Source organism: Chanodichthys erythropterus, chromosome 3 (genome assembly GCF_024489055.1).
Source record: "Chanodichthys erythropterus isolate Z2021 chromosome 3, ASM2448905v1, whole genome shotgun sequence".
Taxonomy (NCBI): Eukaryota; Metazoa; Chordata; class Actinopteri; order Cypriniformes; family Xenocyprididae; genus Chanodichthys; species Chanodichthys erythropterus.
The window spans coordinates 14,909,395-14,974,345 of record NC_090223.1 but is presented as its reverse complement, the minus strand read 5'-3'; the positions used below and the strand labels follow the sequence as shown (position 1 = coordinate 14,974,345).

Genomic DNA, 64,951 nt, shown 5'->3' with positions numbered 1-64,951 from the left:
GCTAGAAACATGGCCTTCAAATGAAAGATTGGTATCAAAGAGCACACCCAGGTTCCTAACTGACGACGAAGACTTAACAGAGCAGCCATCAAGTGTTAGACAGTATTCTAGGTTATTACGTGAAGAAGTTTTTGGTACAAAAATTAGAATATCTGTTTTTTCAGCTATACAATTGATTTTATCGATTAGTTGTTGCAGCACAAATTCTAAATGCTTACATTTGTAGTAAGAGAACATAAACTGAACACGTCAACATACTTCTACATAGTTTTCAGTCACATGACGTCGAGACCTGGAGGGCAAAACACCCACAGAACTGCAGCACAGGCCTGTTAGTCTGTTTCAAGCCATTAATATATCACCTCTCAAAAGAAGAAAAACAAAAATATCTGTTTTGCCCTCCAGATTGTGTGACTTCACAGTAAAATTATGAATACTTCTTTCTTTATTGCTTTCTATATATTTTCTTTCTTTAGTGCCAACAGGAAAGCTTGAGTACATTTTCAAAACCGGTTTCTGTCTGTCTTGTTTGACAACAGCAGGTAAAAAAAAAATTAAGATAGTTTCTGTTGCATAATGTGAATAAATGACAGAAAACAGCAGCTATCCATAAAAATATTTAACAACAAAAATAGATGGATTAAAATCATTCTTAACTAGTAATTACTTTCCATTCAACCTAAAAACAGCATGAAAAGTCCAATTAAGTATCATAAACACAAACCTTTATATTTTTTTGTGTAGGACAAATTTATCTAAAGCCCACATTAAATCTCCAATATCCTCTACATGTTTTAAATCCAAGTAAACAACGCTGTTGGTGTATGGTCATGAGTTTTGCTCACGTACATTAGCACTGCCACAGGTTTATGCTCGTGTCCGTTTGAGGTTGTAGGCCTTGTAGGCCTCCCTTAGACCATGTTAGCATTCATTGTACCCTGTAATTATGTGAGTTATGGTACATAACTGGTGCCTGTTGGAATGTGTAAACTTAGCTCAGGTTGTGTTAAGCTAGTTACCCACAACTGTTTGTTGGGTCTAGAGCTGGTCCCCTTTGAGCTTGGTTCTCTTTTAAGACCACTAGCTGGCGCTATGTGTTGCTAAAAGTAGTAGGCCCCACCAGGCCCCTTTTTCAGATTACATGTTGGCACAGATTGTGTTGGTCTTGTATGACTCATTACCGCCATCGGCCACGCCCACCTCTGTAAGAGTAGGCCCTAGGTCAGGCCTCTCGTAGAGTACTGTGGTGGAGTGTGTACTCCTCTTGTTTAAGAGTTAAGGTGGTTTTACTGAGTACCTGGCCGGCTGGCTGGTTCGGTCATGAAACTACCACTGGCTGATGCCATATGCTATTGGAGTTGAAGGCCCCACCAAGGCCTCCTTTCAGATTGCATGTTGGCACAGTTTTGTGTTGGTTTCTATGTGACTCATCACCATGGATGGGTCGTGATTGCCACTAGCTGATGCCACGTGTTTAGAAGTTGTAGGCCTTATAGGCCTCCTGTGTATCATGTAGGAGTTCGGTTGTGTACTCCTCTCACTTTTGAGAGTAAAAGGTGCTTTTACTGAGTATGTTTCTGTGTGGCTTGCCTCTCAGGGTGAGCTCTTGTGTTAAACTGCTCTGTTGTTCGGTTTTTCTGCATTTGCCTCCTTCAGCATGGTCTCTCCTTTAGCTCTAGTTGAGCTGAGTAGTTACCTCATTAGTAACCTGGTTCTATTTTTGCTCCTAGAACTTTAGTGGCCACTAGCTGGCGCCACTTGTAACAGGTAGGCCCTCCCGCCTGGAGCTTGAAAACACTGTCACGAGCTGATGCCACATGTCTGGCTGAGGATATAGGCCCTGTGGGGCCTTCCTCAGCGCGTGTTGGCATATGTTGTACTCCTCTTGCTTTAAAAAGTAAAAAGGTTATTTTACAGAGTACACTGCACATTGGATTGTGTTGGATGGACTGTTATGTGGGCACTCACAGTTACTAAAGTCATGTGGTTGTTCTTGCTCCCAGCAAGTTAGATTTCAGGTGTGCGGCCTTGTAGGCCGCCCTTGGAATACCACTATGTGATTAGTATTCTGGTGTGACATGTATTTCTTTATGCAGAACTTTAGTCATGTTGTAGGCCCCTTTCCGGCCTCCATGATTATGTGTCTACAGTATGGTCTATCTGTTAGGTGAGCTTCGTACTTCCCCCTTTGGGTTCTTTGTGTAATTGTGCTTAGCTCCCTAAGCTGGTCATTGGTTGAAGACTTCTGTGAAGCCTCCTGTTGAGATCAGCCCCTAGGCTGGTTTGTGCTCCCCTGTATCAGGGTCCCCCAGCACACAGCCTCCTCAGTGTGAATATCAGACACTGAGTAGATCCTAGGATTGAGCAGAGTATACTCCCCTCAATAAGAGGGTTCATAGCATTCAGCTGAGTCCTGCTCTTCAGGATGCCCGTCTCTACACGTGGGTTTCAGTTGTTTACTGCCATTTTTGCAGTCGCTCTTACCTGCTCTCTTCTATTAAGAATGCATTTGTGGAGATTCTGTTTACAAACAGGGTTGGCCAAGACTGAGTTTGTCCCGTGTGTGATTAGGTCAGCCTCCCTGGTGGCCTTTCTAGTGACTGGCTGGGGTTCCCTTCGGTTCCCTGGCCACATTCCCTTAAAGGGACCTCTTTCTTCGGAATGTTGGTCCCAGAAGCCTTGAGCAGCCTTGGTAGGCTTTCTGCAGAAAGCCTCTTTGAGGCTCAGCTTGGGCTGTTGGCCGTAGGGAATGCTGTCACTGACAGCCTTGTGTGACCCGAGGGTGAGTTGCTGGCGTTTCCTTCGAAACTGCTTGACATTTGTCTCAGCCATATTTTTGGCATGCACTCTCCTTAAGCATGGCGGTGTGGGTATATCGCAGTGGCGAGCGGTGACTTTTTTAACTGGGTATGCTGGGTGGTGCGTCATGTAAAAAAATGTAGCCAATGCAGTTATAACGCTATACGCTACGCTGAGTGGGTTTATAGTTTATAGCTAATAAACGTTCTCTCTAGACCAGGGTTGTCAAACATAGGGCCCGCAAAGCTGTCCAATCTGGGGTGATTTGAACTATAATTTAAAAAAAAAAAAAAAAAAAAAAAAGAGAGAGAGATAGAGAGAGAGATGCAGTAGTCCATTGGCCATAAATCCAAACGTTTTTAGATTTATTTTGGTCAATCTTTATTCCGGGCTTGCAAACAAACTGCTTTGTAGGAGAACACATGCGCCAGCAGAGAAAATACTGCACCATACACAAGTTCACTGTTCGCAAAATATAGAAAGAATAATATAAATATTGAATTAGAGATGATATGAAGGTATCTCTGAAGGGGACTGTCTTCAGAAAAGTTTTGATGGCATTTCCTCTTATCTCCATATAAAGTAGTAGCCAGGCAGCACTGCTTTGTGTATAGCAGTAACCAAGGAAACGCTATATCGCTGCTGTTCCAAAAGCGCCACCTACTGTCAGAGAGTGAATTTGCATTTTCATTCAGTCCGTCTGCTGATTGTGCAGATGTCTATGAAGCATAATTTCACAAAGCTAAAATCAGGCCATGCTGTTTTTGCTGTTAATCTTGAAATTATACAATAATTTAAATTAAAAACAACGGCTTATGTGCATAACATCTTTTTTGGGATTGTGATAAAAATGCAGAGTTTGCCTCTCATGTCAAAGGGCTACACATTTTTGTTTAAGGCCAGTTTGACCTGTGAAAACATTAACAACAAATACATTTGCTTAAAAAAAATCTGCAAACAGTACCAGAATCGGCCAATTTGCTTCAAAAATAAAATTAAAATTAAAAAAAATTAAAAATTGGTGCTAATAAAAAAAATTAAAAAAATAAAGCATTATTTAAATAAATCTAATGGTCTTTTAGCTATAAAAACAAAGGCAGTTTTAAAGAGCAGTGTACAAGTTCTCTCGCAAATTAATTTGTTGTTTATATGGTTAATATTTATATAATATTTATTTAATAATAACTATAAGCGCACTAAGGTTAAAAAGAAAAAAATGGTAAATCTGCCACACATTGTTAATTTTTAATCCGGCCATCAACCTAAGATGAGTTTAACACCCCTGCTCTAGACCATGTTAGTTTACTCAGTTGCTTATGACACATAGCAACACAGCGAAAAGTACTTCTAATATGTTTTATTGAGAGTGGCCTACATTTACCTGTGGAGACATGCCTTCACAAGCACCTGTAAGAGCTTTTGTGATGTTTGAGTCGACGGAGGCGCCACATGCGAAGGGTGCGTTTGCAAAATATTCTGTATTTTTGTAATCCGCTAGGTGCCGCTAGTGTCACACAAACAACCTACTTCGCCTTTAATCGTATCAGTTTAGGACACTAAATCAGACACGAAAAATAAAAAAACAATAAAATAAAAATTGATTAACATCCTCTGATAGTTACAGTAGGACTGTCTTAAACAACTTATTTTGTTTTCAGTTTCCATACAGAAATTAGGCTAATTTCCTTGTGGAGAAAATTAAATACTATGAAAATAGTGTAAGCTATGATTTTTCCCCATTTGGTTAAGTCTAGTTAGTTTTGTATCAAATACAATGTGATTTTCGGTGATCGAAATCTGGCAGCAGCTCATTTTTCCTCGTGGGCGAGCGGTCCGCTCATAGCTAATCCTGCCAATGTAAACTCGCATAGACCAGCAAACCAATGAGAACGCAGGACAATGATGACGCTTCATAACAAAAGCGCGAAGGCGCAAAAGCTGCTGTCGATCAGCTTACCCGGAAGTCTCTGTAACTGGCAAATTTAAAGAAAATTACCGTAGTTTGGCAAATAAATAAATTACGGACAGTTACATACGCATTACCAATCATGTAGGCTTTATGGTACACATCAAACAAGGGATTCAATAGTAACTTATAATGTTAATATTAATTGCTGAGTCCACGAATGGCTTGGGTATGCAGAGCATTCGCAGCTTATATGGACCACATGCCACTGGTATATCGTTCCCCAAAGTGTTAGCAAACACAGAGCGAGTTCCCTTTCAAAACACCGAAAGCGGTAAGCATTTTTTAAAAATCATTGCCGATGAAAGCAGAGTAGAGCTGGCCCTTTAACTCTCTGGAGTCAGGAAATGCACCAGCGCATTTTGCAGGATTTTTTTCACATTGCAGCAAAACAGACTTAAAATACTCTGTCATTTTTTGTCATAGAGACATAAGTAATATATCAATTGAAACTATAGAATATCTTCTTTTATTTGTGTACACTCTGAGTAAAAACACAATGTTGTGCTTTTTGCAAAATAAAGAAAACTAACATGATGCGTGATCTCTTGTCTCCCTCTGAACGAAGTCCAATCTGATAGTTCTCAGAAAATGAACTGTAACTTAGTGAATACTAGTCACAAAAAAATGACTTATGTCTAAAGAAACGTTGAAATGTCAGGTTTTAAATTGTGTAAGTCTGTGAAGATTCCATCTTACCCCTAATTACCCACATTTCTTGTGTGTATACCCTGTTTATTTTGGTTTATATTTGTTTGGTTTATTTGCATAAATGTTTGTTGTTTAAAAATTACTTTGGGTTATTTTTCCTAGTCTAAGGTGCACATTAGACGACAGAAAAAGGACACCAGGAGTTCTCTTTCTTTCTTTTTATTTATAGTTTACCAACTTCCATTTTCTTACCTTTTGTTTCTGGGATCATGGCTGCAGCATGGTTCCAGGGGTGGGGGTTTAAGAGGAAGTGCGGCCTTCCTGTTTCCTTTTTTATGCATCCCAGAGGAATTATGGGTAGTGTAGGCATAGTCTACTTAACAGTACCAGCAGGGGGGGTCATTGTTTCATTGTGTTTATTTGAATGTATATACAAATGTGGTGTTTTGTTTATTTTATTATTTATTTATTTATTTATTTATTTTTTGTATTTATTTGGGTATTATTGATTGTTAATTTATTTTGAATTTGATATTCAATTATTGAGTTTATTTATGTGTTTATGTATATGTATGATTTTTCTATTTTCCCTGTGATTATGATTTGATTTGACTCTTGAGTTTTAAATGGCTCACTGTGCTTGTTAGAGTCAGTTCTGGTTGGGGCCTCCGTGAGGAGGGTCAACATTAGTGTCCCGGGTTTAATGTGTTTTGTTATTGTTTTGTTTTGTTTTGTTTTTTTGTTTTGTGAAATGCAAGTTTTGAGTCAATAAACACATCATATTGACTTCAAGCAATGTCTCCCCGCCTTTACTCCGGCCATGTCCCTACAAAGTCAAATCGAAAACAAATATTCTCTGTTTATGTAATCTGAATGAAAAGAGACACATGTCAGAAGCCTGTGATTCAGCTCATTATTCAATTCAATTCAATTCACATTTATTTGTATAGCGCTTTTCACAATACATATCGTTTCAAAGCAGCTTTACAGAGAATGCATGTCAAAATTAAAATTTAAAGAAGAATGCAGTTAGCAAATAATGTAATAATTTAGGTAATTAATTTACAATCACTGTTAGCATTTTACTTGAAGGTAGAAGCAATGAGCTCCTGGAAAAATGAATTACATATTAACAATAATTAGGATATATAGAAATTTGGGAATGTGCATGTTGATCCAGATGTTGCATCTTCTGAAGTCCTCGCATGAGTTGACGGCGTCTCTTCACAGGTGTTGGTCATCTGAGGTCTTCTTAAGAGGCTGGATCTAAACTGTAGCTGATGTACTTTAGTCACCTCAGGACGGGCGTTGCTTTGAAACAGTCTGTACTGTATGAAGCGCTATAGAAATCAGCTTCAGTTTGGATCCAGCCTCTTAAGAAGACCTCAGATGCTTTTAAAACAGAAAAGCAAATGGATAATAATTAGCATAGCTGCTGTTAATGACATTAAGCAAATATAGTCATGTGCAATTGATCTGGTATGAGATGCATTATGTGAATGCTTGGCTAAAGAGATGCGTCTTTAATCTAGATTTAAACTGGGTGAGCGAGTCTTAGCCCCGAACATTATCAGGAAGGCTATTCCAGAGTTTCGGAGCCAAATGTGAAAACGTTCTCCCTCCTTTAGTGGACTTAGATATCCTAGGTACAACCAGAAGTCCAGAGTTTTGTGATTTTAAAGAGCGTGAAGGATTGTAGGGCAATAGAAGATCGGTTAAGTACACAGGAGTTAAACCATTTAGAGCCTTATAGGTCATTAGCAATACTTTATAATCGATACGGAACTTAATAGGTAACCAGTGTAGAGATGATAAAATTGGTGTTATATGATCATATTTTCTTGACCTGGTATGAACTCTAGCAGCTGCATTTTGTACTAATTGTAGCTTGTTTATTGAGGAAGCAGGACAAACAGCTACTAATGCATTACAGTAATCTAGTCGAGACGTCATGAATGCATGAACTAACTTTTCTGCATCAGAAATAGATAACATATTCCGTATCTTAGCAATGTTTCTGAGGTGGAAGAAGGCTGCTTTTGTAACATATGAAATATATTAGACAGCAACTTGTCCTTTGAAAATCATAACACCCAGGTCTTTAACTGTCGAGGATGGAGTAACAGTACATCCTTCTAAATGCAGATTGTAGTCTGAGAGATTCTGTGTACAGGTTTTTGGCCCAATAAGTAATACTTCAGTCTTATCTGAATTTAATAGAAGAAAATTACTAGTCATCCAATGTTTTACTTCTTTAACACACTCTGTCAGATTGGATAATTTAGAGATTTCATCTGTTTGTGTTGAAATATATAACTGAGTATCATTGGCATAGCAGTGGAAACTAATTCCATGTTTTCTTATAATATTGCAGAGTGGCAGCATGTATATTGAAAATAGCAGAGGGCCTAACACAGATCCTTGTGGCACTCCATAGTTTACTATCGTTATCTTAGATTTTTCCCTGTTTAAATAGACAAAATTGTGACCGTCTGATAGGTACGACCTAAACCACCGTAATGCCTGTCCCTGAATACGAGTGTAATTTTGTAGTCGATCTAGGAGTATTTTATGATCTATAGTGTCGAACGCAGCACTGAGATCAAGTAACACTAGTATTGAGATACAGCCTTGGTCAGAAGCTAGAAGTAAGTCATTTGTAATTTTAACGAGTGCAGTTTCTGTGCTATGATGAGATCTGAATCCTGACTGAAATTTTTCATAGATAGCGTTTTTTTGCAAGAAGGAGCACAATTGGGCCGACACCACTTTTTCTAGTATTTTAGACATATATGGAAGATTTGAAATGGGTCTGTAATTTGCCAATACATTTGGATCTAATTGTGGTTTCTTAATGAGAGGCTTAGAGATAAAGACGAGTTGATAATATTGAGAAGAGGCTCTTCTGCTACGGGTAACAATTCTTTCAGTAGTTTAGTGGGTATTGGATCTAATAAACATGTTGTTGATTTAGACGCAGTGATAAGTTTATTTAGCTCTTCCTGTCCTATAGTTGTAAAGCACTGCAACTGTTCTTGAGGGGCGATAATTGAGGCTGAATCATAAAACTCTGTTAAAGGTTGTACATTTACAATTGTATTTCTGATGCTTTCGATTTTCTCAGTAAAGAAATTCATAATGTAATGAAATGTTTTGCTCTGGTGATGTCTGTTCATTTGTTAATCTAGCCACTGTACTAAACAAGAACCGTGGATTGTTTTGGTTATTTTCTATGAGTTTGCGGAGATGCTCGGCCCTGGCTGCTTTTAGAGTATTTCTATAACGGGACGAGCTGTCTTTCCACTCGATTCTGAAGACCTCTAAACAAGTTTGTCTCCATTTGTGTTCCAGATTACGAGTTTCTCTTTTGATAGCGTGAGTAATACTGTTGTACCAAGGTACAGTATTTTTCTCTCTAACCTTTTTAAATCTCATCGGTGCAACAGTATCTAATGTACTAGTGAAAATGGTGCACATACTTCATTTTCTCAAGATCATTTGTGTGTTTAGGTATGATGAGCAGCTGAGACAGATCAGGCAGTGTTTTTTGTGAATTTATCTATAGTTGTCGGGAGAATTGTTCTACCTAGTCGATATCGCGGCGCAATTTGACAAATATCATCAGTATGCAGTACGCATGTTACTATATCGGTAGGACTGATTCCATGTGATATAATTAAATCTAGTGTATGATTAAGACAGTGAGTGGGTCCAGTGACGTTTTGTTTTACCCCAAAGGAGTTTAGTAAATATGTAAACGCAGCCCCTAACACATCATTTGTATTGTCAACATGAATGTTAAAATCTCCAACAATCAGCGCTTTATCAATGTTGACCAATAGGTCTGAGAGAAAATCTGCAAACTCTTTTAGGAAATCAACATAAGGCCCTGGAGGTCTATAAACAGTAGCCAAAGCAAGAGATAGTAGCGACTTTTTACTTATATCTGAAAGTGTAACATTTAGCATAAGAATTTCAAATGAATTAATCCTATAATTTGTTTTCTGAGCAACATTAAGAATATCTCTATAGATCTGGGGAATTTGGAGGCCAAGTCAACACCTCAAACTCGTTGTGCTCCTCAAAGCATTCCTGAACCATTTTTGCTTTGTGTCAGGAGCATTATCCTGCTGAAAGAGTCCACAGCCACCAGGGAATTCTGTTTCCATGAAAAGATGTACTGCAACAAAGGTCTGCAACAATGCTTAGGCAGGTGGTATGTGTCAAAGTAACATCCACATGGATGGCTCTGATTTTGGATAGACACACGGAGAGGCAACAGCAACACAGTTATTTGATTTGGGCTCATTTCATTCATAAAGTTCACACGCATTATTGCATATGCGTAGTGATTTTACAGGTTTATGTATCGCACTATGATCCCCTGGCTCACCAATTATCCATCAAACACAAGGAGTGACTGTTTTCAGTCTCAGACAAATATTATTCGGCAGAATTATTAGTTATCCGTAATTCGTTATCATTTTGAAGCCATTATCTGTGCCTTTCCGAATAAGGTATTCAGCTTCGTTATGCCTGATCGGTGTACAACAGGTTACTAAATATTCCTACATATATGATTGGTTACTGTAACACTGATCTGCTCAAACTGCTTTCAGAGCAAAACATTGTCAGAATAATGTTTAAACTCTACTTGGTTATATGGTTAACTGACTTGTTTTATAGACTAATCTTGTGTTATTTTCAAGTATATAAATACACAGACACTAATGATGAAACACAAAACAGCTGGGTGCAATGAAACAGGATAATGAGTCCGGGAAGTGTGTTATGGGAATTGTAGTTCAAAGGTGTGGTGAGAAGTAGTCCGTGTTGGAGTGCCCTCTGGTGGCTAACTAGGGCACTCCAACTGGTGATCATGACATTACCCCCTCCCTACGGAGCGGCTACCAGCCGCTCCACCAGACAAAAAAAAACAAAACAAAACAAAACTCTCAGGAGGGAGGTGGACTGGAGGAGGACCAGGGGGAGGGATGGTGGGCCAGGTCCAGAGCTTCCAACTGAAGGCCAGGGGGGAGCCGGGGGAACAGACCATGGAGGCTCTAGTGGGGTCGGAGTCCTAGCTGAGTGCCAGGGCGGTGCTGGAGGAACAGACCAAGCGGGTGCCAGCAGGTCTGGGGTCCTGGCTAACTGCCAGGGCGGCGCTGGAGGAACTGACCAGGCGGGTTCCAGCAGGTCTGGAGTCCTGGCTGATTGCCAGGGTGGCGCTGGAGGAACTGACTAGGCAGGCATCAGCGGGTCAGACGGCCTGGGCGGCGGCAGCAGCGGCAGGTCAGACGGCCTGGGCAGCGGTGGCGGCAGCGGCAGGGCAGACGCACTGGGCGGCGGCGCCGGCAGTGGCAGGGCAGATGGCCTGGGCGGCGGCGGCGGCGGCAGGGCAGACGGCCTGGGCGGCGCTGGCAGGGCAAGGCGCTTGGGCGGCACCGGCAGGGCAAGGCGCTTGGGCGGCACCGGCAGGGCAAGGCGCTAAGGTGGCCAACAAATGACCCCTGGGGTGGTCTCCGGGCCCACCACGGCCTCTGGGAAGGCCTCTGGACCTATAGCGGGCTCTGGGAAGGCCTCCGGGCCTTGAGGGACAGAAGCAGCCTTTCTCCTCTTCTTCCTCCTCTTACGAGGGTGGCTCTGTGCCTACCTCCTCTGTAGACGCCGGAGCGAACTCACAGGCTGGAGCGGGCTCACGGGCTTTCCTCTTTCTCCTTTCCCTGCGCCTTCCAGTGGGACTTAGGAGACCAGGGTCAGGAACCAGAGATGGAAAGTCCCTACGAAAAGGTACTGGTTGACCCGGTATTGCCCACTGAACCCGATGGTGGAGATACTTAGAAAAACCCCAAAAATCCAGAATCTGAAGACCCTCCATCTCCCATTGAGGCAAAGGGTCATCTAAGCATTCATTAAAAATTTCTTTCAGAGCCACGTCATTATAGTCCAGCCCAACCGCCATAGACCAAAACGCCTGGGCGAAGCCTCCTACCTCCATTCCCTCTTGGCGCAGAGCAGTCAGAGACCGAAGTCGAGCCATCCGCTCCCACATGGTGGCTGGCGGAAGAACCCTGAAGCTCATGCTGCTGGATCTAGTGGTGATGGTGTTTTCTGACATGGAATCACAGAGACAAACAGGTAAGATCCAAGTGCAGCATTTTAATGGGGCAATCCAAAGCGTAAATCCAGAAACAGGCAAGGGTCAAAATCCACAGAAACAGTCCGTACACAAAACAAGAAAAAACACAAAGAAAACCAAAACAGAGAAACCAGGAACATCCATGAAAACACCATAACAAAAGCAGAAACAAACCGGGTATAAATACACAGACACTAATGATGAAAAACAAAACAGCTGGGTGCAATGAAACAGGATAATGAGTCCAGGAAGTGTGTTATGGGAATTGTAGTTCAAAAGTGTGGTGAGAAGTAGTCCATGTTGGAGTGCCCTCTGGTGGCTAACTAGGGCACTCCAACTGGTGATCATGACACAGTGTTGTCATTCACACACCTGATACTATCCATACAGACACAGTCTCTCTGGTGTGTGAGGTCACCAGCCCTAAACTTGGCCATGTCTACATCATGTGGAAAGTGAAAAAAGAGCCTAGAAAGGGCTCAACCAGCGCTCCCATTCAACGAGATAACTTCATGTCTGTTCTCAGTATTCTGACAGTGTCGAAACAAGAGTATGAAGATCCCAGTAATACTATCATCTGTGTAGTCAAACATGCCAACATGTTCTGTACACAATGCTCATTACAAGTTCCAACATCTAAAAGTAAACAGCCACAGTCAGAATGTCCAGTGTGCATTAAAGATTATTATTAATGTACAGCAACTCTCTCAAGAGATCATGACGTGATCTGTTGTTCACTTGTACGTTCTCCAGTGCTTCTGTCCTGTTGCTCTCTTGCCAAATTATAAATCTTTGATGTTTTTATGCCTTTTTTTTTTTGTCTGTATCTGTATCAATGTTCTGTAAGGGTCAAACATCAATGCCAAATGACAGCCAATAATATATGTTTAATTTGTTATTGCATGCAAATAAATATGGGCACACAAAAGCATAGGCAATATAATATCATAGTGTGAAAAATCAATAGTTTAAGAGAGAAAAAAAAAAAGTATTGTGAAAGTGATACTGTTAGCCTGTTCATGCCCTCTAACATTTTCATATTCTGTTCTCTAGATCTTATAATTTTGAATCAAAATGAAGAATATGCATATTTTATCAAGTGTATGGTGTAATGCACTAAAAATGAGTAACGGATGGTTGAACATTATTCTCCGATCTGGAAGTTCACATCACCCTGGAAGTTTACTTACCCCCTTCCCTAACCAGCACTTTAAAAGTGGGGTTCGTAACACTGGTTCCTTCAACAAAAAGCCAGAGGATTTTTCTTTTAGCTTTTTGATGATTGAAGAAAATAAGCTCTTTGATCAACAAAAGTTTATCTTTCTTACATGTTTTGTTCTTCACAAATGAACAACTTTTTATGAACTTTAAAGTATAAATTTAATCGAAATTAAGTAATGTGAGTCATGTATTTGCAAAGCGAGTCATGTAAAGATTGCTTTCAGATTAGGATGTTAATTCTAACCTCAACCAGGAGAGGTCGCTGGTTCCTAATGATAACCATAGTAATTACAGTGTGAGCATACTAGTTTGCACGTTAACATGAATGTTTACCAAAATAAGCAACAAGAAAAATTTACTATGAAAATCATGCTTTCCAGTGGTGTGTCCGCCATTTTGCCACATGAGAAATGTATGAAAGATACACTGGTGATGCCAGAGTTGCGCTCATCTCCAAGGTAAAATACAAAATCTGCCTTTGTTGAGTCAATTGTGCACCAGCAGGAGAGTCCACAAGTTTCTTATTGAGACAAGTCGTTTTGATTGTAGGAATGTTGTCTGAACTGAATGGTAAATGTATATGTTTGTGGGCAGTGTTGGGTATAGTTACTTTGGAAAGTAGTTAGTTAGGTTACAACGTTACCATCAATTAAAAGTAATCAGTTATGATACAGCGTTACCTATTCATAAAAGTAACGCGTTAGAGTACTCATGCGTTACCAAAAATTAAAAGCCGTTTGCAGCGGCTCACACATGACAGACACAGCCCCCGGCCCCTTTAAATGCACCTAGAAGTCGTGACTCCCGACAATGAATAACGTCAGTCATCCGACTAAATTAACACTGCAGGATAACAATAACAGGAAAGACAGTCAGCAATAGGCTATTCCACATGGTGTTTTATTTATTTATTATCACAGAACATATTATTAATCAAAATTCGCACCTACCCAGCCCGGGTAGCCTAGGCTACTGTATATTATGAGCACCACAAGATAACTCCTGATTTTTTTCTTTAAATAATGCAGTTATCAAAGTACAAGTATGCTTACTTGTAAACACAACCTTAAACAGGCTTGCAGATTTAAATCCATTTAGAAATGATGAACAACCAGCCAGCCAACGATCTAACAGAAATTAACAGCTGCCTGTCAAACAAAAATGATAACAAACCGAATTAAATCCTTCACTGCCACACAGGCAAATGACAAATCGCTTAATAGCCGAACTAATTATTATTAAAGTGTCACTCACAGTCACAAGCCTAAATTCGGTTTGGATGTTTGGATGCGAGATGTTTTTTTAAATTTGAGGTAGAATTTTTTGGCGGTCGGCAGAAGCTTTTCACCAACGCAGAGTGTGCATTTTACCGTTATGTTCTTTTCTTTTTCGTTGACAAATTGAAAATAATGTGCGTACTTCCATAAACCAAACGCTGTCCTCTCTGCCATCTTGCCGGGAGTTCGAAAAAAAAAAAAACCACAAACACACCGGGTCAGGCGCAGGGCACAGACATATCACAGCCATTGACTTTACGATCACAGAGCTTCGGCTCCGCTGATACATCCGCAGGTGGCACAGTAGACCTAGGCCTACTGTCTGACAAAAAGCAGGCTGCAGTCGGGATTTTCCTTTCCTTAAAATAACGGATTACTTTTTTTTAAAAATAACGAAGTTACTGATTACTTACGCACGAAACTAACGCGTTAAGTTACACATTTCAGGAAAAAAGTAATTAGAGTACTCTAACGCGTTACTTTGTAACGCGTTACCCACAACACTGTTTGTGGGGTGCTCAAGTATGGAAATTTATGCACTGAATTGTTATATTCTTATATCCAGTTATTGTTAAAAATAATGTTACAGGATTACAGGAGGGTGAATTCTGTTACTCTACCTGACTGCTATCCATTTCCAAGAATCAAAGACTGTATAGATAATGTTGGTTCAGCAAAATATGTCACTAAACTGTACTTACTAAAGGGATGTTGATATTGACAGGTTCCTTTAACACCTACACCCTTTGATATCTCAGACTTTGTGACATCTGATTACTTTCTACAGAACACTGTAATGACGTTTGGGATGATAAATGCTCCTGCTATGTTCACGCAGCTAGTAAATGTGTGCCTAGCTGATGTGCTAAATTGTAGATGATTTGGTCATTTAATCTCCTGATTGGTTACATCACATTAATACACTTAGGGAGGTATTTACTTGTCTTGCAAGAGCTACTCTGACTCTAACTAATGGGGACGTAACAATATTCTGTGTAATTAATTATCACCTAAATACTTTTTTGATAGGTAATGTAAGAATGAACTTGATCAATTATAACTCAAAGGTAATTAAATTACAGTGAATAAGAACCGAATTAACTGTAAATTATTCAGAATTTTTATTTAACACTTTATCAATTATTCGCCCAACGAAAAATTGAGGTTTAAGTATTTTACCAATTCTGGACAAAATATTACCCTGTGGCCAATGGTAATAATATAAATTTATGATTACTGATATGAGCAAGGTAGCACAATCTTTAGTTTAAGGCAGTAATTTGGCAAGCACAGTACAAGACACTTGTAAATGTGAAAAATCAAACAAGACTTTATTTGAACTAATCTAATACACACAAACTAATCTAACAAACACACACACACATACACACACACACACACACACACACACTCGCACACACTCATTCATTCAGTTACAGGGAAATTGTGAGATTGTTATCGGGAGGTGAATTTATTCCCCAATTGTCTAGCTTTAACAATATTCTTTGACCATAACCTCAGAGAATTAATATACTAGCAATTCAACCACAGTTTCATTTGCTTAATAAAAATTGCAGAAGCTCAGCAAATTTAGGAGACCTGTGTTACTTGCGTTAGATGCTCCTGTAAGAACGTGTTCCAAAGGAATCTTTGCGGTGCTGCTTGGTCAAGAGTTCTAAAGGACGGTGTTCCGTGGGGAAATAGTTGGCTTTGTAGGAAATGGAATCTTCATGAGTGGTTGCAGGATTACGCATTGCTGCGTGGATTTCTCTCGTCGTCTTGAGGAGTTGCTGGAACCAAAAGACTTTGAGCGAGTCTTCTTCTGCGAAGTTCAACGAAGGTTCTTGCGGGGGGTTGAGTGAGTTCTTGAAGAGGTTTAGCTTGTAGGCAGGACGATGGTCAGTCCACCGACTCAGCGAAGGCCAAGGCGAAAAAGCACAAGCAAAGGCAAAAGCAAAAACACAATGCGTGGTTTTGGGTTTTGAACAGTTTGTTGGTTCTGCCTTTCCAAGTGTTTTAGCCAATCAGATATGGTTTGGGGTGGGTCCTACGCCCAATTCTCCTGTTCTTGTACTTAATTAGCATAATGTCCTTACAGTCCTTTGTTATCAAACTTTTAAGGATTTTGGTCAGAACTTTGAGAAATTAACTTAGCTAGTTCAAAAGTCGTACATCTTACATAAATCATTTTTGCACCAAAATACTGGAAAGCATTCATCCATCACAACCATACCAAACAGTACATATTTTTCTGTAATTGAGGTAGATTTTCCTAAGAATTTACCTGTAATCAATATACAAAGAAAGAATTTTAGTCCCCAGGTTCAACTTTATGGCTCACAAATGGTTCAGTGGGGGGAGTTGGATCTCTTTGATCTTTGGGATGTGGAGTTGGGTTAATTTGGTGGGCTTCGTTCAGGAATAATCCTACAGTAAGTTAAATGTGAATATGCAATGCATAAAAACTTGATGCAATGTGATACAGGCAGATATGAAATGATGACAGAAGCAAACTGGAATATAAGGAAAAAGCATATTTTAATAAACAAAAGTAAATTGAGAATAACAATTAAGTCTGATAAGAATAAAATAAAATAATGTAAAAACAAGTAACTGAATTAAGTAAAAATAAAAGGTTCAGTAAGAAATAAACTTAAATGCATGAATCTAAATACTAATTTTAAAATATGACTAAGTCCATCTAAATATAATACTGTATCAAAATGATGAAATGTGAAGTATAGTAAAAAATAAGTAAGGTAAGGAAGTAAGGTCTATACAGAATGCATGAAGTCTTAAGTTCTGCTACACATGGGAAAAAATTAGACATAGGTTGTACCTACGTGATTAGAAGGTTCTGGAATGTGCCTTTCATATTTGCAAAATGTTTAAGATATTTTAAGACCTATTTGGCACATTTTTGGTGTCAAAAAGCTTTCTTGCAGACACTCGAGAGCAAAGTGCACCTTTGGTAACTGCATTCTTGCCAGTTACACAGGAAATCCTTTTGAGCTTATTGTGGTTTTTGAACACAACTTGGCAAGTAGTCAATTTTTGAGATAATGTATGTCAGAGTCAGACACAGACTACAAGCCTGCATTTCCTACAGAACATGTAATGCATCTCAGTCATAAAACACATACTTTGTGAACCTGTCTGAGGTCACATTCTCCTGAAAAAAAAATCCTGATACTTGTATGTGGAATTAAATCTTGTCTTTAATCCTCTTCTAGTGTATTTGATGAAGGTGTAGATAAGCTCAAGAGTCACACTGATGAATGTAATAGAAACTCATTTCTGACTGTGATTTGAGAAGAATCTTAAATGAGATGTAAGAGTCTTACTCTTTATCTGCGCCATTACATATATTGATCCAAACTCTTAATAGCTTCCTTTTTCGAGTATTTTCTCCATTCATCTGGGATCTTACCACTCGCCTTAAATGTTTTACTGTAGTATTTTTTCAGATCTTTCTTGAATCTGCACACAAACCACTTCCAGTAGGGCAGTTCAGAGAGATCAGAGGTGATGCTCCAGTCTGCATAAACTCCTCCTGCTCTTCTGTAATCTCTATATGGAAACCTTACATCTGGTGTATAAAAATACTGATCGCTTGCCACTAAATTTGTGCAAATATCAGCACAGAGATTCTTTATTGAACGGTAATGTGTGCCATTAATTCCCCTCACTCTATGGAAAGGAGCACTGTGATCTCCATCATGGTTTCCTATGGTGTTGGTGCAGGTGGCTCCACAGAACGGACACTGAACCCAACAGCACTGACAGAAGTGATCAATCAGAAGCTTGTCTGGCCTGAACTTATAGTCTAGATTTACTAGTAAAGTCCTATTGTCAAATCTACTGCTGATGTCAGACATTACAGCAGGAAGTTCTTGTCTTATCACATCTTCTAGGAGGTTGATATCATCAACATCATCATGTTTCACTCCACTGAGGTTTTTTTCACCGAAGATCAGCTCACCTGAGAGCTTCTGTGTGAAACTCTTCAACCACAAACCAACATCTCCTCTGTTCACTTGAACATGTTCAGTAGATTCATGTGCTGCTTTCATGATCTTCTGCTGCAGGAGTTCAATGTTCTCCTTAATCTTGGATAAAACATTGACAAAGAACTTATCAGTGATGTACTGACTGACTTGATGTTTGATGAAACTCTTGAAGTGATCTTTGGGATTATGAATGTAGTTCATGTATTTGTCGAAATCTTCCTCTTCTGCCAGTGTCTTCAGGATGCGTTTCTCCAGGTTTGATCTGTTTCCATTCAGTGATTCACAGTTTGATCTGATTTCATCCGTCAGATCTCTGGCAGTCTTCTTGTAGACACTCTGCTCAATGGGCTCTTTCAGTTTCTGACAGATGATTTCTCCAAAAATGGCAGCCGATGTTGCTCCATGACAGTATTTCTGGAAAATACTATAGAACTCTTCTCTCTTCTTCTTAACAAATTTTGCTTTCCTAAACAGTCTGTGTTGGTCAGTGATCATCTTTTTTGCCTTCTTACAGATGGAATAAACCAAATCCATGAAGAATGTTTTCTCAAACTCATAATTCACAGGTCCTTCCTCATGTTCTGTTACTCTCCTCTTGATGTAACCTGTGAGTTGTTGAATGTAGCTGATGTTGTAGCCCATCTTTGAAATGTTAAATGACTGAATCATTTTGTCTGTCTGCTGAGCAACATCTGTGACTAATGATCTAATTTGGGTTTCCTCCTCTTTAGAGAGACTGTAACCAAACGTATCTTTAGCTGATCTGTAGGCATTTGTGAAAGATCCTGTAGATCCACTGGTTTTCTTTAACTGTACATAATCTGCATAACTATTCACAGGGAAAATGCCCTTCATCTTCATCTTCCTCTCTTCTACAGGCGCATTTTCATACATGTCACGGAGGATCTCTTTCACATCTCTCATTATGTCAGTGTCTGTAATTACAGGAGTGTCTCTGATCATCATATCCACACTGTGTCCCCAAAACAAATCAAACACTTTCTTCAGTGTTTCTTCATCATTTGTTTTGTCTTTGAGTTTTAAGGCAAGTTCTTTGGTCTTTTCATAGAGAGTGTTTTCATGATGTGTCCTCTGATCATCAGTCTTTTTCTTCAGGTCTCACTGCTGAAGAATCTCATTTAATTTCCTTTTTGTTTCTCTCACAATGTTTTCCTGAATCTCTTTGATTTTTGTTTCAAATGATGTTTTCCACTGAATCAGTATATCAGCATATGTGTCTTTCTCAAAGAATTCAGACATTGATTTCTCCACTTCTTCACTTGTCTTCTTCAGTTCTGTTTGAAGATCAGTTTCATCAACCTCATGGATTGCTTCATTTTCTATATTGTTGTGTAGTTTGTTCTCTTTTTCTATCATGGCACTGCGGAGACTCCAGGACCACTTGCTGTATTCGGTCTCCAGTTTCCTGTAGGCTGAAATTTCCAGAGAATTTCTGAAGCTGAAGACGAATCGTTCATTCAGTAAAGCTTCCCAGAAATCTTTAATATGATCTTTTAAGTGTGTCAGCATCATTCCATGTGATTTTGAGGCATGAGACATAATGGTTTCCTTTAGTTCTTGAATATTCTCACAGTACTTTGGGTTTGGTGGTGCCATCGGTGGGCTTCCCTCCCAAAGCTGAGCAAAATACTTCACATCATTCTGAACATCAAATTCAATGACATCACTGAAACATCCTGCATCATAAACTACTTCTTCAGCAGCGAGTTTAGTCATGTCATCCAGTCTCTCCTGCAGTCATCTCCTTCCCTCCAAGTTTTTCTCTCCAGCTGTGACGTCTGAGACGTTCTGATGCACAAACACACAGCTGGGATTCAGTTTGACCTTCTTCATCCTCAGGAAGGCCTGAACAACAATCTGAAGAATGTCCTGCATCTCAGATGGGTTTTCTCCAAAGATGTTGATTAATGTCAGATTTGCAAGACCAACAACAAATGTGGCCAATTCATTGTCATGATCTCTTGTTGATCTTCCAGCCAGTTCTAGAGCACGAAGACCCTCAGTATCAACAACCAGAATATAGTCAAAGTTCATCTGTGTTTTCATCTCTTCTGACACTTTGACCAGCTGCATGAAAGCTCCTCTGGTGCACCTGCCAGCACTGACGGCAAACTGGAGTCCAAACATGGCATTCAGCATGGTGGATTTCCCAGAGCTCTGAAGCCCTAAAACTGACAGCACAAAGACTCTCTGGTCTCCCAGTTTCTGGATGAGTTCATCTAGAACAGCAGAGATCCAGATCACAGGAACATGAGCAGCATCTCCATCCATCAGCTCTAGTGGAAATCCAGAGATCATCATCTTTGCTGCAAGACTCGAGAGAGAAGAGAAGTCAAACTGAAGATCTTTCTTGTTCTTCTGCACAGATTCACATGATTCATAGATCTGACTGATCTCCTGCATGATGTGCTCCAAACCAAAGGTTGCAGTTTGAAGTTCCTCAGATATTCTCTCAAGTTCCATTTGTTCAGCTTTGAGATGTTCAGATTCATCATGATTCTCTTTCATTTTTAAGACTGCTGACCATTTTTCATTATACTTACGATGTAGAGAATAAAGGTCAGCTGAGATATATTCATCCAGCAGGATTCTAAGCCATTTGATGAAAAACAATTTCTCATGTTCAGCATGTGAGTTCATTTGTTTTATGAAGAATTTCATGAACTCACTGATGTCAGATTCATGCTGTTGTTCACGGATTTTCTTCATCTCTGTTTGTTTTCTACTGATGTCCATTTCTATGTCATGTGCTCGAGGTCGATGTAGTTCTTTGTTCTTCTGACTCCACTGATGCCACAGTTTCCCCTGACAGGGCAGAAATGATTCTTTGATTTCTGTCAGATTTTTCTTCTCCAGTAAACTCATCATCTGCTGTGCTGCTTCTCTTCCTCTCCTGCAGTCTTCATCATCTTCCTCATCTACTCTGATGTCTGAGTGTTTGGACACATCTTCAAGTCTGAGAGTGGAAGATGATTCTGAGAGACAATCATTTATAGCTCTTCTGAGTTCTTCAGATACATCCGACTGATTTCTGTCTTTAAAACTGATTTTGAATTTCCCTTTCTTCGTATCAAATACAGTCGAATCATCGTCAGAAAAAAGACAAATAAATGGCTTTCTATTCCTGTACATGTTTTGTATTATTGCAACACTTTTGTCATTTCTGTCCAGTTGTTGTAGAAGAACAACATTGACTGTGGCCATTTCAGTGAGGATCTGCAGCTGTTTCTCATGGTCTCCTGCATCACCATGTAGATTACAGAACGCAACACAGTCAGTGAATTTATCATCATATGATCCAGAGGGGCAGAACCAGGCGATCTCCACCACTCCATCCATCAGGACTCTGGTTCTGCTGCTGCCTGGGCAGTTCCTGTGGAAGAACGTGTTGTGTTTCTCATTGATCAGACTGTTCATCAGCTCAGACTTGGATGAAGACACAGAGCCAAACCTGAAGAAAAACACCATTGGAGTTTCTGCCTTGTAGACCGGCTGGATTTGACTGATAGTTTCATTGTTGGTGTTTCTGATCTTCCAGCTCTTGGTGATTTGTCTGAATGTCCAGAGAGGAAACTCAATCTGTTGTGTGAATGGATCAGGAACAAGCAGAGGCAGAGCGTACTGACACTGGGACAGTTTAGTGACCATCAGCTGCTTCAGGAAACCATCAGCACAATGAAACACGGCCATCTGAACATCCATCGGGTGGATTCGCTCAGATTGGCTTGTTCCTTTGTTAGACAAAGGTATTTCATGTAAAATATCACTCTCGTCTTCAGACGACTTGTTTTTTTGTTGAGTGCGATCTTCTTCATTGTTCTCTTTAACATTGATGTATCTTGCTCTGTAGTTCATCAACAGTAGTTTTTGTATGAAAGTCTGAATCAGCTCTTCAGAACAAGAAACACTTGATTTTAATGAATGTGAAGTTAACTGAAGAACATCATTGACTTTCAGTTTATTGTGACACTTGGCTTCAAGATGAAGTTTGTGAAACAGATTTTCCATTTTTTCATTGTCTTCCTGTTGTAAGTGTTGATCTGCTCTGACTTCTGCTATTCCAATGTCCTTTTTTTCTCCCTGTTTAATAGACAATAATTCACAATCATTTAAAGCAAAGATATATTATTATTATTTATAGCGATAATACATTTATTTTATTCATTGTTTGCATTACTGACATAAACTGTCATTTCTTCTGACCTTTCTTACATTTTCGAGTCATTTATATGGATCATGAGGAAAGTCATTCACATAATCAATCTTATTTTCTGAGCATTCAATCAAAACCCTTTCAGTTTAACTGCAGTTCACCAGAATATTACAATCAGATTCCCCTAATGGGATATAATACTAGATTAAAGGGTTAGTTCACCCAAAAATGAAAATTCTGTCATTAATTACCCTCATGTTGTTCCACACCCATACGACCTTCGTTCATCTTCAGAACACAAATTAAGATATTTTTGATAAAATCTGATGGTTCAGGGTGGCCGATTTCAAAACACTGCTTCAAATCTTTTGTTTCGAATCAGCATTTCAGATCGCATGTCAAACTGCCAAACTGATGACATCATGTGACTTTGGCGCTCCGAATAACTGATTCGAAACAAAAGATTGTGTTTTAAAATCGGCCAACACTAGATATTGTTGAAAAGTCGTTATTTTGTTTTTTGGTGCACAAAAAGTATTCTCGTTGCTTTATAATATTAAGGTAGAACCATTGTAGTCACATGAACTGTTTTAAATATGTTTTTAGTACCTTTCTGGATTTTGAGAAGTTCAGTGACATTGCTGGCAATAGAGGCCTCACTGAGCCATTGGATTTAATCAAAAATACCTTAATTTGTGTTCTGAAGATGATCGAAGTTCTTACTGGTGTAGAATGACATGAGGGTGAGTAATTACTGATATTATTTTAATTTTTGGGTAAATTATCCCTTTATTGTAGTGACAAACAATGAAGAACATGAATCAGTTCTCTGAACAGTCACCTGAACTGAATCTTCTGTTTCAACATAAATCTTCTTCTTCTTCATCTCCTCCTTCTCTTTTTCAAATTCCTCTCTCTCCTCTCTGTTTACACCTGATAATAACATTTATGGTTGATCTTTTCAGCCAAGACAGACAGCTGTTTATACCTTTTTAAACATGTACATCTGATTTCATGGCTAGGGATCAACTGATATTGATTTTTTACAAACATTGCAGATTATTTGTATACATGTCTCATAAACCAATTTGCAGAACCAATATTTTATTATTTTTTAATTCCCTTTTTTCTTTTTAGTGGCCAGATCTGAACTCATTAGCATTTACACTGCACTGATCACATTCCTGTTTGTTTTAATGATCCGCCTGTTGCTCTGTAGAATAGGTTGTTAAAATGTAGACGTCTACCTGATGAAATAACGCATAAAATGTTGATGCTGCATCATTAAGAGCTTTCACACTGAATAGTTCAAGGAACTTAGTTATAGGAACTAGCCACTAGGATAGTTCCCCGAGAACTAATTTCTCCACCAGGCCGTGTTTCTGGTTGTATTCGCACTGGGAATAGGAACTGCGAAGCGGCCGACAGTGGTGTCTTTAAGCACAGCATTTACAAACATTAAAAAATGGTGAATAGAGGATGCCATGATTGGATCTGTTTGTTGTGTGCCGTGGGCTTCATGATAATGGAGAATGGAATGTAAATGCATAATCTACGCGACTGAAAGAGCAAAAAGTGGGGCTATAAGAGACGAAATCTCCTATTGACATGCGTTTGACCAATCAACGTACACTCACGTCACTGATAGTTCCTATAGAGCTGGTTTAGACCCTACTCTGAAGTAGGATCTAATTTAGTTCCCCCAAAAGGAGTTACTAGAACTAAAATCGTTCCTAGTTCCTGCGGTGCGAACACGGCAATATCCGGGTACTTCAGCCAATAGTTCTAGGAACTATGAAAAGGTTCCTCCGGTGCAAAAGCCCCTATTATGGTCCTACAGCTCACCGCAGGACTAAATGAGTTCATTGTATAAATGATCCTTAATTAACTGCTCTGCACAATTTGTTGAGACAAATATATTTTAGTGGAAAGTATAAGCTATAATGCACATATTTACAGCATTTAGTTTAACATCTTTTGGTTTTTGGTCAAACAGATAAAAAGTTCTAAAATTTTAGGTCGGAAATATATTACTCACCCTTAACTCTTTGGTTCCTTGTACTTTGCTGAAAGACACATGTGATTCTAATTAACAACTGATTAAATGATGAAACCTGCAATAAGTGGAAAAGTTATCTATAAAGTATTGGATGGATGATGATCATCATACCTTTGTGATGACTCTGATCACGTCACTGTCTACGGTGTAGTTGAGTTTCCCCACCGCTGCACATTTGATCTCATACCCAGTTCCTGCTCTCAGATCAGTCAGAGTAACTGTGTGTTGATCCTTCAGCACAGGTTCAGATCTCCAGACTGTGTCCTGCTTTGGTTTATACAGTAATCTGAGCTCCACTGTAGCAGGACATGATGGAGGAACTTTCAGAACCACAATGTCACCTTTGACCTCTTCAATGATTGGACAGACTGGCTGTGGTGGAGGAGTAAAGCAAACAGCTTCATCACATCCATGCTCATACAGGAGAATGCAGGATCCAGGATTATTCTCCATTTCCTTAGAGGAGACGATAAATTTAGTGGATTGACTGTCGTGTGACGTCATCAGCTCCTTAAACATTATTAAATGTTTTCTCATTTTTCCCCTGATGTTTCCAGTGAGCCATGTAAATACATGAGGAGATGTTCCTGGATTCTTTAACGTTGTTTGAGATTTCAAGTAATTTTCTTGTTCAGAGAGCAACTTGTCTGGCTGCTCAAGAGAACTAAACATGTAGCAAACCACATTCTCCACCTTAATATCTGACAAAACTGCATCTAAGCTTGTATTCACCTCAGCTCCAAAGTCCAGTAATTGTTGAAGAAACTCCCCCACTGTGTTTAATTCTTTCTCTTTCTCTCTAATCCACTCCTTAAGATCATGTGTGTTAAATGGAGACTCCTCGTGAGCTTGTAGAAGATTGGTCAAACCACAAGTTTCTTCTTCACAGGCTTGAACTGATCGGATCAGTGAATTAATTGTCTTATCGAAATCTTGTCTGTACATTTGGCAGTACCTCCTCATATCTTCAATCTTCTTGTGACATGCACTAAATGCGTTTGTCCTGGTGTCTTGCAAAAGTTTACTGCACTTGTTTTCAGTGAAACTCAGATTTTCAATTACAGAATCTGTTGCCATGATGATCTTCTTCTCAATGACTCTTAGATTGATGACATCACTGTCCACAGTGTAATTAAGTTTTCCCACCGCTGCACATTTGATCTCATACTCAGTTTCTTCTCTCAGATCAGTCAGAGTAACTGTGTCTTGACCCTTGAGCACCCGTACAGATGTCCAGACAGTGTCCTGCTTCGCTTTATACAGTAATCTGAGCTCCACTGTAGCAGGACATGATGGAGGAACCTTCAAAATCACACCATCACCTTTGACCTCTTCAGTGATTGGACAGACTGGTTTGGATGGAGAGGTGAAGCACACAGCTTCATTACATCCATTTTCATACAGGAGAATGCAAGAACCTGGATTATTCACCATTTCCTTTGAGGAAACAATAAACTTGGCTGGTTCACGGTCTTTTGAATCAATCAAGTTCTTAAATATATTTAAGTTGCTTCTCATGGCCTGTTGAATCTCATGAGAATGCTCTTCTCATCAGTTTATCCTTTTGTTGAAGAACTCAGATATGCCTTTTGTTTAAGGAGCACATCTGTCCGATGTGAAATGTTAAAGTCCAGTGATGTGAAAGTGTAGCTAACTATATATCCAACTTCCAGATCCATTAAGATGGAATCTAGGTTGACTTCTACCTGTGCACCAGCATCCTTCAGCTGTCTGAGGACTGATTTAATGATATTAGACTCTTTTTCTCTCTCTTTTAGCCATTCTGCAAGGTCATGTCCTCTGAATGGAGATTCATCATGTTCTTGTAGAAGGTCATTCAGTGCAGTTTCCTTCATCTTGTCTCCACGGATGTTTGGCAGCAGAGAGCCGAGTGTCTTCACGAGTCTCAACTTGTATTTATAGCAGTTGTGCTTCATTTGTAGAATTTTATCATGAAATGCAGCAAATGTCAGAGCAGGAGAGTCTTTCAGAAGGTCACTGCATTTCATCTCTGTTGTATTTAAACTCTCGATCACTGATTCAATCTCCATGGTTAGATCCATGCTGATGTCTCTATGAAGTTTTGAAGGTCTTGAGTAAAGTTTGTCCAAAGGATAAAGCCAAACTCTCAGTGGAACCGCCAGCTCTTGGTTTTCTTTCAGCAGTTTTGGAAGATCAGCAAAAACCTTCAATGCATCTTCAAAAGAGGTTGGGTTAGATGGTAGCTGGAAGTCACCATAAAATGTACAAATGAATTTTTGAACTGCAGTTTTCTGATTGTGATTCACACTTAGATCAGCGTTTGCATCTACTGAAACGATGCCCTGCAGTTTCTCAAGAGCCACTTTTACCTCTCCTTTTACTGTTTTTTTGTCCTCATCTGAGGTAACCTCCCTATCAAACACAAAGCAGGCATCTGCTCCATACAGCACTGCTGTCACAACATGTGTTGCTGTATCACCATCCTCAGCAGTATTTCCAGAAGGCAAATGATTCATGGTCAGTTCTTCAAACCTGCTGGTTGAATGATAATGTAGCGTCAGTCTCTGCTGTTTGAAAGACGTCTTGGTGTCTTTGAGATATTTTGCTGCTCCACTAACATGGATGAGATCACCTAAAAGACTCAGTTTGAGACCACCGTCAATATTTAGTATTTTAGATTTGTCCTGAATAGAGTCTGAAGCTGTGACATTGAATCTTGTATTAATTTGGGAATGGGTGGAAATATTCTGCTGCAGCTGATCTTTACTCCAAAGTCTGAACCCTGTAATAGGAAAAATGTGTTTTAACTTTCAACAGTAAACTTATTAGAAATAACATTTTGTATAAAAATTGTAGAGAGATATTCTGAAGGTGGTAAATGAAGTGTTAGACAATGAAAGTGGAAATGTTTGTCTGCTTCTGTTTATGGGGTATTTGACTTTTCTTGAAACTACAAACATTTTCATGGTCATTTCTAGCAACTTTATTATAATGACTTTATTGACAGACTTTATTGATAAATACAATCTTCAACTAGATGGAACTTGACCAAATATGTTGACTGTTGCAATCCCAATCGGACTTATGACTTGTAATTCTGCCTAAATCATAATCATGCACTGTTCGCTGTTGGGCTGTTGAACCGACTGGGCCTGGTTTCTCCAGAGGTATTTTTTCTCCATTATTATCACCTGTTTGTCATGTGACGTCACCTGATGGAGTTTGGGTTCCTTGTCACCTTTGGCTTGCTTAATTGAGCACACTTGATATTCAACAAAAAAAAAAAACAACATTGTTTTTGTTGTATGCAAACTGAACTGAGCTGGATGATGACATCACTGTTTTCTCCAGCGCTAATATATAGATAAATTAAGTAATTATTGATGTTTACGATGGAATGAATCAATACTGAATTTACTTAAGCTGGACAATGACACCATTTTCTTTAAGAGCTGCTGTGCAGCCAAAATTATATACCAGTTATCAATGTAAAGCTGCTTTGACACAATGTGCATTGTAAAAAGTGCTATATAGATAAAGGTGACTTGACTTGACAGACACTTAAGACAAAAGCAGTGGGCCGCCAAGTCCTGACCCTGACTCCAACAAGCAGGGAGAGGTCAAAGGGATGAGAGAGAGCCAGACTAAGGATGTCTCTGGGAATCAGCTCCCAAGGAGAAGACAGTCTGAAGTGTTGACTGGGTGACATAGGCAGGAACGGGCAGTAGGTAATGACAGGGACAGACCACCCTGACAACCAGAGAGAGGGTAGGAGACAGGCCAATCACAACAGGTGTACAGAGAGCTCAGTTACTGTGTAGAATCTCAGGAGAAACGGCAAGCAAAGGAACCTCAGGCAGGGCAGGACTGGGAAGAGCACTAGAACACACAAGACACACAGCACAGACAAGGCATGAAAAGGCTAGAACAAAGACACAAGTCAACAAAGTGAGGCACAGCACAGCAAATGATTAAACCAATGACACTTACATAAGTAACTATGGTTCTGTTTCATTCCTCCTAACCACCAGAAGTGGTGCTTAAGCACTAGTGGATTATCACAGAGCCAGCTAGATCGGTCGAGATAACAGACCAACAAAGTCATGTAGCAACATTGGCTGAGCCTAGAGGGTAATAGCTCAGCATTCAGTCTCAGTACACCTTTCTCACTCATTCTGAGTGACAATGTTGACTCCTACCAACATTGTCATGAAAAATGCCACTGACCACTGACTTGGAGTCAAGGTTGCTCCTGAAGAACTGCTGAACTGACTGCATAAGGTGTGGCAACGTTTAACTTGTAGAAGCAGGCAAAAGTACAGGGAGAACCCCAAGTATCAGCTGCTAAGACCATAGAAACTCCTCTTAAAGCAGCCCAAGATTTAGACACAGTCCTAGTGGAATGACAAGAAATATCTCCTGGCAGAGGCTTTTGGTCTCTCTTTAACACCATAGTGATCACCTCCACAATCTTTGATAATCTTTGCTTTGATATAGTGGCCCTTTTCTGGACACCGCCACTGATCTGATTGAGATGCAGACTGAAAAGCAGCCAAATTAACTGAATGATTTGCAAACTGAGGAAGCAAAGATTGATTTGGTCGAAGCACAACGCCAGAATCATCTGGCAACCAATGTATGCATAACTCACTAACAGGCAATGCATGTAACTCACAAACAAGCTTAGCAGAAGTGATGCCCAACAAAATGAGCTTTTTTCAAAAATACCCATTTATTGTCAGCTGCTTGCAAAGGCTCAAATGGTGGCAAACAGACAAGTACAAGTGGTAAATCTCACCCAGGAAAAGAAGGTTACGAGCTGGCCTTAACGGTCTCACACCTTTTAAAAAAACTACAAATAAGATGTGAACCAAGAGATGAACCATTAATTGGTACATGATACGCAGAAATGGTCACAACATATACCTTTAATGTGGAGGCTGCCTTTCCTGAATCCAAAATGTTGCCAAATATGTCAGAACTCCTGGAACTTCAGTTTGTAGTGATCCACTACTGGCCCAAGTGTTCGACTTTTAGTGGAAGTGAGGGGGTGCTGACATGGACCCCTTAGCAACTGCCACTGATGAGGTTGAAAACTTGAGTGTCCTAAGCAGCATGGTGTCTCTCTGAACTCTGAGGCTGTGAAGTAGGATGCTGGCAGAATCATTGCTCTGCATTGTGATGCGATGATGAGCCTGAGTGGCAGCCCAGCTAACAGGAAATGTTCTCATAACTTTGGCTTTCTGGCAAGGTTCTCTCAAAGTAATTAACAAACATTCTTCCAGTAACATTAATAGAATGTTTGTTCAATGTTATCTGGTCTTCAATAATGTTCTCAAAAGATTAGAACAAAAACGTTATTTATACATTGTTTGTAGAAGGTTTTTTAAATGTTCTCATAATGTTGGGAAACATTCTAAGAACTACATTCTTGGAACATCCTTAAAACATTAGAATGACAATTAACTTCAAATTAATATGTTTTTGTGTGCTATTTTAAAAGAACATCTTACGAATGTGGCAAAGTTTTGTACTCTGTCCCATAGTTATTGTTCCTGACTTTTTTCTTGTGTAAAGGTTATCCAAGTGTTAGAATTAAACACTTTCAAAACAATGTTCATGAAATCACAACATATTCTCATTAGTATATGATGAAAACATTCATTAAACAACGTTCTTTGAACGTCCTTTAAATATTAAGGGTCTCTAACTTTCTGGCTTAAAATGGCTTAATGTTGGATGATACACAGCAAAATCCCAGCAAAATGCGGTGTTAATGTTTTATTAACACCACACAGTGTTCAGGGGCCTCATTTATAAAGCGTGAGTATGCACAAATTTGATCTTAGAGTGTGCGTATGCTGCAATCTGCAGCAAAGTTCATATTTATAAAAATGGTCTTTGACTTGGAAAAGTACTTACCGCCATGTCAGGGTCTGAGCAGACGAATTTTCAAACCGAAAACAAGATTGCTTAGCCCATTGGTAGATTATTTTGCTTGTTGTAAGGAAAAACTCACTTAATTTTGACTTTAGACAATTGGAAAAGCTTTTGGGGCAGACCTGATCTGTTGAAAAGAGATGGTATTCATCCCTCCCGGGATGGTGCTGCTCTTCTATCTAGAAATTTGGCAAATAGTCGTAGAGCTGAAACATGACAAACCAGGGCCCAGATCAGGACGCAGACAAACTGGCTAAACCGACCGTCTGCTAGCCGCCTCACGTCACAGAACTCAGATAATTCACAGCACATAGAAACACTTTCACCTAGATATTATCACATAGAGACTGTGTCTGTACCTCGAACTAGTAAATACAAAAAATTTCCGAAACCTTTTAAGGGTAAAAATTTAATTGATGTTCAAAAAATGAAAATCACAGATAAATCAGATAAACAAATGATAAAGCTTGGGTTACTGAATATTAGATCTATTTCTTCAAAAGCACTTATTGTAAATGAAATTATCACAGACAATAAACTAGACTTGCTGTGTTTGACAGAAACCTGGCTAAAACCAGACGATTACATTACTTTAAATGAATCTAGTCCTCAAGGTTATGATTATCGACACAATCCTCGACAGAAAGGCAAAGGGGGAGGTGTTGCTGTAATTTATAGTAATATATTCAGAATCATTCAAAAGAATTTCAAATATAATTCCTTTGAAGTGATGGTGCTTTATGTAACATTATGTAAGTTGACATTTGTGCTGGCTACTGTATACAGGCCACCAGGGCACCATACTGACTTTATCAAAGAATTTGCTGATTTTCTATCAGAGTTAGTACTAGCTGCGGATAAAGTCCTTGTTGTTGGTGATTTTAATATCCATGTAGATAATAACAAAGACGCATTTGGATTGGCATTTGCAGACATTTTAAACTCTATTGGAGTTAGACAACACGTGTCAGGACCCACTCATTATCGTAATCATACCCTAGATCTAATACTGTCGCATGGAATTGATATTGATGCTGTTGAAATTCTACAGCAGAGCGATGATATATCAGATCATTATTTAGTCTTGTGTATAATACAATTAGCCAAGGCTACAAAACCACCACCCAGCCATAAATATTGTAGAACCATCACGTCTACCACTAAAGATTACTTTATAAATAATCTCCCCGAGCAGTTTCATCGCCTTAGTATACCTGATAACTTAGAAGAACTCGATGCTGCAACAGAAACTATTGGCTCTCTCTTTTCCAGCACATTAGATGCAGTCGCTCCTTTACATCTAAAGAAGATTAAGGAAACTAATCCAACGCCGTGGTATGACGAGCACACTCGGGCTCTAAAACGAGCTGTGAGAAAAGCTGAACGTAGTTGGAAGAAAACAAAACTAGAAGTTTTTCGCCTTTCGTGGAAAGAAAAAATGATTGAGTACAGAACGGCTATAAGAAATGCTAGATCTACTTATTTTTCAAATCTCTTAATAGAAAACAAACATAATCCTAGGTATTTATTTGACACAGTGGCTAAATTAACTAGAAACAGAGATTCAACTGCTGACGTTTCCATAGAGCACAGCAGTAATGACTTTATGAACTTCTTTACTTGCAAGATTGATAATATTAGAGAGAAAATTAAAAACATGCAACCGTCTACAGTTTCGCTTCAGACAGTGCACTGTAGTGTCCCTGAGGTAAAACTAGAATCATTCGCCGCTATAGGAGAGGAAGAATTATCTAAACTTATCAAATCATCAAAATCAACGACATGTATGTTAGACCCAATTCCGACTAAACTACTGAAAGAAATGCTTTCAGAGGTCGTAGGTCCACTTCTTGATATAATTAATTCATCGTTAACACTAGGATACGTGCCAAAAACCTTTAAGCAGGCTATTATTAAACCTCTTATTAAAAAACCTCAACTAGATCCGAGAGATTTAGTAAATTACAGGCCAATCTCGAATCTACCTTTTCTGTCAAAGATACTAGAAAAGGCAGTTTCAACACAACTGTGCTCCTTTTTAGAAAGAAATGGAATCTGTGAGGATTTCCAGTCAGGATTTAGACCATACCATAGTACTGAGACTGCTCTCGTTAGAGTTACAAACGATCTACTCCTATCATCCGATCGTGGCTGTATTTCTCTATTAGTGTTATTAGATCTCAGTGCTGCTTTTGACACTATCGATCACAACATTCTTTTAAAAAGACTTGAAAACTATATTGGCATTAGTGGAACTGCTTTGGCATGGTTCAAATCGTACTTATCTGACCGTTATCAGTCTGTAGTAGTAAATGAAGAGATGTCGTATCGATCACAGGTTCAATATGGAGTACCACAAGGCTCAGTACTAGGACCGTTGATTTTCACTCTGTACATGCTCCCCTTAGGACAGATAATTAGGAAGCATGGTGTTAGTTTTCACTGCTACGCTGACGATACTCAGCTCTATATTTCCTCGCGCCCTGACGAAACCTACAAATTCACAAAACTAACAGAATGCATAGCTGACATTAAAAACTGGATGACAAGAAATTTCTTATTATTAAATTCAGAAAAAACTGATATCCTAATCTTTGGACCAAAAACTTCCTCACGAAAAAACCTTGAATACTCTCTAACACTTGACGGGTGCTCCATTAAACCTTCGTCCTCAGTTAGGAACCTGGGTGTGCTCTTTGATACCAATCTTTCATTTGAAAGTCATGTTTCTAGTATCTGTAAAACCGCATTCTTCCATCTAAAAAATATATCTAAATTACGACATATGCTCTCAATGACAAATGCGGAACAGTTGGTTCATGCATTCATGACCTCAAGACTAGATTATTGTAACGCTCTACTGGGTGGTTGTTCTGCTCGGCTTTTAAACAGACTACAGTTGGTCCAAAATGCGGCAGCTAGAGTTCTTACTAGAACCAGAAAGTATGACCATATTAGCCCAGTTCTGTCAACATTACATTGGCTCCCTATTAAACATCGTATAGATTTTAAAATCTTGCTACTTACTTATAAAGCTCTAAATGGTTTAGCTCCCCAGTACCTAAGTGAGCTCTTAATGCATTATAGTCCTTCACGTCTATTGCGATCTCAGAATTCAGGCCAGTTGATAATACCCAGAATATCAAAATCAACTGAAGGCGGCAGATCCTTTTCCTATTTAGCACCTAAACTCTGGAACAATCTTCCTAGCATTGTTCGGGAAGCAGACACACTCTGTCAGTTTAAATCTAGACTAAAAACACATCTCTTTGCTCTTGCATACACATAACACATTATCAATACATTAACATTTTTCAAATCCGTTAAAGGATTGTTACGCTGCAATAATTAGGTCGGCCGGAACTGAGAACATTTCCTATAACACTAGATATACCTGTACATCAGAATAAGAATGGCATCTACGCTAATATCTGTCTCTCTGCTTATCCTGAGGTTTGCCGGGTGCTGGATCCAGGCCGTATCCAGATCAGATGGAGAACCTGTGTCTGGACCTGCCTACAATGTAGCCCAGGAGACAATGGGCCTACAGATCCAGTTCTGGCTGCATCTATAATTCAGATTTTTAATCCCCGTATCCGCTTACATATATTTATATATAATCTATTTTTAATCTCTATAATAAAATGTATAATTTAGATTTTGATCTCCATATCCATTTACATATATTATATATATCTTCCAAGGGTTTTTTTCCCTCCTAGGACTTTTTTCCCAGTGTTAGCACGCTGGGTTTTTCTCCTAGGGGGTTTTTTCCACCCCTGGGAGTCAGCCGACATTGGCTTAATGTAGCACCATCTTGTATATGTTATATATTACCACGCTTGTTTGTACAGCTTATTTTTAACCACTTCCCTTTTTTATGTGCTTCTAATATGTAAAGCTGCTTTGAAACAATTACCAATTGTAAAAGCGCTATATAAATAAATTTGACTTGACTTGACTTGACTTGACTTATTTTTTCCTGAAAGCAAGACAATATATTTTTTTTAATACTAAAATACTAAAATACTTCTTGGTTTCAGAATTTTTAGATTTGTGGACTGGAAACAAGGCAAAAAAAAAATCTAAGTAAGAAATGCAGTGTTAAAGTTAAATTAGCATAACACAAACCTCTACTTCCAACAGGACCCCGATTTTGGCCTCACTATTATTTTTCTTGCCGCTTGCCTTTCTCAAGTAAAGAATTTGGATGTTGAATGGTGCTCTTGTATATGCTAATGATATTAAGTAGGGGGCGTTTACAAGGCGGAGATCTGAAACTATTCATCTGCGCACAATTTCAAGATCATTTGTGATTTATAGATTTCACATGTGAAAGAGAGGCATACGCACATTTTTTTGTGTGTGTGTACGTTCATTTTTCGGAATCGCATGTACAGACACTTGAGAAATGATCTTAGATCAAACATAGGACAGTTTCTACACAACATTTTATAAATGAGGCCACATATGTGTCCACACTACAAAGTGTTAAAGTAACACTGAAGCAGTGTTGGAGTTAATGAGAAAAATAAGTGATGATTGAGCATTAGTGATGACACACTGAAGGAAAGAGGAACAAGCATGTATGTCACCATTATGGTGATCATTGTATCATGTAGTTGGGCTCTTGACCAACATTGTTTTGTTAGTTTTTTCTCTGACTGCTTTGACAGTGTGTTCAAAAAACACATATACTGCAGCAGAAGAAGCTGAGACAGAATAACAGGATCATATGATGTTGGCTGTTAATAATTACACCATCATGACGTGGCCTGATTCACTGATAACATTAAAGTGTTTTTGTTAATACTTATTTCAGGTAAGTATTATGCTATTGACCATGTGATACTATTATGACAATCAGATATTCTGAAAAATGGAATTATATTGTGAACAGGAAGTTATTGACTACAGTGCTATTTAATGTCAACGATCAGCATATGAAACTCAACAGTGGTGACAATGCTACAGTGCATGATGGATACCAGCATACAAAACTCACTGCAGAGAGAAGCACAAAGTGTTGGAGATAGATCATAAAATAAGTCCAATAACAACAAAACCCAATCAATGGAGTAAACGAAAGAGACCGAATGCTGAGATAGTGTAGCTATTACCCTTGGAGGTCAGCCTACAGCACTACGTTACTTTGTTGGTATATTATCTTGACATATTTAGCTGGCTCTGTGATAATCTACTAGTGCTTAAGCACCACCAGGAGAAATGAAACATTACTAGCATAAATGACTTGAACCAAGACTATAGCAAAAAGCTAGAACATGTGGCACAAAACCATGTGATCAAGCACAAAACAAACATTGAAAGATGAAACATGGACAATATATACAGTACTATGTACTGTACATCTGGTTAAGTCTTTTATATATTGTTGTTAGTTCTTATATTGAATTTTTATTGGATTATGCACTTTTTTAATAAATTGCAGTACCTGGTATTAACTCGTCCTTTCTGCAGTCATACAGCATGCCGAGCTGGAAGGGTCTTCCAAGAGCTGCCGTTTCAATCACATTCACTCCCACTGAATCCATACTAAAGACAAAACACAGAGCAGAAACAGATCAGTGAGGTTAGTATGTGAACTCCCGCATATTAAAATCTGTTGATATAAAAGAATAAAGTTAACTTTCTTCGATTTACTGTCTGAGAAATTATGGCATTTAATGTACTGCTGATAATATTTAATAATATTCTGATATAAATATCGCTGGAGATTGGTTTGTTTTTCCCTATGTATAGAAATAAAGTAAATGATGAATGGTAATATTATAATAAACATTAATCTGAGTTTAAAAACAAAACTACATCCTGATAGCTGTTATTGGGAGATCTAATGCCTTGTCATGTTAATACTTGCATCATCATTTTTATAATTAATATTATTTTTGTATTTTTCATGCATTCTTGGCCTCTTTACAGATTTAATCTCTGTGAATGATCTCAGGCCTACAGACCAGAAACATTAAATATTATTTAACATATTTAGAGAAACAAGTTCCAGTGTGAGACTTGAAGTGTGCATGTACGGCAGCCATCCTTTATATATTTTATTGTTAAAAACTCGTTCATGTTTATAAATGCGTACTCACGTTCTCTGATGTGATGTTCTCTGATTCTTGATGTGACTTCCTTCTGTGCTGAGATGCGATTGTCTTTCACGAGCAGGTCAGATTCAAACTTTCACTTTCTATTCCAGTTAAGCTCCTCCCACTCAGGAGGAAACTTACGAACACACAGTAACATCTTCTATAGAGGATGAGGAGTGACATTACAAAATGAAAGAATCTATGAAGTCATACTTTTTTATTTATTTAATTAATGTGTAAAAACCATCCATTTTTTGTCTATTACCATCTACTGCTACTTATACCAATGATGGAAATAAGCACAGTTACAATAGCAAAATATGTGGGAGAGCATTGCTTTGGTGTGACTATATTGTATTGCAATAGGTAGCACTTCAATATTAATGTTGAATCAAAATTAGTTATCACATAATTTATAATTGAAATGGTTTGATAACAATATTTGACATTCACCATTCATATCTTTTCACAAAGCCTAAAACACTTAATTTAAACAATCGAAAAGGTTCTTCAAAATGTCACAATCTTTGAGCATTAGATTCCACTGATGTAAGAGCAGATCGCATCCTCTGTGATCTTTGAGTCATTGTTCAAACAGATGTAGTTTTCAAACAAGCAGTTTCTTCCTCAGCATTTGTAAATCAAGTTAACAAGCTTTTTTAAATTTATGATTCCTGCTCGAATGAAGCGTTCAGTAAGTGTGCTGCGGGTGCTTGCTATATCCAGCCTTGCACTGCTTATCTCTTCCAACAACCAAAATAAGGAGCATGTGGTCTCGTCTCTGGCTTTTTCACATTAAAACAACTCCACACTTTGAAACTATTTTGATAAAAAAAAAAGCAGGTAAACAAGTGTCAATCTTATAGGGTCCAAGTTCATCCTTTGAATAGATTTTAGAATGATTAATGCTCTCCAACTCAGATTTTCTGGACCCATAAGAAATCTTTGCAAAAACTGCAGTCAAAAAGCAGCAGTTCTGCTGTGTAGATGAACCAGTCCTTGTCCGCCTTCTTATTTTGGTAAGTACAAAATATTTTGTGCCCAATGTATCTAAAAAGCACATTCTTTGTGTCGGTTGAGTTGGGGCATAAATACACATAAAAACAAATACAAATACATTTCGCAATCACTTTTAAAGGTCTTCCTTTTATTATTTCTTCCATTTTACCTGAACAAGGAACAAACTTTTTAGTAAATAAAACACCAACTCCTCCACTAAGAGAAGTGTTAGGCTTAAAAAGGCAAACTATTCCATTATTTGAACCATTTAACAGCATTTTTATGATCGCTATGGGTTTCTTGCATAAATAAAACATCAATTTTTTCTGTATAATTAACTTATATATTTCCATTTTTTTTCCTCACATCCCTGGCTCCATTTTCACCCATATAAACATATTAAGGAAAAATATTAGCCATAGAAAACTGATTAAGAGACAGACACCACAAGTCATGAAAATAAACTGCTTTATTATCACTGTTACTCAGTTGGTTTTGAACTTACACCTTCAAGCATCCTTTACTCATTGAACTCTTAAGGCCTTTGCACACTGAGTCAGAAATTCGCATTGCGAAACTTTCGCACGTTAAAAAATAAATTCAACCTCACGTTATGTCAATCAGGTTTGCACACTGCCTCCGAAACTTTTGTCCGTCATAAAAATATTCAGATCAGGTTAGATTTTCTGCGTTTTTCGCATCCGTGGCACACATTTTGAGAGACATTTTGACAAATCAGAACCACCGTACGCGAACAAAAATCCCAAATCTGACAAGTTGATCCACGTCGTCTACAGCACAAAGCAGCAGCACTGTATGACAAACAAAGTGCGGAATACAAAGAGACAGAATATACAGTCAGATTGTGCCAGTAGCAAAGCATCATATATCATGAAACATGTACATTAAGTTATGTTGTTTTGAAGTTAAGATTCATTTTAATCTCCTTTAGAGGTATTTATTCAAACTCTCAATAGCATTTTGTTTTGAGTATTTTTTCCATTTATCTGTTATCTCAACACACCCCTCAAATGTTTTATTGTATTGCTTTTCAAGATCTTTCTGGAATCTGCACACAAACCACTTCCAGTAGGGCAGTTCAGAGAGATCAGGCGTGATGCTCCAGTCTGCGTAAACTCCTCCTGCTCTTCTGTAATCTCTATATAAGATGCTATCATCTGAGTCACTGGGATAAAAATATAGAGTGCTGATTGCTACTGCTGATGTGCAGATATGGGTAGAGAAGTTAGATGTATTTCTGTAATTTATTCCATTTAGTCCAATATTACGGTGGAACGGAACGTTGTGATCTCCATCATGGTTTTCTATGGTGTTGGTGCAGGTGGCTCCACAGAACGGACAGTGAACCCAACAGCACTGACAGAACTGATGAATTAGAAGCTCATCTGGTCTGAACTTATGGTCCAAATTTACTGGAAAAGTCTTTGTGTTGAATCTTCTGCAGATATCAGACATTACAGCAGGAAGTTCTTGTCTTATCACATCTTCTAGGAGGTTGAAATCATCAACATCTTCATGTTTCACTCCACTGAGGTCTTTTTCAGAGAAGATCAGCACATCTGAGAGCTTCTGTGTGAAACTCTTCAACCACAAACCAACATCTCCTCTGTTCACTTGAACATGTTCAGTAGATTCATGTGCTGCTTTCATGATCTTCTGCTGCAGGAGCTTAATGTTCTCCTTCATCTTGGGTAAAACACTGACACTGAACTTATCAGTGATGTACTGACTGACTTCATCTCTGATGAAACTCTTGAAGTGATCTCTGGGATTATGAATGTACTTCATGTATTTGTCGAAATCTTCCTCTTCTGCCAGTGTCTTCAGGATGTGTTTCTCCAGATTTGATCTGTTTCCATTCAGTGATTCACAGTTTGTTCTCATTTCATCTGTCAGATCTCTGGCAGTCTTCTTGTAGACACTCTGCTCAATGGGCTCTTTCAGTTTCTGACAGATGATCTCACCAAAAATGGCAGCTGTTGTTGCTCCATGACAATATTTCTGGAAAATACTGTAGTATTCTTCTCTCTTCTTAACATATATTGCTTCTCTGAACAGTCTATGTTGGTCAGTGATCATCTTGTTTGCTCTTGTACAGATGGAATAAACCAAATCTGTGAAGAATTCATTCTTAAACGTATATTTCACTGCTTTTTCCTCATGTTCTGTTACTCTCCTCTTGATGTAATCTAAGAGTTGTTGAATGTAGCTGATGTTGTAGCCCATCTTTGAAATGTTAAATGACTGAATCATTGTGTCTGTCTGCTGTTCAACATCTGTGACTAATGACTTTATTTCAGCTTCCTTCTCTAGGGACAGAGTTCGACTGTATCCAACTGTTTCTTTAAAACTTCTGTAAAAACGCTTTAGAGCCTCTTTAACCCCATTTTTTGTGGACTTTTTGAAAATATTATATTCACAATAACTTGACACAGTGAAAATCTTGATGTACTCTCTGTCCTCTTTAATGTGATCAACAGGGAGCTGGCCCTCATAGATGTCACTGAGGATCTTTCTCACATCTCTCATTATGTCAGTGTCTTTGAGTGGTGGAGTGTCTGTGATGATTCTATCTACATTCTGTTTCCAAAACAAATCAAACTCATAATTCATTGTTTCTTCATCTTTTGTTCTGTCTTTGTGTTTTAAAACCAATTCTTTGCTCATTACAAAGAGAGCATTTTCACAATCTGCCCTCAGAGCATCAATCATTATCTTCTGTGTTTCTTCATCATTTGTTTTGTCTTTGAGTTTTAAGACAAGTTCTTTACTCTTTTCATAGAGAGTGTTCCCTTTCATGGGAACATCGACGCTGCGTAAGCGCTTTGGGAACGCCTCTGCGTGTTACGTCTTGAAGCACTCGTGAAATCGAACCAATAGTGTGACGGGACGTCAGAGCGGGTGACGTCACGGACCAGGAAACTATAAAGCACCCTTGAGAACAAAGAACGCCAGCTTCTGAAGTCTTCAGCAGCGCTCTGTGTTATCGTGTGTCTTATTTGGTGTTGTCTGTCCCTTTATATCTACACAGCAAACAAAATATCTCTTCGTCTGAGGACAAGAGTATTTTAGTCACCAAAGCACATATAATATATATATATATATATATATATATATATATATATATATATATATGTATATATATATATTGTGAGACACAAATGGCGAGTTCAAGCAAGCAACAGTTTGTTAAGTGCGTTCATCCCTGCCCTCGCTTCATCACGGGCGGGGATACACACGAGATGTGCGTTGCTTGTTTGGGAGTGGAGCATGCACAGGCAGCTCTCGAGGGAGCTGTCTGTGTACATTGTGAAAAACTGACGCTCCGTACACTCCGCTCACGCCGCGCGTTCTTTGACAAGAATAAAGAGGGCGCCGCGGCGAGTGTTCCCCAGGGTTCGGGTCCCGCTGCTGCCGAGGCACAGCGGCGGCTTCAGTCCTGGGGTTCACAGATGGATCTGGCGGAGGGGCTAGAGACGGTCCTGCCCTATCTCGGCCTTCACCCGCCAGACCCAGTGTCTCTCCCCTGGCTGCGGAAGCACGCGCTGCGGTTTCTTCCCCCAGGGTAGAGACACCTGCACCGGCGCTTCACTTATCCAGCTCCAAGGAGATGGATGTAGCGAGCGTCGGGGCTGGAGAGGAGGACCCGCCATCCTCATCTCCAGCTCATGAGGAGCTTTTAGATGTTGTGACTCGGGTGGTGGCAAAGTTAAAAATTGAATGGCCAGAAGAAAGACCAGAAGCGCAAACAAAAAGCAAACTGGATGAGCGCTTTCTCCCCGCCCGATCACAGCCTCAGCCCCGGGGATTGCCGTTTTTCCACGATCTCCACACCGAGGTGTGGAGATCGTGGCACAAGCCAGCACAATTTCGTGTTTACAACCCACAAACCACTCTATATAGTAATATAGTAGGAGGTAAACAGCACGGTTATGGGGCGATGCCTCAGGTCGAGGAGACGCTCGCGAGCTATCTCTCGCCTGAGACAGCATCGTCCCTAAAATCCCCGACTTTGCCCACCAGACCCCTGCGTACAACATCAGCGCTGGTGGGCAGGGCTTATGCCTCAGCAGGTCAGGCGGCCGCATGTCTCCACACTATGGCCATCCTCCAGGCATATCAAGCCGACCTGCTGGGGGAGACAGACGAGAGTGGCGAGGCGACTTTTGAAACTATCCAAGAGCTCAGGAAGGCTACCGACTTATCTCTCCGGGCCACCAAGGAGACGGCAAAATCAATAGGCCGCTCTATGGCAGCCCTGGTGGCCATGGAGAGACATTTATGGCTCAACTTATCAGATAAAAAAAGAGCGAGATAAGTCTGTGCTTCTAGATGCACCTGTGTCTCCCCTGGGCCTCTTCGGCGACTCGGTTACATCTGTCGTCGAGAGGTTCCAGGAGGCAAAAAGACAGTCGGCGGCCTTCCAAAAGTTCCTCCCTCGCCGCTCTGCCGAGGCTGCTGAGCGGGAGCAGCCTCGGCCGTCTACAAGCTCCTCGACTGCGCATAGAGCGCAACAGAAACAAAGTGTTGCCACCCGTGCTCCCCCGCAAAGATCTTGGGGACCGGGGAGGGCAACGCAAGCGAAGCCTTCCAAGGGTAAGACAGATCTGCGGACTGTCATTATCGCGAGGAAGGCTTCAAAGAAGTCCTGACGTCAGGGGTTCAGGACTTCTGAGGGCAGCCCCCTCCGGAGAGGGTCTTGTAAAATTAAAATCTATAATACTAACCCCTCTTCGGCGCCCTCAGGGGGCCGTTCTGCCAACCCCGCCGTCTCGTGCGTTACGGGGCGCAGCGGTCCCCACCGACCCTCTGAGGAGGGCCGGTCAGCGCTTGATTCGACTTCTCCCTGCCGGTGCGCCGCTCCAGGGCATCGAGCCAAGTGCTCAAAAAACACCAGAGACCAGCCTTGAGAGGTTGGTCACCTTAGTAGAATTTCTGGAAGAGTGGAAACGTCTTCCCAATATTTCTCAGTGGGTACTGCAGATGATAGAAAAGGGTTACAAAATACAATTCGGGTCTCGCCCACCCCAGTTCAACAGGGTCCTCCCTACAGTGGTGGGCCCCCAGCAGTCTCTGGTCATGGAACAAGAAGTTATGATACTTTTGCAAAAAGGAGCTATAGAGAGGGTTCCTCCTCCTGGGAAACAGTCAGGGTTTTACAGCCGCTACTTCATAGTTCCGAAGAAGGATGGAGGATTGCGTCCTATTCTAGATTTACGCATGTTAAATCGCTCAGTACAAAAGCTCAAGTTCAAGATGCTTACACTCAGACAGATCACCACACAGATCAGGTCCGAAGACTGGTTCGTGACAATAGATCTGAAAGACGCGTACTTTCATGTGTCAATCCATCCTTCACATTGGAAGTTCCTCAGGTTCGCTTTCGGGGGTGAAGCTTACCAATACAAGGTTCTTCCGTTCGGCCTATCTCTTTCACCCCGCACCTTCACAAAGTGCGTGGATGCGGCTCTGGCTCCGCTGAGACTCCAGGGCATCCGCGTGCTGAATTATATCGACGACTGGTTGATTCTGGCTCAATCAGAGCAACAGGCAGTTCAACATCGAGATGTAGTTCTGTCACACATGAGAAGGTTAGGGTTGAGACTCAATACCAAGAAGAGTGTGCTTCTTCCAGCTCAAACTACCAGCTATCTAGGGGTAGTTTGGAATTCCACGACGATGCAGGCACATCTATCTCCTGCCCGGGTGAATTCTATTCTCTCAACCGTGAAAGGGGTGAAATTAGGCCAGTCACTCACTGTAAAACAGTTTCAGAAACTGTTAGGTCTGATGGCAGCCGCTTCCAACGTGATACCTTTTGGTCTGCTGCACATGAGACCTTTACAGTGGTGGCTCAGAACCAGGGGGTTTTCTCCGAGGGGAAATCCTTTTCGTACAATCAAGGTCACACGGCGATGCCTTCGCGCCTTGGCAGTGTGGAAGAAACCCTGGTTTCTGTCCCAAGGTCCTGTGTTGGGGGCTCCTTGTCGTCGCAAAATGCTAACGACGGATGCGTCTCTCACAGGCTGGGGGGCGATCATGAGTGGTCGCTCAGCTCAGGGTCTTTGGGGGGACCATCATCGTTCCTGGCATATAAATCAGCTGGAGATGATGGTGGTATTTCGAGCACTCAAATACTTCCTCCCAGACCTAAGGGGCCATCACGTGTTAGTTCGTACAGACAACATGTCGGTGGTCTCCTATATCAACCATCAGGGGGGTCTGAGGTCTCGCCAGTTGTGCAAATTATCACATCAGATCCTCCTATGGTCCCAGGGGAAATTTCTCTCTCTGAGAGCAGCTTATATCCCGGGACATCAAAATGTGGGGGCAGACATCCTGTCGAGGCAGGGGCCGAGGCCCGGGGAATGGAGGCTCCACCCCGAGGTGGTGGAGCTGATATGGAAGAATTTCGGTCGCGCAGAAGTCGACCTGTTTGCCTCGAAAGAGACGTCTCATTGCCCGTTGTGGTATTCTTTGACCCATCAAAGAAACCCTCTGGGGCTGGATGCTATGGTACAGACGTGGCCGAGGCTGCATCTGTACGCTTTTCCCCCGATCGCTCTGCTCCCCGGAGTTCTGGAGAGGGTTCGACGGGACGGGGTCCGTCTAATATTGGTAGCCCCGTTCTGGCCGACCCGGATATGGTTCACGGATCTAGTATCCCTCTTAGAAGGCTCCCCCATGGAGATTCCGATCAGGCAGGACCTTCTGTCTCAAGCGGGCGGCTCAATAGTTCACCCCCGCCCGGAGATATGGAAACTGTGGGCCTGGCCCCTGAGGGGGCCGAGCTCATAGAATCCGGTCTCTCAACCGAGGTTGTAGAGACCATTCTCCACTCCAGAGCTCCATCCACGAGAAAACTTTACGCGTATAAGTGGAAGCTGTTTGCTACTTGGTGTAGCCGACTACAGGTGGATCCGTTCCACTCCTCCATCAGTCATGTACTGCAATTTCTCCAGGGAAAATTCTCGGATGGTTTAACCCCTTCTACATTGAAGGTATATATTGCAGCGATTTCTGCTTATCACGCTAAAATAGAAGGCGTTTCTGTGGGTAGAAACCCTTTAGTCATACGTTTTCTCCGTGGTACTCAGAGGCTGAGGCCTGTGGTACGCACAAAAACTCCGTCCTGGGACCTTGCCATTGTGTTGGAAGGGTTAGCTGCGGCTCCCTTTGAACCTTTGGAGGAAGTGTCTGAGAAGTTTCTCACTTTGAAAACCATATTTCTTCTGGCCATAACATCTCTCAAAAGAATTGGAGATTTACAAGCATTATCCGTTGCTCCTTCATGTCTAGACTTTGCACCTGGAATGGTCAAAGCTTTTCTGCATCCTAGACCTGGGTATATTCCCAAGGTCCCTACAAGTGTCCTGGGGCCGATTATGCTGCAGGCCTTTTGTCCTCCACCTTTTGCAAATGCGGATCAGGAAAAACTAAATCTGCTCTGCTCAGTGAGGGCTTTAGACGCTTACGTCCACAGAGCTGCCCTGTGGCGAAAATCTGAACAATTATTTGTATGTTACGGATCTCCTAACAAAGGAGGTCCGGCGTCCAAGCAGAGAATGAGTAAGTGGGTGGTCGAGGCCATCTCGCTTGCCTATGAGTCTTCCGGGCAGCCTTCTCCGTTGGCTGTCCGGGCACATTCCACCAGGGGTATGGCTGCCTCAAAGGCTTTGATGTCGGGGGTTCCCCTCAATGACATATGTGAGGCTGCTGGGTGGTCGTCTCAGCATACCTTTATTAGGTTTTATAACATTTGATTTGGGCTCCACTCCAGGGTCCTCAGTACTGTCGTCCTGAAAGATAACAGACATGCATTTGGTCTTATGGCCTAGTTGGGATAGCGTTCCCAAAGCGCTTACGCAGCGTCGATGTTCCCATGAAAGGGAACGTCTCGGGTTACGTCTGTAACCCTGGTTCCCTGAATAAGGGAACGAGACGCTGCGTAGCTTAGCCATACTCCCAGCACGCCTGTGAACGTCTGCTTCATCCCTATTTCAGAAGCTGGCGTTCTTTGTTCTCAAGGGTGCTTTATAGTTTCCTGGTCCGTGACGTCACCCGCTCTGACGTCCCGTCACACTATTGGTTCGATTTCACGAGTGTTTCAAGACGTAACACGCAGAGGCGTTCCCAAAGCGCTTACGCAGCGTCTCGTTCCCTTATTCAGGGAACCAGGGTTACAGACGTAACCCGAGACGTTTTCATGATCATCAGACTTTTTCTTCAGGTCTCGCTGTTGAAGAATCTCATTTAATTTAATTTCTGTTTCTCTGACAATGTTTTCTTGGACATCTTTGATTTTGATTTCAAATGATGTTTTCCACTCAATCAGTATATCAGCATATGTGTCTTTCTCAAAGAAATCAGACATTGATTTTTTCACTTCTTCACTTGTTTTCTTCAGTTCTCTTTGAAGATCAGTTGCATCAACCTCCTGAATTGCTTCATTTTCTATTTTGTTGTGTAGTTTGTTCTCAGTTTCCATCATGGCACTGCGAAGACTCCAGGACCACTTGCTGTATTCAGTCTCCAGTTTCCTGTAGGCTGAAATCTCAAGGGAGTTTTGAAAGCTGAAGATGAAATGTTCCTTCAGTAAAGCCTCCCAGAAATCTTTAATACGATCTTTTAAGTCTATCAGCATCATTCCATGTGATTTTGAGGCGTGAGACATAATAGATTCCTTTAGTTCTTGAATATTCTCACAGTACTTTGGGTTTGGTGGTGCCATCGGTGGGTTTCCCTCCCAGAGCTGAGCAAAATACTTCACATCATTCTGAACATCAAATCTAATGACATCACTGAAACATTCTGCATCACAAACTTCCTCTTCAACAGCGAGTTTAATCATCTTATCCAGTGTCTGCTGCAGTCGTCTCCTTCCCTCCATGTTTTTCTCTCCAGCTGTGACGTCTGAAACATTCTGATGCACAAACACACAGCTGGGAATCAGTTTGACCTTCTTCATCCTCATGAAGGCCTGAACAACAATCTGAAGAATGTCCTGCATCTCAGATGGGTTTTCTCCAAAGATGTTGATCAATGTCAAATTTCCAAGACCAACAACAAATGTGGCCAATTCAATGTCATGATGTCATCTTGATCTTCCAGCCAGTTATAGGGCACGAAGACCCTCAGTATCAACAACCAGAATATAGTCAAAGTTCATCTGTGTTTTCATCTCGTCTGACACTTTGACCAGCTGCATGAAAGCTCCTCTGGTGCACCTGCCAGCACTGACGGTGTTGATATGAGCCACACTCTGCTTCATTAGGAAATGCAACTTTTCTAGGCTACTTGAACCTCTTCTGCTTATAAAGAATAATAATGACAACACAACTGAAACTTAAAAGGAAAAAAAACATTTATTGAAATAAGTGATTTATAAAGAACAATAATAACAACACAACTTTGATTTGAAGATAAACAGAAGTAAGCTGTTTATGAGGTACAGCTATCATAAAGAGATACCTTGGAGGAAGAAACATGTTCAATGACATGTTTGTGTGTAAACAAGTGAAAAGAAGTTAGCTGTTTATGAAGTACAGCTGTTATGATAACTTGTATATATAGATATATAGATAACTTGTTTATGGGTAAACAGTGAAACAAAATGTTTGATAGCTGTTTATGTGAACAAAAAAGATTGATATCTGTTCATATAAACAAAAAGGTTGATAACTGTTCATGTAAACAAAAAGGTTGATAACTGTTCATGTAAACAAAAAGGTTGATAACTGTTCATGTAAACAGAAAGATTGATATCTGTTCATGTAAATGAAAAGATGTGATCACATCAAAAGAATGTAGAAAGAAAAAGAGCCCAATAGCATATATATTAACCACTGAAGAATGACAGACAACTGGTATTGTAACGTCTTTATTAAGGCATATATTAACCATTAAAGAATGACAGACAACTGGTATTGTAATGCCTTTATTAAAGCATGTATTAATCACTTATAAAAGAATACAAAACAACTGGAAATGCATTTATTAGCAACATGTTAGTAGATTAGAAAGGAAATAACATGTATTAGAAAGTAAGGCAGTCTTACCGTTGAAGGATGTCTTGATCAGAAGCTCAGGACACAGCAGAGGAGAAGAGTCCAGAACAAAGAAACAGGCCTCTATATATAGCCGTATGAGGGGAATTCCCAAGAAGATGACATCAACTGGTCAGATAGTCTATAAAAGGCTGGAACATGAAGAGAGCAGGAGGAGCTGCTTCACACCTGAGGCTGTACCTCCGACACCAGAACCAGCTGATGATGCCTCCATCGCTGATATTGCCTTGACTGAAGAACTTTTCAATACTTATACTTTATTTAATTACTTGTATAGAATGTTAGTAGAATATATGTAATGCTAGTAGTATTAATGTAATAAATAAATGAACTTATAACTTTATAACTAAACTCGGCCTCATGTGGCATTAATTTAAGACGTTGAGCCTGAACAGACCACGGAGAAGTCTTCTGTCTGATTGTAAGTATTTTTAAAATGCTTATAATTTAAGTCAGATTTGACTTTCTTACCTAACCTGAGAATAATAAAAATAAGGTAAAGGTGCTTAGAGACGCATCACAAAACAACGGCAAACTGGAGTCCAAACATGGCATTCAGCATGGTGGATTTCCCAGAGCTCTGAAGCCCTAAAACTGTCAGCACAAAGACTCTCTGGTCCCCCAGTTTCTGGATGACTTCATCTAGAACAGCAGAGATCCAGATCACAGGAACATGAGCTCCAGTGGAAATCCAGAGATCATCATCTCTGCTGCAAGACTCGGGAGAGAAGAGAAGTGAACCTGCAGATCTTTCTTGTTCTTCTTCACAGATGAACATGATTCATAGATCTGACCGATTTCCCGCATGATGTGCTCCAAACCAAAGGTTGCAGCTTGAAATTTCTCAGATATGCTCTCAAGCTCTGCTTGTTTAGCTGTCAGTTTTTCTGGTTCATGTTTCTCTTTCAGTTTTAAGACCTTGGACCATGTTTCATCATATTTGTGATGAAGAACAGAAAAGTCAGCTGAGATATGTTCATCCAAGCATATTTTGAGCCAATTAATAAAATACATTTGATGTTCAGCATCTGAGTTCATTTCTTTAATGAATAACTTCAAAAACTCACTGATGTCAGATTCATGCTGTTGTTCACGGATTTCCTTCATCTCTGTTTGTTTTCTACTAATGTCCATTTCTATTTCATTTCCTTGAGGTCGATGTAGTTCCTTGTTCTTCTGACTCCACTGATGCCACAGTTTCCCCTGATGAGGCAGAACTGATTCTTTGATTTCTGTCAGATCTTTCTTCTCCAGTAAACTCATCATCTGCTGTGCTGCTTCTCTTCCTCTCCTGCAGTCTTCATCATCTTCCTCATCTACTCTAATGTCTGAGTGTTTGGACGCATCTTCAAGTCTGAAAGTGAAAGATGATTCTGAGAGACACTCATTTATAGCTCTTCTGAGATCTTCATATACTTCTGACTGATTTCTGTCTTTCAGACCAATCCTATATTTGTTCTTCATCACAGTTACAGCAGATTTATCTTCAGTAAAAAGACAAATGAGTGGCTTGGAGTCCTTGTAGAGTTGTTGAAGTTGTATCATGTTTTTGTCATTCTTCTGAAGTCGGGGTAGAAGAACAACAATGACTGAGGCCATTTCAGTGAGGATCTGCAGCTGTTTCTCATGGTCTCCTGCATCACCGTGTAGATTACAGAACGCAACACAGTCAGTGAATTTATCATCATATGATCCAGAGGGGCAGAACCAGGCGATCTCCACCACTCCATCCATCAGGACTCTGGTTCTGCTGCTGCCTGGACAGTTCCTGTGGAAGAACGTGTTGTGTTTCTCATTGATCAGACTGTTCATCAGCTGAGACTTGCATGAAGACACAGAGCCAAACCTGAAGAAAGACACCATTGGAGTTTCTGCCTTGTAGATTGGCTGGGTTTGACTGATGGTTTCATTGTTGGTATTTCTGATCTTCCAGCTCTTGTTGATTTGTCTGAATGGATTTGTGTGAATGGATCAGGAACAAGCAGAGGCAGAGCATACTGACACTGGGACAGTTTAGTGACCAACAGCTGCTTCAGGAAACCATCAGAACAATGAAACACGGCCATCTGAACATCCATCGGGTGGATTCTCTCAGATTTACGTATTCCTTCATCTGTCTCTTTAGTTTTAAAGTATCTTGCTCTGTAGTTTCTCATCAGTAGTTTTTGTATGAAAGTCTGAATCAGCTCCTCTTCAGTACAAGACTCATTGGACTTTAATGAATGTTCAGTTATCTGAAGAACATCTGCAGCTCTCAGTTTATTGAACTGCCTGACTTCAACATGGAGTCTATGAAATAGACGATTCATTGTTTGTTTTACACTTCTTACCATTTTCTCCTCAAAAGTCTTTTGTTGATCTTCTCTCATTTTTTTTTCTTTATTCAGTTTCTTTTCTAAATCTTCTAGTTGTTTTTGTCTCTCTGTTTCTATTCTCTCTTTCTCTCTGATTATTCCCTCCATTTCACTCTTCAGTCTCTGTATCTGTTCATTAGAAATCTGTTTTTCTCTCTCTCTTCTTTTCTCATCCTCTTCTTTTCTCAGTTTCATCTCCTCCACAATTTTACTTTCCTGTTCCTTTTTCTCTTTCATCTCTGTTTTGTATCTTTGTTCTCTCTCATTAAATTCATCTTCTCTTTTCTTTCTCTCTTTTTCATTATTTTGTCTTTCATTCTCTATTATGTTTATCAGTCTGTCTATTTCTGTGTCATACTCAGTCTTAAGCATTTCTTTTTCTTTTTTTACTTTCTCTATTTCTTGCCTCATTTCCTGCATTTCATTTTTAAATGTATCTTGTTCTCTTCTCATCTCCTCACAGATTTTTCTCTCTTTCTCCTCTTTTTCGTGCAATTGTGTTTTATATTGTTCTCTTTCTATATATTCTTCTTCTCTTTTCTTCCTCTCATTCTCAATCTTGTTCAACAGTCTGTCCATTTCTGTGTCATATTTGATCTGAAGTTTCTCTTTTTCTTCCTTCATTTTCTCTATTTCATGTTTAAATGTCTCTCGTTCTTTTCTCATCTCGTCTCGTATCTCTCTTTGGTTTGCCTCTTGTTCTGTTATTTCTCTTTTGAGGTCTTTTCTTATCTGTCTCTCTTTATCATGATTCTGTCGTTCTTCCTCCACCATCATTTTTATTCTCTCTTTCTCTTCTTCTAGTTTCTTCATCAGTTCTTCTCTTTCTCTGTTCAGTTTCTCCATCAGGATCTTCATCTTGTTTTCTTATTCTTCATGTTTAGATTGAAGATCTTTTTTCTCTCTTTCCATTCTCTCTCTTTCTTCTTTAAGTCTCTGATTAAATTCATCATAAACTCTCTGTTCTTTCTCTCTTCTTTTCTTATCCTCCTCTTCTCGTCTTTTCCTCTAGTTTCTGTTTCTCCCATTCCTCTCTTTCTCTCTTAATCTCCTCACACATCTTTTCCTCACGCTCTCCTTTCTCTTTCATTTCTCTTTTATATTGTTCTTCTCTCTCATTAAACTCTTCTTCTCTTCTCTTTCTCTCACTCTCTATTCTGTTCATCAGTCTGTCTATTTCCGTCTGATGTTTTTCCTTTACTTTCTCCTTTTCTTCCTTCATTTTCTCTATTTCATGTTTTAATGTCTCTCGTCTCATCTCGTCTCGTATCTTTCTATGATGTTTCTCTTGTTCTCTTATTTCTTTTTTGAGTTCCTCTTCTCTTCTCTTTCTCTTTTTGTCTTGATTCTGTCTGTCTTCCTCCATCATCATCTTTATTCTCTCTTTCTCTTCTTCTAGTTTTTTTATCAGTTCTTCTCTTTCTCTGTCTCTGTCCATCAGGATCTTCATCTGTTGTTCTTGTTTTTCTCACTCCATCTGTCTGAACATCTTACATGAGTAGAAACTCCCTCCGTTCGCTGTCACCATGTTGTCTATCTTCTCCAGTAGTTCAGACACCTGTGTTCGGTCTCCAGTCTGATTATTATTGAACACATGGAATCTGTTTCCACACGCTTCAATCAGCTTCATCAAAGGAGATCCAGGTTTTCCCAAACACTGTTCAATAGTTTTGTTCTTCAGATCGTCTCCTCTGGTGAAAAGCACCATGGTGAACATTAAAGATTTCTCACCAAACGTCTCTTGGATGATTTTCACTGATGTTTCCTCATGTTTAGTGAATCGTCCCAGAGGAATCAGTAGGAGAAACACATGTGGTCCAGGCAGGATCATGGAGATGCAGTGTCTGATTTCTCTCTGGATCTCCTCATTACTCAGTTCAGTATCGAACAGTCCTGGAGTGTCGATCACAGTAATGTGTCGGCCGTTGATTTCAGATGTTTCTCTCCGACTCTCTTTAGTCACTGATTCAAAAGAATACCATAGCAAGTGCTCGGGAGCACTTTGACTTGGCGCAGTAATATCTTCACTCGTGAAAAGTCCTCTCACCGGCCCCCGCTCCCTCTCCTCCTCCTCCCTCTCATTTCCGTCAATAGAACCAACGTGACTTTTACAGGAGAGGGAGCGGGGGAAGTGAAGATATTACTGCGCCAAGTCAAAGTGCTCCCGAGCCCTTGCTATGGTATTCCGCCATACAATATAGTTATCCATTTTACACGCTTAGAAAAGCGCAACGTTTTGTTTTGTGTCACCGTCCTAGGTCGAGTTACACTACTCGAGTAACTGTATTTAAATAGGGAAAACGTGGAGGTGTTTGGTAGCTTCTCTGCTTGGCCCCTATTGAATGAACTGGGCTAAGCTAAGTGCTAACAAAGTTTCGCCGCAAGACAGAGCGATTTAGTGCACGCACTGAGACGAGAGAGGTATGTATCAACTCGTCTTAGTTAAGGGAATAACATAGTTTAATATGAAAAAACGGTGGAGTATCCCTTTAACCCTCTATGGTATGGTGTTGCCTCCAGGCAACATGGTCTATTTTAGTTTGTTTTTAATAAAATAAGCCACCAAATGACAGATCAAACATATCTCAGGACAGAATAACTCATATACTAATCAATAAAAGTGAAAAAAAAAGACCAAAACATGACCAACAGGGGTCCATTTTGTGTCCTGTTTCAGCACATGTGCACATGTCACATGACTCCATATTTTCTCCATTGAAAAGTGCTTTTTTCACTTGTTTGTAACCATTTACTCACGCACAAAAAAATATGAGTCACCTTCACTGGCAAGTAAAGAAGTATTTTTAAGAACTTTACATTATATATCATCAAATGTTTTAGGGAAAATAACAAAAAAACTGTGTGTTGCCTCAAGGCAACATTGTACCATAATGGAATCGCATAAGGCCATACAGGCATTATAGGTTTAAATGCAAATGTATCATATTTGTAAGGAAAAGAGTTAGAATTATCTAAATATGTTGGCATTTTCACATGATTTTGTAATGCAAATACTAATTCACATACTATATCTGCATATATTATGATTGCACATTTTCTATAGCACTTCAAAAAGGTATAAAACACTGGCAGTTGATGAGGGTGAGGATGAGGAGTTAATGAGGGATCATACTGTGATGAGGAAGATGAAATCATAGTGACAATCCATCAGGGAGAGAGTGAGGATGAGAGAGAAGATGGATATGAGGATGAAGATGGATATGATAACTTAATATAATACCATAATGATGGTTTGGTAACACTATGGTACAGTGTTGCCTGAGGGCAACAGCTGGATATAAAATGTTACTTTTTATTAAATATGAAACTTTTAATACATTAAAAACTAGATAAATTTGTTTGTTTAAGTGTCTAGTTAAATATATTTATTGAAAACATCAATTTCTTTATTTTTTCTACATGAAAATGCCAAATGTTTAAATTTTTCCATTGTGGTACAATGTTGCCTCGAGGCAACAAACTTATAAAAATTAAATAAAATTAAAAATTATGAAAATGTTTATTGATATTGTTAAAGTGTCCAATTTTAAGCAGGAAAAACATTGATATCATATTGCGTACCATAGAGGGTTAAATGTTCCCCTTAGACAGGTGTAACAGTTACAGAAAGTATACTGTTAAATACATGTATTGTTAGAATTAATTATTTCCATACACCTGCCTGATTGAGATGGGTGCTTTCCCTTTAATTGTGATGTCATCATGAGTCAACATCATTTCCTGTTCTGTCTCCTCCTCTTCCCTTTTGTGTTTAAACCTTAATGGAAGAGGTGGGTTATTTCTGACTCCTGTTAATTTTATTGAATCTTTATTGTAATTATTGCTTTTATGTCTATCTTCACGCCAGCTCATATGTATAATGTTATCTTGCTTGTGTGGCACATAGTGACAAGCATACATCACATTTATTTTATAGTCGAAACAAGGGTGAGTCACACACATAGAGGCTGCAAATGTTCTTTTAGTAACAAGTATATTTTCCCTGTTATAGTATATTCTTGTTTTTTTCCTTTTTTGTGTTGAAACTGAATAGAAGAGAATGTAAAGAGCTATTAATTTTCTAAGAGGCTGCTTGTTTGTACTCTTTATATCAGGGAGGAATAAAAGATCAGCAAAACTGCTGCCTTCTGTCCCGTGTCTAACTACACAATGCATAAAACACAACGCAGACAGACTTATTTAGTACGAGAGCAACATTGCCCCTTCGGATGCTGGAATAACTGAACATCAGCCTGCTCTTCTCAGTATTCTGAGACATAAACTGATTTTCTGCTCATTACCTTGTGGCAGTAAATGTGTCTCCAGTGAATGAATTTTATTTATACATATTTCATCAGTTTTTTCATCTGTGCCTCCAGAAATGTCTCTGTGGAGAGAAACTCTCCTCTGTTTTCTTCCAGCATCTTCTCAATGTTCTCCATCAATGTGGACACTTGTGTGTTGGGACCAAAGAAATGATGTCGACCTCCAAATCTCTCAATGACAGACTGTGTTTCTTCATTGAGTTCTGCTGTCTGGTGCTCTGAACTCTGCATTATGAGGATCATCATGTGTTTGTTGATTCTGGAGCTGAAGATCCTCTGGATCTCCTCCATTTCTGCTTTGTCTTCATTATTGAGGGGGAGCGTCAGGAATAATGAGGAGGAAAACATGAACTACAGGATGAGAAACACAGCGGAGAGTCTGACGCATCACTTCCTCCTCTGAGAGACGAGTGTTGAACAGAGCTGGAAGATTCACCAGACTGATCTGACGTCCATGAAGCTCTATGTCTCTCAGGATCTGGTCTGATACGGAGGATTTTAATGTCCCGTCACTCCCACACACAACCAGATTCAGCTTCACACCCTCTGAAACTGACAGTAGAAGAAGAACATTTAAAAACTGTTCATTTATCACTAGAAACATCAAATATCGTCACACTCACGTCTTTCTGTGGCCTGTTTCTTCATTGTGAAATACTGTGAAGCTTCTTCTTTAGCACAAACCAGGTGTCGTCCATCATTCATTTTCACAATGTCCTCAAACGCCTTCAGAAGATCATCAGGAGAGCTTCTTCTCTGAAGACTGAAGTGTCTGTTGAAGCATTTCTGAATGATCTTCTGTAGGATGTCATTGGTTTCAGTGGGCTCTTGTGTGGTGAGCACCATGGTGTGTTGATAAACCCTCTCAGAGAAAAAGTCCAGCACCTTCTCCACACACTCCTGATCTTCTGCCGAACACTGATCATGTTTGAGGAGCAGAATGATCACATGAGGTCCTGGATCAGACAGAGACACACACTCTCTCACTGTTGAACAAATATAAGGATAATTTCCACACCCTCTCCACCATTTCATGTATTCGTTAATATAAAGACTTACTCTGAGGAGGTGGGCTTTTGCTCTGTTTCTTCCTGTGAGGAGGATTGTGGGCAACAATCACTGCATGAAACAAAAATCTTACATTGACGGTTTTGTCACAGTACCAACAGAAATCAACATCTTTGAATGATTCTTACAAGCAGCGATATTTAGTCAGAGATGTTGGCAAATCATTTCAGAGAATAAAGTCATAAATGTCACTGAGTTGAGGAAATAATTTTTATTTGTCATGGAATATACAAAAACTCCTGAAATTTTCTCAGATTCTATTTAAATAATTAAATGAAAATTTTAAACTGATCTGTCAGTGATTCTCACCTCTGCTCTCAGCGGTTGACATGCTGATATTCAGTTTTCTCCTCCATCTCTTTCTTTAATCTTTAGCTGATCATCTTCTCTAACTCCTGACATCTGTCTGTTCATCATCCTGACATTCATCAGTCCTGAGATTCAGTTCATTTCATCAGATAATGTCGAATGTTGCTGCACATCCAAAGATGGACTTAATATTGGGCTTAATATTTCAGCAGAGAAGTACTTAAAATCTGAATTCTATTGACAGAATTAAATAAAAGTTTCGACCTGTCTGTTTTTAGCACCTGTGCTGAACATGTACAGATTTTGTTCTCTCCTCCGTGTCTTTCTTTAGGCTTCAGCTTATCATCTTATCTGACTCCTGAAATATAACATCTGTCTCTTCACTGTCATGTAATTGATTTTATTGGATATAAAGTAAGTTAAGAAAAGTGTGTGTTTTACACACAGATTTATTTTAATGCGGTTCTGTTACAGAAATGAAAGTGAAACTCACTGGTGTTCCTGCTGCTCATAAAGATAATTACATTCAAGATTAAAATAAGATAATGTTTTACTGCATTTCATATGTACATTTCTTATTATAAAAAGAGTATTTGCAAGGAAATGTTTTACCTGTAGTTTTCAGCACTCTTATACGTTTATTTCTCTGTTGCCATCATGAGAGCAGGAAGTGATCTGTATGTGTGGGTGGAGTCAGTTACGTTACAAACCTAAAACCTGTCTGTCTTGTCTTTCATGTGCAGATAAAAGTTCAAGCTATAATTCATGTGAGAATGAGTCTCTTAAAGTGAATGAATCACAATGACAACCATAAATGACTATCAACAAAATTACATACATAATAAAACAGTAGCACTGTTCTTTGGTGCTGAAACTGTAGAACTGCAGCTTCAGATATCTGTCAGTCAGTCACATCTTCAGCACCAGAACTCTCCACTCCACCCACTCATTCACTATTACCCGAGTTCTAATCAGCAACACCTGCACCAGCTCGATCATCACAGGCTCACTACTTAAGCAGTCACCCCTCAGTTTACTTTTCTGGCAGTTACCTGTTTTGTCTCCTTCTGTTTGCTGACAATATCAAAGTAGTGAAGATCTGTTTGGGTCAGATATAATTCAGAAATAAGTTCATCATGAATTTTTCCTGTCAGGAAACACAGACTCAAAGAGTATGGTGAGTAAACAGCAAAATGGTTTATTAACAGATGAGAGAGCACAAGGTGGATAGTATATTACATGAGGCAACTGAGCAGAAAAGGAAGATGGAATAATGTCCAAGTACACTGCTGTTACTTTATTAATCTTCGTTAACATTAGTTAATGAAAATACAGTTGTTCATTGTTTGTTCGTGTTAGTTTACAGTGCATTAACTAATGTTAACAAGATTTTAATAATATAGTAGTAAATGTAGTTAACTAATGTTAGCTAATGAACCTGTTATCGATTTTTCTATATTTCTGCATAAATATGACCCAAATCATCAGATGTTTACACAAGTCCTAAAAGTATCTGTTCTGTTATTAATGTTACAGCAATGTATTTGGGATTTGGGAGGTGACTGAGGGTCTGACCCATGTCAGGAATGCAGTAACAGTGTTTACTCATTCAGCCCAGCTTCCAGACAATAAATATGGATTTTTTTTGTAACAATTCATCTTAATCCTTCATCTGGGGCCACAAAGGAGTAACAGGAAGTCTGTGGAAAAGTGTAATACAAATAACATTTGGTACGTTTTTCATCTTCAAACCAAACTTCAGTCTTCCAACAAAATTTAAATCCCATCAGGCTAGCGCGCTTCACATAATGTTTACGCTTTGAGTCAGTAGTCAGAGAGTAAGCTTTTGCGGCTGTTTGAACACATTTAACCTCATGAGTGTTTATACTACGAAAGCAGTCCGGTCTAATGTGTTTTCAACTTCCTCTGGAAGTGGTCAAAAGTGGACAAGTTCAAAACGGTTTAGACCCTGTTTACACCTGTACTTAACAAGCATGTTCCTGAGTTAGATGCGTTCATGGGTCAACATATTTTGTTGATCCTGGAACAACATTCTAGTCTGAAAATTTAGTCTTAACCCTATTCCTACCCCTATCTTCAATAATGATCAATCATCACTCAATTAATTACTTATCTAATTAACTCTAACACTTTTCAGTGTTCATTTAAGACTCTTATTTTAACACTTATCAACTCTTGAGTGTGGTGTCACATATACTCCCAGGAGAGTTCATTTAACACTGGAGTTTTTGCTGTGTACACCAAAATGAGTTATAAACAAGAGAAGAAAATGATATTTACATTTACATTGGATACAGCAGATCTCTACAGATATCAAGTGTTTTGTCAGTATCAGTTTCTGTTGACATGGGATGCAAATCTGAAATTTCTCAAGCATGTTTACTATAACAACACTGACAGAGTGATCAGAGGAAAATGTCTGATGTGTTTGATCAATAGGAAGAGTGTCATAATACATAATTTGCATATGGTTCACTCTTGATCATTATATGAACATCAGAATAAAAGCAGCTGTTGATTGTGTCTCATCAGCTCCTGTGATTCTGGATCCAAACACTGCGAATCCACATCTCGTCCTGTCTGATGATCTGACCAGTGTGAGATACAGCTTGAACAGTCAACTGCTTCCTGATAATCCAGAGAGATTTGATGAGTATTCGTGTGTTCTGGGTTCAGAGGATTTTAACTCAGGAACACACTGCTGGGATGTGGAGGTTAAAGAGAGTTTGTACTGGAGTCTTGGAGTAACTACAGCATCAAACCAGAGAAAGGGACTAGTTTTCTTTAATTCTGATGTCTGGTGGGTGCAGTATGGACTAGATGAACGGGTTGGCTTTCCTGTTAAACAGAAGATTGAGAAGGTGATAGTTCACCTGGATTATGACAGAGGAACGGTGTCATTCTCTGATCCTGTAACTAACACAAATCTACACACATTCACAACCACTTTCACTGACACAGACTTTCCATTCTTCTGGTGTCATGAATTGAAAATTTTACCAGTTACATTGCATCTGATAGAAGAGATCTGACATGCCTCCTGGAGGTCATAGGCCCAAGTAGGCTCACAGAAATCTGGTCTTCCACAAACTATTAACAACTTGTATTCTCCTATTAATGTTGGCCAAAATGTTTGGTGACATATTCCTTAAACATCAAAGAGACTCCACAGGGGGAGACCTGACATCATCCCCACAAGGAGAAGATCTGATTCTTGAACATATCGTTCCTTTCAGTCAATTTGCAGCCAGGAATTTGCTGAGCTGGTTCACGAAACCAAAATGAATCAAAGTTTAGTTGTGGGTTGATGACACAAGATGCAGAATTAGAGACAACTCAAGTAGCCACTAGACCAGTTACTGAACCAAAGAACCGGTTTCGAAATGAATTAATTAAACCAACAGGCAGAGTCAGAAGTCAGCAATTCAATCATGTCTGACTCAAAAGAGCCGGTTCAACTGTTTTCCTAGTATTACAGAGGACCTGTTGTCTGTTGTGACTAGTGTTGTCAGAAGTATTGGTACGTCAGTATCAAGTCTGTACTGAAATTTTAAACATGTACCGGGTCAACTTGGTATAATGAGTAGATAGGCAAGATAGGCGGCTGTTTTTAAATGTGCCTGTGCATTTAGTATTTGTGTGGGCACAATAAAAGTATCCAGTGTTTCTATTTACAATGTGTTTTTTGAAGTGTTGAGCATTGGAGAAATGCAATGGCCAATGAGAGTAAGTTAGTCCGAATCTGCTCAACGCTGCTAAAATGCCAGAGTTTGTTCTACACACTCATGAATCCTTTCATTCCAAAGTAAAAACACAATGTAAGTATAAGATTCTTTATGCAGTGTAGGCAGCTTCATTTATTATCACGGGAGTTTTCACTTAAGTGATTGACAGCTTCAGTGATTATAATGAAAGTGCTCTTTGCTTGTTTTCTGTACATAACCCATTTGTAATTTGAATAAAACGTCTCAGGTTACCTATGTAACCATGGTTCCCTGAGAACAGGGAACGAGACTCTGCGTTTGCCAAACGCTATGGGGAACATCACGTGACCCAGGTGTCTGAAAGCACTATCCAACAACTCCAATTCTTATTGGCCGGCGACAGCCTATGACGTCATACGGCGCGACCCGGAGGTATAAAGGAGCGCCTGGAGAGACAGTCATCATCTATCGTCTTGAGGGACTGTTCTGCAGGCAGGCAACCCGAAGCATGGCAAGGAAACGCAGAGTCTCGTTCCCTGTTCTCAGGGAACCATGGTTACATAGGTAACCTGAGACGTTCCCTTTCGAAGGGAACTCAACTCTGCGTTTGCCAAACGCTATGGGGAACGATATACCCACGCCGCCATGATTGAGGAGAGTGCCTGCCAAAAAATGGCTGAGACAAAGGTCTCAAAGCAGTTCTCAAACTGCTGAGCAACTCCCCCTTGGGTCACACCAGGCTGTCAGTGACAGCATTCCCTTTGGCCAACAGCCCAAGCTGAACTTCCAAAGGCTTCTACCTTTCTCTTTTAACAAATAGAGCCTAAAGAAATCGCTAAGGCGACCGGGACCTACTTTTCTGCAAAGAAAAGTGGTCCCTTTAAGGGAATGTGGCCAAGGAACCAAAGGGAACCTCAGCCAGCCACTCTTGAGGGGAACGGGGTCACCCTCATTGCCACCAGGGAGGCCGACCTGGTCTTCTAGGGGAACAGACTTAGTTCAGGCCAACCCTGTCTGAATACAGAGCCTCTAAAACGCATTCTTTAGGAAGATAGTAGGTAAGAGTGACTGCAGAAAGGCAGAAACCAGCTCAGACCCACACATAGAGACGGGCATCATGGAGAGCAGAACTCAGCTGAGTGCTATGAACCCTCATATCGAGGGGAGATAATCCGCTCACCTAGGATCTACCCAGTGCTTAATTAACGCACTGAGGAGGCTGTGCGCTGAAAACCCTGAAAGGGGAGCACAAACCAGCTTGGGGCTGATTCTTAACACTCTGAGGTATGAAAACGCGCCGGCGCGTTTTGCAGGTTTTTTTTCACATTGCAGCAAAACAGACTTAAAATACTCCGTCATTTTTTGTCATAGAGACATAAGTAATATATCAATTGAAACTATAGAATATCTTCTTTTATTTATATACACTCAAAGTAAAAACAAAATGTTGTGCTTTTTGTAAAATAAAGAAAACTAACATGATGCGTGATCTCTCCTCTCCCTCTGAACGAAGTCCAATCTGATAGTTCTCAGAAAATGAACTGTAACTTAGTGAATACTAATCACAGAAAAATTAAACTTATGTCTAAAAAAACGTTAAGATGTCAGGTTTTAAATCATGTAAGTCAAATCGAAAACAAACCTTCTGTGTTTATGTAATCTGTATGAAAAGAGAGCCATGTCAGAAATCCGTGTTTCAGCTCATTATCCGCTAATGCGGCCACACCCACGGAGCCAGCGCTATTCAGACGCAAATTCAGAGGCAATACATGCATTCATCGTCTCAATCGTGTATTTATTGTCTTGAAAAGTGTTTATCTGGATGTAAAAGTCATGGTTAGCGATCTCTAGAAGACATGCAGTTAGTTCCTGTTTACTTTTCTTCTATAGATGAATTTTAGATGAGTTTTTGTTTCTTTAGCGCCCTCCGGCTGCAGTATGTATTGGAAACTCCATTCGTGGAATAGCCTCTTCTTCTTTTAGATGAATTTGTGGACTAAAAATGCACAGAGCGCCCTCCGACTTCAAGGATGAATTGAAAACACCAGCGCTCATAGTAATGACAGTGAATATTAAATAAATATTAAATAAATATAACTCCTCTGTATAGAAAATTGACATAAGCACATGAGAATCCAATATTTCTCCAAATGTGCATGCTTTTAAACTAAAAGCCTATATTCAGACTCTTTGCATCACAGAAATACATTATATTTTAAAGTATAATATAAAACCATTACTTTATATTGTAATAATATTTTTCTGTATGTTTCATATATCATAATGAGCTTGAGACATCACAGAAGGTTTTTTTTCACAGCCTACCTGACTGAAATGCCTCATTAATATGCAAGTCATTTCAGCTCATTACTATCCAATTCTTTTGTCTTCTCAGGTGAGAATGGCCCATTTTCAGTGGTGATTCACGCCTCCTCGCATACTGTGTTTCTTGGCAAAAAGTGTTTTACAAAAACTAAATCAATATATTGTTTTATATGAAGGAGTAGGCAGCATAATTTTTACATAATTTTGAAGCAAAAACTCTAGTCTACAACCTCCAATACCCAAAAGTCTTGTGAACACATTTTTACTATACTTTTTTTGGCCTTATTTCAGTGACTTAAGTTTTTTGTTTTTTCAATAACCACGCATAAATGTTATTCCTTCAAAAACACAAACATGTACATACATGTTCCTCACATATTATTGTAGCCTAGTTTGTGCTGAATACAGTGTAATGACACTTTTGTCATTTATATGTTTATGAACAACTGAAAAAAGCACAAATGTCAGGGCATGTCAAAACTTCTCCAAGCCCCAAATCAGCCTCAGACTCCAGAGGGTTAAGACGGGGCCTGATCAAGGCCTAACCATCATAATCAGCTTAGGGAGCTAAGCACTATTACAAACCCAACCCCAAGGGGGAAGCACAGAGCTCACCTAACAGGTAGACTATGCCAAGAGCACATAATCATGGAGGCCCGAGAGGGGCTTACAACATGACAACAGTTTTATATATAAAAACAGAAGTAAACTTCAGAAAGTGGCCTGTTTTTGGTAAAAGCCATTCTGAACATCTGTCTAAGCCTGCGGCAGACAGACAACTTCCATGGCAGCAATAGAGAGCTGCACAGTGCTCTTATGATAATCCACCCAACACAATCCGACAAGCAGTGTACTCAGTAAAAACAACTTTTTACTCTTTAAGCAAGAGGAGTATCGCATCGGCCTCAGTTATGGAGATGCACATCCCTATATGTATATATATATATATAACACTCTGAGGTATGAAAACGCGCCGGCGCGTTTTGCAGGTTTTTTTTCACATTGCAGCAAAACAGACTTAAAATACTCCGTCATTTTTTGTCATAGAGACATAAGTAATATATCAATTGAAACTATAGAATATCTTCTTTTATTTATATACACTCAAAGTAAAAACAAAATGTTGTGCTTTTTGTAAAATAAAGAAAACTAACATGATGCGTGATCTCTCCTCTCCCTCTGAACGAAGTCCAATCTGATAGTTCTCAGAAAATGAACTGTAACTTAGTGAATACTAATCACAGAAAAATTAAACTTATGTCTAAAAAAACGTTAAGATGTCAGGTTTTAAATCATGTAAACAAAACCTTCTGTGTTTATGTAATCTGTATGAAAAGAGAGCCATGTCAGAAATCCGTGTTTCAGCTCATTATCCGCTAATGCGGCCACACCCACGGAGCCAGCGCTATTCAGACGCAAATTCAGAGGCAATACATGCATTCATCGTCTCAATCGTGTATTTATTGTCTTGAAAAGTGTTTATCTGGATGTAAAAGTCATGGTTAGCGATCTCTAGAAGACATGCAGTTAGTTCCTGTTTACTTTTCTTCTATAGATGAATTTTAGATGAGTTTTTGTTTCTTTAGCGCCCTCCGGCTGCAGTATGTATTGGAAACTCCATTCGTGGAATAGCCTCTTCTTCTTTTAGATGAATTTGTGGACTAAAAATGCACAGAGCGCCCTCCGACTTCAAGGATGAATTGAAAACACCAGCGCTCATAGTAATGACAGTGAATATTAAATAAATATTAAATAAATATAACTCCTCTGTATAGAAAATTGACATAAGCACATGAGAATCCAATATTTCTCCAAATGTGCATGCTTTTAAACTAAAAGCCTATATTCAGACTCTTTGCATCACAGAAATACATTATATTTTAAAGTATAATATAAAGCCATTACTTTATATTGTAATAATATTTTTCTGTATGTTTCATATATCATAATGAGCTTGAGACATCACAGAAGGTTTTTTTTCACAGCCTACCTGACTGAAATGCCTCATTAATATGCAAGTCATTTCAGCTCATTACTATCCAATTCTTTTGTCTTCTCAGGTGAGAATGGCCCATTTTCAGTGGTGATTCACGCCTCCTCGCATACTGTGTTTCTTGGCAAAAAGTGTTTTACAAAAACTAAATCAATATATTGTTTTATATGAAGGAGTAGGCAGCATAATTTTTACATAATTTTGAAGCAAAAACTCTAGTCTACAACCTCCAATACCCAAAAGTCTTGTGAACACATTTTTACTATACTTTTTTTGGCCTTATTTCAGTGACTTAAGTTTTTTGTTTTTTCAATAACCACGCATAAATGTTATTCCTTCAAAAACACAAACATGTACATACATGTTCCTCACATATTATTGTAGCCTAGTTTGTGCTGAATACAGTGTAATGACACTTTTGTCATTTATATGTTTATGAACAACTGAAAAAAGCACAAATGTCAGGGCATGTCAAAACTTCTCCAAGCCCCAAATCAGCCTCAGACTCCAGAGGGTTAAGACGGGGCCTGATCAAGGCCTAACCATCATAATCAGCTTAGGGAGCTAAGCACTATTACAAACCCAACCCCAAGGGGGAAGCACAGAGCTCACCTAACAGGTAGACTATGCCAAGAGCACATAATCATGGAGGCCCGAGAGGGGCTTACAACATGACAACAGTTTTATATATAAAAACAGAAGTAAACTTCAGAAAGTGGCCTGTTTTTGGTAAAAGCCATTCTGAACATCTGTCTAAGCCTGCGGCAGACAGACAACTTCCATGGCAGCAATAGAGAGCTGCACAGTGCTCTTATGATAATCCACCCAACACAATCCGACAAGCAGTGTACTCAGTAAAAACAACTTTTTACTCTTTAAGCAAGAGGAGTACAGCGTACGCCAACACGTATTAAGGAAGGCCTGGAAGGCCTATAACCTCAACAGACACGTGGCATCAGCTCGTGGCAGTGTTTAGGTCCCAAGCCTGGTAAACAACCCGCAAAAGAGGGGGTTGGATCTACCACTTGGGCCCCTGGCCAGCGAAAGTGTATCAAATGGTTCTCAGAGAGAAATACACCCAAACAAACACCAGTGTGTCCAAAAAAGGCGGCCCGCAGGCTTAGCATCCTCCAGGACACATGGCGTAAGTCTCGTGGCCATTTCCAGGAGCACAAAGGTCCAACCTAGGCGCTAGGTGGCTCTTAGCTCAACTAGAATAATATAACCAGACCACCAAAAAGCCATGTATTAAAACTTCCTTAGAAGAAATACATAGAATGCTGCCACCCACCATGAACAGGCCTGATTAGGGCCTATCTGTCAGGGTGGGGCATGGCCTTTTGGGGTGGTCCTTACCTGCCATGAGCAGTGTACTCAATAAACACACCTTTTACTCTTTACAGCAAGAGGAGTACCGCGTACGCCAACAAGTATTAAGGA

General features: G+C 39.7%; 3 protein-coding genes and 2 pseudogenes across 4 annotated transcripts; all 5 read right to left on the bottom strand.

The window, feature by feature from the left end:
- Nucleotides 1–16,759: 16,759 nt before the first annotated feature.
- LOC137008747 (interferon-induced very large GTPase 1-like) lies at nucleotides 16,760–22,153 on the bottom strand. Its single transcript, XM_067370467.1, has one exon. It carries the CDS (start codon nucleotides 22,090–22,092, stop codon nucleotides 19,822–19,824), a length of 2,271 nt encoding a protein of 756 aa, XP_067226568.1. The 5' UTR covers nucleotides 22,093–22,153; the 3' UTR covers nucleotides 16,760–19,821.
- A 2,050-nt stretch (nucleotides 22,154–24,203) lies between these two features.
- Nucleotides 24,204–36,381, bottom strand: LOC137017152 (verrucotoxin subunit beta-like). Its single transcript, XM_067381128.1, has 4 exons — nucleotides 36,329–36,381; nucleotides 35,671–35,771; nucleotides 24,408–27,060; nucleotides 24,204–24,303 (listed from the first exon to the last, which is right to left on the bottom strand). The coding sequence occupies exons 2-3, from the start codon at nucleotides 35,768–35,770 to the stop codon at nucleotides 25,853–25,855; spliced, it is 1,308 nt and encodes a 435-aa protein (XP_067237229.1). The 5' UTR covers nucleotide 35,771; nucleotides 36,329–36,381; the 3' UTR covers nucleotides 24,204–24,303; nucleotides 24,408–25,852.
- Nucleotides 36,382–38,272: 1,891 nt separating this feature from the next.
- LOC137017146 (interferon-induced very large GTPase 1-like) lies at nucleotides 38,273–49,721 on the bottom strand (annotated as a pseudogene).
- Nucleotides 49,722–49,796: 75 nt separating this feature from the next.
- On the bottom strand, nucleotides 49,797–54,382 carry LOC137003654 (GTPase IMAP family member 7-like; annotated as a pseudogene).
- On the bottom strand, nucleotides 53,477–56,150 carry LOC137017149 (GTPase IMAP family member 9-like). Of its 2 annotated transcripts, none has more exons than XM_067381123.1 (6): nucleotides 56,081–56,150; nucleotides 55,733–55,826; nucleotides 55,469–55,633; nucleotides 55,151–55,210; nucleotides 54,715–55,077; nucleotides 53,477–54,643 (listed from the first exon to the last, which is right to left on the bottom strand). In XM_067381123.1, the coding sequence occupies exons 3-6, from the start codon at nucleotides 55,488–55,490 to the stop codon at nucleotides 54,399–54,401; spliced, it is 690 nt and encodes a 229-aa protein (XP_067237224.1). In that variant the 5' UTR covers nucleotides 55,491–55,633; nucleotides 55,733–55,826; nucleotides 56,081–56,150; the 3' UTR covers nucleotides 53,477–54,398. The 2 variants fall into 2 exon arrangements, with proteins under 2 accessions (XP_067237224.1, XP_067237225.1); XM_067381124.1 differs by having other exon boundaries at nucleotides 54,715–55,047.
- Between the last annotated feature and the right edge of the window lie 8,801 nt (nucleotides 56,151–64,951).

Excerpts from the sequence above, each read along its gene's own strand:
- LOC137008747 (XM_067370467.1), bottom strand. The coding sequence starts at position 22,092 with ATGGAAAATCTGTTTCACAAACTTCATCTTGAAGCCAAGTGTCACAAT.
- LOC137017152 (XM_067381128.1), bottom strand. The coding sequence starts at position 35,770 with ATGGATTCAGTGGGAGTGAATGTGATTGAAACGGCAGCTCTTGGAAGA. Across the intron at positions 27,061-35,670 it reads AAAGGACGAGTTAATACCAG|GGTTCAGACTTTGGAGTAAA; the intron begins GTACTGCAATTT and ends TTCCTATTACAG.
- LOC137017149 (XM_067381123.1), bottom strand. The coding sequence starts at position 55,490 with ATGTCAACCGCTGAGAGCAGAG. Across the intron at positions 55,078-55,150 it reads CAAAAGCCCACCTCCTCAGA|TGAGAGAGTGTGTGTCTCTG; the intron begins GTAAGTCTTTAT and ends TTTGTTCAACAG. Across the intron at positions 54,644-54,714 it reads GAAACAGGCCACAGAAAGAC|TTTCAGAGGGTGTGAAGCTG; the intron begins GTGAGTGTGACG and ends TTCTACTGTCAG.